At 32.0% G+C, this 71983-nt stretch overlaps 6 protein-coding genes across 7 annotated transcripts; 3 read left to right on the top strand and 3 right to left on the bottom strand.

Annotated features, from left to right (window-relative positions):
• The first annotated feature begins 11275 nt into the window (after positions 1–11275).
• On the top strand, positions 11276–24158 carry LOC112771228 (beta-galactosidase 6-like). Its single transcript, XM_025815904.3, is given in 19 exon segments — positions 11276–11483; positions 14247–14342; positions 14448–14560; positions 15319–15385; positions 15478–15570; positions 15664–15807; positions 17240–17334; positions 17809–17914; positions 18834–18918; positions 19194–19312; positions 19400–19564; positions 20456–20637; positions 20732–20823; positions 21607–21671; positions 21674–21727; positions 22091–22198; positions 22315–22422; positions 23557–23702; positions 23966–24158. Coding segments are annotated over 19 exon segments (2169 nt in total). The 5' UTR covers positions 11276–11315; the 3' UTR covers positions 24129–24158.
• Positions 24159–30531: 6373 nt separating this feature from the next.
• Positions 30532–37686, top strand: LOC112771227 (beta-galactosidase 10). Its single transcript, XM_025815903.3, has 19 exons — positions 30532–30844; positions 31312–31407; positions 31708–31820; positions 31897–31963; positions 32078–32170; positions 32274–32417; positions 32688–32776; positions 33271–33376; positions 33471–33558; positions 33745–33863; positions 34148–34312; positions 34678–34874; positions 35278–35387; positions 35477–35586; positions 35822–35929; positions 36047–36157; positions 36259–36473; positions 36867–37197; positions 37303–37686. Exons 1-19 carry the CDS (start codon positions 30692–30694, stop codon positions 37411–37413), a joined length of 2526 nt encoding a protein of 841 aa, XP_025671688.1. The 5' UTR covers positions 30532–30691; the 3' UTR covers positions 37414–37686.
• Positions 37687–39134: 1448 nt separating this feature from the next.
• LOC112772432 (uncharacterized) lies at positions 39135–41374 on the top strand. Of its 2 annotated transcripts, none has more exons than XM_025817376.3 (3): positions 39135–39292; positions 39636–40346; positions 41087–41374. In XM_025817376.3, the coding sequence occupies exons 2-3, from the start codon at positions 39735–39737 to the stop codon at positions 41105–41107; spliced, it is 633 nt and encodes a 210-aa protein (XP_025673161.1). In that variant the 5' UTR covers positions 39135–39292; positions 39636–39734; the 3' UTR covers positions 41108–41374. The 2 variants fall into 2 exon arrangements, with proteins under 2 accessions (XP_025673161.1, XP_025673160.1); XM_025817375.3 differs by having other exon boundaries at positions 40998–41374.
• Positions 41375–51520: 10146 nt separating this feature from the next.
• Positions 51521–56894, bottom strand: LOC112772087 (probable glucan 1,3-alpha-glucosidase). The gene is made up of 6 exons (XM_025816967.3): positions 55132–56894; positions 54030–54303; positions 53773–53908; positions 52757–52967; positions 52461–52667; positions 51521–52244 (listed from the first exon to the last, which is right to left on the bottom strand). The coding sequence occupies exons 1-6, from the start codon at positions 56716–56718 to the stop codon at positions 51876–51878; spliced, it is 2784 nt and encodes a 927-aa protein (XP_025672752.1). The 5' UTR covers positions 56719–56894; the 3' UTR covers positions 51521–51875.
• Positions 56895–57961: 1067 nt separating this feature from the next.
• On the bottom strand, positions 57962–61371 carry LOC112772225 (uncharacterized). The gene is made up of 10 exons (XM_025817125.2): positions 60883–61371; positions 60168–60265; positions 60014–60056; positions 59665–59747; positions 59522–59586; positions 59217–59275; positions 59029–59088; positions 58750–58782; positions 58375–58440; positions 57962–58278 (listed from the first exon to the last, which is right to left on the bottom strand). Exons 1-10 carry the CDS (start codon positions 61135–61137, stop codon positions 58234–58236), a joined length of 807 nt encoding a protein of 268 aa, XP_025672910.1. The 5' UTR covers positions 61138–61371; the 3' UTR covers positions 57962–58233.
• A 1892-nt stretch (positions 61372–63263) lies between these two features.
• Positions 63264–63656, bottom strand: LOC140181503 (uncharacterized). Its single transcript, XM_072225130.1, has one exon. The coding sequence runs from the start codon at positions 63654–63656 to the stop codon at positions 63264–63266; it is 393 nt and encodes a 130-aa protein (XP_072081231.1).
• Between the last annotated feature and the right edge of the window lie 8327 nt (positions 63657–71983).

Raw genomic sequence — 71983 nt, 5'->3', positions numbered from 1 at the left:
TATGGCTAATGGAATAAGTGTTGAATATCCAGTAGCTTATGTTCACACACAAAATGGGTTAGTAGAATCACTTATTAAACGCCTCCAATTAATTGCTAGACCCTTGCTTATGAGAAAAAATCTCTCAACCTCGGTTTGGAGCATGCTATTTTATATGCCGCAACACTTATTCGTTTAAGGCCAACGAGTTATCATCAGTTCTCTCCTATGCAATTAGCCTTTGGCCAGCAGCCAAATATTTCCCATTTAAGAATATTTGGGTGTGCGATATATGTTCCCATTGCACCACATAATCGCACCAAAATGGGACCCCAAAGAAAATTGGGGATATATGTTGGATATGATTCTCCCTCTATAGTGAGGTATCTTGAGATACAAACTGGAGATGTATTTAAAGCCCGGTTTGCGGATTGTCATTTTGATGAATCAAAATTTCTAACATTAAGGGGAGAGAATAAGCTTCCTGAAAAGAAACTTAATTGGAATGCATCATCGTTGATGCATTTAGATCCTCGATCAGGGCAATGTGAACTAGAAGTTCAAAAGATTATACATTTGCAAAGAATAGCAAATGAATTGCCTGATGCATTTTCCGATACAAAGAGGATAACCAAATCTTATATACCAGCGGAAAATGCCCCAATTCGAATTGATGTCCCAGTAGGACAAGTAGCCACCGAAGCAAATTCACGCCAGAAGCGTGGCAGGGCGGAAAATGTCCCAATTCGAATTAATTTCCCAGTAGGACAAATAGCCACTGAAGCAAATACACGCCAGAAGCGTGGCAGGCCTGTCGGTTCCAAAGATAAAAATCCTCGAAAGAGAAAAGAGGTAAATACTATTCCTGTTGAAAAAGACATAGTAAAGACACCTGCAGTTGTCCAAAATTCTGATATAATTTTAACGCCAGAAGACGTTCAGGTACCTGAAAATTGTGAAAATGATGAGATCTCGATAAATTATGTCTTTACAGGAGAGAAATGGGACCGAAATAAGACAATTGTCAATGAAATATTTGCATATAATGTGGCATTAAATATCATGCATGAAAGTAAAGATCTTGAGCCAAGATCAGTCGAAGAATGTCGACAAAGGAATGATTGGCCAAAATGGAAAGAAGCCATGAAGGCTGAATTAAACTCACTTGCAAAACGTGAAGTCTTTGGACCTGTAGTCCGTACACCAGAAGATGTAAAACCTGTTGGATATCGATGGGTATTTGTGAGAAAACGAAATGAGAAAAATGAAGTTGTGCGCTATAAAGCCCGACTTGTGGCACAAGGTTTTTCACAAAGGCCCGGTATAGATTATGAAGAAACGTATTTCCCTGTAGTGGATGCGATAACATTGCGTTATTTGGTCAGTTTATCTGTATATCATAAACTGCATATGCATTTAATGGATGTGGTAACAGCCTATTTATATGGCTCATTAGATCGGAATATCTATATGAAAGTCCCTGAAGGACTAAAGATATCTAAACCATCCAATAAATATTTGCAATGGTTATACTCAGTTAAATTGCAAAGATCTTTATACGGTCTAAAGCAATCTGGACGAATGTGGTATAATCGTCTTACTGAGTATCTGGCCAAAAATGGATTCAAGAATGATGATATCTGTCCATGTGTTTTCATAAAGAAATCTGCTTCTGGATTCATTATAATTGCTGTGTACGTTGATGATTTAAATATCATTGGGACTCCTGAAGAGATTCCAACAATTATAAAAACTCTAAAAGAAGAGTTTGAGATGAAAGGTCTTGGAAAGACTAAGTTTTGTCTCGACCTGCAGATCGAGCATATAAAAAGTGGGTTCTTTATTCATCAAACAACATACACAGAAAAGATCTTGAAGAGATTTTATATGGATAAGTCACATCCATTAAGTACCCCAATGATCGTAAGATCTTTGGATGTGGAAAAAAGATCAATTCCGTCCTAAGGAAGAAAATGAAGATATCCTTTGTCTTGAAGTACCATATCTTAGTGCTATTGGAGCGCTAATGTATCTTGCTAATAATACGCGATCTGACATATCATTCGCGGTGAATTTACTAGCAAGGTATAGTTCTTCTCCAACCAGAAGACATTGGAGTGGAATCAAGCAAATCTTTCGATATCTTCATGGAACGGTTGATATGGGATTGTTTTATCCATTTGGATCCAAGTCACAATTAGTTGGCTATGCAGATGCTGGATACTTGTCTGATCCACATAAAGGGAGATCTCAAACAGGATACCTGTTCACATATGGTGGAACAACTATATCATGGAGGTCTACGAAACAGACGATAGCAGCAACCTCCTCTAATCATGCTGAAATACCAGCAATTCATGAAGCTAGTCGCGAGTGTTTTTGGCTGAGGAGCCTGGTTCAATATATTCTGTCATCTTTTGGATTGATTGACCATAACATAGCTCCAACTGTCCTGTTTGAAGATAATACAGCATGTATTGCTCAACTTAAAGGCAGATATATCAAAGGTGATAAACAAAGCATATTTCTCCCAAATTCTTCTTCACTCATGATCTTCAAAATCAAGGGACAATTGATATCCAACAGATCCGCTCAAGTGACAATCTAGTAGATTTATTTACAAAATCACTCCCAAAATCCTCCTTTGAAAGATTGGTACATGAGATTGGGATTCGCCGATTTCGAGACATCAACTGATGTCGACAAGAGAGGGAGACTGTACTCTTTTTTCCTTAGTCAGGTTTTTTCCCATTAGGTTTTTCTTGACAAGGTTTTTAATGAGGCAGACCCCATCACTAAAGGATATTGTACTCTTTTTTCTTTACTAAGGTTTTTTCCCACTGAGTTTTTCTTTAGTAAGGTTTTAACGAGGCAATAATCCTAAATGGTCATCCAAGGGGGAGTGTTGTGATAAGTATGGGACGTGGATGCCCATTTCCTATATGAGGATTACATTTTCAAGAGAGAATGAAATTAATGAAGGTTGAAAATATTCCTTCTATATGCTTATAAATAGGAGGTTAACTTCCGTTAATGTTACACACTACAATCAATAAAAATTCTCTCTCTATATTGTTTATATACAAAATTCTTTTTCTTTTTCTTTTTTTCATACGTTAATACATATATATAAATATATAAGTATCATTTCTTTTATATTAAAATTGTAATTGTAGTTAATATTGTTATCTAATTATATTTCTTTACTTTATGTTTGTTACCTCATCTTTATTTATTTATTTAGTTATTTTATAACAAATATTGGATTGTTGCGGCACTAATAGGCATGTTGTCAAAATAGAAATTTTATATAGAGGAAAAAAAAAAAGAAAGAAAGAAGATAAGTTCCTTAAACCATGCCATCCCTTTAAAGAAAGCTTTTCATTCAAAGTGGTTTGGTACATTATTGGGCGGCCATTTCTTTATTGCTTTTTTAACTGCTAATTGCATCTTATTTTGTTTATTAAAAATGTTAAAGTTTATATTAAAATTATTTGTTAAAATTAATTATTATGTATTTATATATAAATATATATTATTTAATTTATTTTTAATTTATATTTTATATTAATAGTTGATTTTGATAATCGATTTTAGGCTATTTGTTTATTTATTTATTTACTTTTTAAATGGGTAGGTGATTGAGTTATGCAACCTTTTGACCCAGGCTCAGTTGCCAAGAAATTTATTGGTAACTTGAAATATCTAAAAGGATAGTAGAGGGTATTAATATGGATAGAATATTCTTATGGTATAATAATCTCTAATAGTGGCTTGGGAGTTAGGATTATTGAATAATTGCACATAGACGTAGTAAATTAAACAAATAATAATAATAATAATAATACACCACGTGCATATTAACCTTTTGATTAATTTACACCGGAAAAATCTTCAAAGTTAGAAGACATTAGTATTACATTTACATCAAACATTGTGACTAGTGTATATTAATTTTGATTCATGTGCATCTAATTATGTGTATTATTGATTTTATTTGTACATATATATCTTCGCAACATTTTTACCTTGCTATGAAGATGAAAATTAATGTAACTATGTTAGGTGGGACAGTTAAAGTTTTTTATATTAAAGGTATGGATTAAAATAACCAACGAATTATAATTTAAATGGCGTAATTTTTTTATATTTATTTAAATATTATAGAACTCTTAAAGATCGTTTGGATGCAAGATAGAAAATAAAATAAAGAAAAGAAAATAGGAGAAAAAAAAATAAAAAAAATTATTTTTTTATATTGTTTAGATGAAAAGAAAATAGATGGAAATAAAATAAGAGAAATTTTTTTTTGTTTAAATGAAAAGAAAAAAAAATTCATAAGCAAATGAAATTATATTAATATCTTTTTTTATATTATATATAAATTATAATATACTAATGTATGTAAATTATTTTTTAATAAAGAATAAATACGTAATTGTATCTTTTTTATTCTTTTTTATCTATTTTCATCTCTTAGGAGAAAACATTTGGTTTTACGTCATTTCATTTTTTTCATTTTCTTTAAATTTTTTTGGTGATCCAAACAAAAAAAAATTTAATTTTTCACCCATTTTCTTTCTCTTTATTTTCTTTTCTCCAAATTTCCTTAAAACAAACACTGCGTTAATTAAAAAAAAAATTGTTGCAACCTCTGTTTTTTTTTATTTTATTTTATTTTTTTTTCGAGTTTGGTATGGTTGACATATATTCACAAGAAATAATAGAAAAAAACATGTACTAAAATATATATTTTTTTGTGATTGACCCAAATGCTTTTAATAATTAGAACACTCAATTAAAATACAAAAATAACTTCTTTTTTATTAACAAAATGACAATTTTAAGTTTCAAATAATATTAAATAATTTTTTTAATAAAAAAATTCTATGCTTATATATATCTTTAATAACAAGTAAAAACAATATACTTGTTAAGCGAAAACCCTTTATCCCCTTCAAAAAAAAAAAAAAAAAAAAAAAAAAAAAAAAAAAAAACCTATCTAAAATGAATATTAATCGAAGCTAGAAAGTTCATGTGACGTGGTGCATGATCTACTAAATGGATAAGGACATATATGTGGAAGCTACTTAGATGTTTCCTTCGCCAAAGATTTATATAAACACAGTATATGTAGGACCACTTCTCTTCAAATATGCTAAGCTTTCCTTATTACATAGATAGATATATACTCTCATTAATACCAAAAAAAAAAAAAAAGATATATATTGTGATTATGTTGAACATTCTTTTAATTCTTCCCATCAACTTTTTGTCTTTTTCTTTCTCCCTTTCCCAACTTGGATACCATCCTTTTATTCCCTTTTGAAACTCCTTTGACTTCTATTATTTTTTTGATATGCACAGCCTCCCTTCATAATCAATAAACTAGCGTTTGTTTTCAAAGCTGACACTGAAAAATTTAATATAATTTCTATTTTTTTGTCATTTAATTTTAGTTTTTTAGTTTCAATTTCTAGATTTTTTTTTATATAGAAATAAAAGTGGTGATATATTTTAATATTATAATTTTTGGTATTTTTTAAAAGCGTGAAAGATACACAAATTAGAAGGTCTGATTTTTATACTTTAAATTTTTTAATTTTTTTAACAGAAATTTTTCGGTCCGATTTTTGTTCTCTTACAAATTCCTTGGTCCTATTTCTGTATCTTCACAAATCGAATGGTCCAATTTTTGTTTATCTAATTAAACGATTTCACATTTGAGAATAACACCCCATCAATTCATATTTTTAAAAAATACTATTACTACTCCAATATCAAAAACAAAATCTGCAATCTCTAATCTTAATACAATCTAATAAATTATACTCTTGTATGTACAACCTAGTATTTTAATTACTCAATTGAATTTAATTTTAATGTAAATGTTAAAAAGTTTTATATATGTGTTTAATTATTATTTTATTATTATCATATTAATAAATTACTATTTTTTTAATTATATAAATAATTATTTAAAAGAATATATGTAATAAAAAAATTTATACTATCAATACATTAAAGAATCAAATTATTAAAAATAATAACGGTATCCCAGTGTTTTTTGTGAAGTGTGAATATATTTTTGTGTGTGTATATGAATTTCTCTGCAAATTGTTTTGGTTTAATCATGAAATGTTCTAAATATAATCAAATTCCGGCGGTGAAGTTTATCGGCTTCTTAACAATTTTCGTAAATCTTATCTGATAAGACTCATGAGTAGTTAATTATATTTTATTAGTTAATAATTCACTAGCTCTATTAGACTATTTTTTTAAAATAAAAAAATTTAACACAACAAGATGAAATAAAAGAAAATAAAAACAAAAATTCATAACAGCTAAAATAACAATCTCTAATCATTTCTGGTATTGTCATTAATAATTACAGAATTCACCATTAATTTATTCATTGTAACTTATAAATGATCTAATAATAATATCTACCACACTTGAACTTTAATTTTTGAAGATTTTATCATTTTTTTTAGCCATGTTATTTAGATGATTGCAAAAAAACTAACCAACCACCGTTTTTGTTCCATCTTTCTTGCTGATATATTCGTCTAACTTTTATAGTATTACTTGAGCGTACTTGAAATCGTCCATATCCTTTCAAAAGCGAACAACCAAGCACATCACACCAACTCACAACCAATGAATAAGTGAAAAATAGTTTCAATAAACTTATGGACTAAATACTCATTTTAGTCCTTGAATTTCACGCGATTACTCAATTTGGTCCCTAAAATTCAAAATTACCTATACTAGTCCTCCAGATTCAAATCCAGGCACCAATATGGTCCCTCAACTCTTTTCGGTGATGACTAGGCAAACAAAGTTCTGATATAGCACCCTCCCTACTATATTGGATGATGAGTAAACGATGTCGTTTATCCTTAGTGCCCAAACAAGTCAGAAATGAAGAATAGTAGAGGTAGAGGAGAAGAAGAATACTTTATTTTGGGTCTTCATCGTTTCTTCTCCCTTCGTATACAAAGCGACGACATTTCTGACTTGTTTGGATGCCAAGGGTAAACACGTCGATTACTCATCATCAAGCGTAGCAGGGAGGATGCCATCTCAGCATTCCGTTTGTCTGGTCATCGCTGGAAAGATTCAAGGGACCAGATTGGTGCCGAGACTTGAATCTAGAGGACCAGTATAGGTAATTTTGAATTTCAAGAACCAAAATGGGTAATCGCGTAAATTTCAAGGACCAAAATGGAGATTTAGTCAAACTTATGATATAAAATTCACATGTTATTATTTTGGCCAATAACATCTAATCTACACAGTCTTTTCCTTGTATTCATCCTACTAACCAGTGTAAACCAAATAAACAACTCAACCCTTTGTAAGACGAATCCTCTCTAAATAGTACCAATAAAGCTATAGCTTGTGATATCCATTGAAAATACCTCTACCTATAACATCTGCACACAAAAAATTATTAGAATAATTTTTTTTTTATTAAATTTTCAGACCACTCTTAATATATTAATTTATTCTTGAAATTAAGTTCCTTACACTCGAAACTAAAAAGAAGTATAATTGGTTATCTCCAAATATGACAATTAAAATAATACTAAAAATAATAAATACTTAAGTAATATTACACACAACATATATTTATATATGCTTCTCTTTTATTTATAGAAGTATACCCCTAAATTTCTAAAATTATATGACACTCCACGCCCTTAAAAATGTTAAACTAATATTTTTTAGGTTTAATTATTCTGTTGGTTTCTATAATTTCATCGAATTTTTAATTTAATTTTTATAATTTTTTTTAATTAAGTCTCTATACCATATCAGGTTTATAATTAAGTCTCTACCGTAACAAAAATGTTAAAATTAACAAATTTTTGTTAAATTATACAAAATATTAAGCCAAATACTAGACGTATTCAATTTATTTAATAAAATATTCTATTAATTTTAATATTTTTATCGTAACAAGAATTTAATTATAAAATCTAATATGAAACAGAGACTCAATAAAAAAATAAAAATCTAATAAAAAATTATAAAAATTAACAGAATAATCAAATTTATTTTTTATTATACATATATATACAGAAAAATATTTAATAAATAAAAAATATTAAAATTTATTATTTTTAATTTTATTATAATAAATAAATACTAAAAAATAAATTTAAATTATTTAGACTGATTATTTTATTTCTTTCTAACATTATCGATATATATATATATCCCCCTCTTATGAATTAGATTCACTTAATTTAAAAGACAAGATAGGTTAGAATAATTTATCCTTTATTATTTTATTTTTTACTGTGTACATTGCAACTATGATATATTTTTTTTCTTGAGCATCAAGTGTCGGCTATATCAACCAATCATTGTAAAGTAGTCCAATTGTAAGCTTAAAAGCCTTTTTTGTTTAATATATAAGAAAAAAAATATAATTAATGAACCATATAGTTGAGCAGCAATAATTAAAATAATAAGGAAAACAAAAAATGATGAAACATCACTGTCAGCAGTGATAGAATTTATTTGGGATGTAGCAACTAGGAGCAGGTCCAAGTGAAATGAACATCATAGTCTCTATCAAAGGTTATAGTTTCTGGGAAGGTTCTTCATCCTTCAATAGTGGCTGCCAAACTTGACCTCACCTTCTTATGTTGTCCCCTTAATTATTGTTTTATAGGGGACCAATCATGCGTATTTTACTATTTTCCACTAGTTTAGTTTAATTATATGTGATGTTTTTCGGCCCATGGGCTTGATTGGGCTTGGGCCTTCTCTAATGCTTGAAGGAACCTTTGACTCTTGAGTGACTTCCAACAAAAAAAAAAACAAGCTAATGGGGGGATATTTCTTACTCATGCTTTAAAACTAATTTGGGCAATGGCTATAAGACTCTACTAAAGAATTAAAAAATGTTTAATTAACATAATACCCAAAAAATGTTTAATTAACATTAGAAAAACAGAGCTTCGCCCCATCTTAATTTTAAAAAAAAATACATTAAAAGAATAATCAATACAACTAATTTAAGTTAGTCGAGTGGTCATTATATTTGATAATAAAAAATTAGCTGATTTGGTAATTAGTTTATTAGTATACTTAAACAAGTGTCATGAGTTCGAATTTCATTTTATACATATAACAACCCATTATTCGATGAAAAATCCTTTAAAAAATTAGTGTTTTAGCCTATCGAATTGAGAAATATCATAAAAATCAATATATATAATCGTGTCTAATTACAATAAGATAAATCACCAAAATAATATTCAAAAACTTTTAAATAATACAAACGATAAATAAACTCTCAAATAATTTAAGCAAATGATTTATTATATATTTGATTTGATTTTTTCGAAAAAATATTTGAATAACTACTTAAAGGTGCATAGAAAAAAATGAGTTAAAATTTTGATTTCTTGTCTGTATTTAATTATTTTTAAAAGTTTCAGTCATTTAAGAAAAAAAATAATATCTTTGTCATTTTTTAAACTTCTTCTGAACTGATAATTGACACTTAATTTGTCGAAGTTAGCTTAAAAATTGAGAGATAATCACATTCACCACTCAATGTGACCCTTGCTTGCTACTCAGCCACGCTAAGTTAACGTGTAAAACAACAACAATAATAGGTTGCCGTTTCTGCACATATATGTTTCTGCATTTTTTATATTAACGATATAAAAAAAATGTGATATTACATTTGTTACCTTTTCTTGTTGGATAAATGTTATAGAGGCAGAATATGATAAAAGCTATTTAAATAAATGCTATAAATATAAATGTGTTATTTTATACAGCGTCACACTCGCACTAAATTGACCAAACATTGTATGTATAACGTGTAGCGTAAAATGTTTATCTGCCTTTATTATATATTTTATTTAAAAAAATACTAGAAGACCAGTAAAATTGATGAGTATATATTTAAATAATAAGTTTTTAAAATTTTTTATGTCGGATGTTTTTGTCTTTAAATTTTTTTTATTACATTGAAATTTCTAAATTTTATAAAAGTAAGACATATAAATTTTTACCTTAATCATTTAAACAAATAGATTGTTAAAATATGACAAAAGAAACTATATATCTTATTTTTATAAAATTTAGGGACTTTAACGTAATAAAATTTGTTTAGAAACAAAAATGTTTGATGCAAAATTTTTTAAGAATCTATTTAAATATATTTTTAGCCAATAATTAACTGACAATATTTAATATAGTATGAACTAAAAATATATTATCGAATTACTAGATTAAAAAAATTGAGCTGACGAATAAAATATTATCTATAAATAATAAGTTATACTTACCCTTAAAATTTTTTCTTTTATTTTATTCATGAGATTCACATTTTTTATGTTATTAATGGGAAGAAATGCTAAATTAAACCACTTGATTCAGTTAAAGTGTGCCAGAAGTGTGTGTTTGTATTATTATTATTATTATTATTATTATTATGGCAAAAAGGAATAATTCCAACTGTTTCTCGTGTATGTCCTTCTTTTTTCTTGAATAAGACCCAGGAATTTGGTATGTCACATTAGAAAGAAAAACCTAGTCCCAATCACACCCTCTCACAATCACAAAAATTTCTGTTCACCTACTTCAATTATTCATTTGTGACTCTCACATGTCTCCTAAGTTTAATTTAATTTTTCTCTAACAATTATACATCAAAAATATTTGGAGCCATAATTTGGAAACAATAAGTAGTTATAACTTATTTTTTTTAGCTTTTATTTTCATTGATTAATTATCATAAGAATAAATGCATAATATTAAATATAAGGTTCAATTATTCTATTGATTTTATAATTTTATCAAATTTGTAATTAGGTTTTTATACATTTTTTTCTTTTCAATTGGATCCCTACAATATTTTTATCATTGTAATTAAATTATTTTCGTATAAAAAATATTAAAATTAATAGAATATTTCTCACAAAAAATATATAATCAAATATCTAATTAAGTTCTTAACGGTATGTATCTTCAATTTATGAAAAAATATTGTATTAATTCTAACATATTTTACACTGACAAGAATTTAATTATAAAATTAAAAATAATATAAATATCTAATTAAAAATAAAAATATAAAAACCTAATTACAAATTTTATAAAATTATAAAAACCAACAAAATAATTAAACCTAAATATAATAAGTATATAACTATAAATATTATATGTATAAATTATAAAAATTAAGTTAAATAAAATAATTTTAAATTATTGTATTCTTAACATTTACTTTATATATATATAGGTTTGGTGTATTTATTGGGCAGAGTAGAGAAGGCATTAATATTGTAAGAGGTATATTGAAGATGGAAAAGTGGAAGGTTTTTGTGATGGTGATGATGGTGTCATTATTCACATTCACTGTTGGAGGAGAAGAAGATGGTGTTACATATGATGGAAGGTCTTTACTCATTCATGGCCAGAGGAAACTCCTCTTCTCTGGCTCTATTCATTATCCTCGAAGCACTCCGAAGGTATATGTATTTTTTTGCTTTTCTCATTTCCTTTTTTTTTTTTTTCTCTGGAAGTTTTTGGTTTATAGTTAAACTCTCAGAATATAATTTGGTTACTCAGTATTATACTCATTTTTTCGACATTGCCATTAAGAATTTCATTCAATATTATTCTTCTGTTCATCATAGTTTTTGTGTCTTTCTTTTGTAATCAATGACATAATCTACATCTATACACATTATTTCAAGTTTTTATTTTTTATTTTTATTTTTGTTTAAATCTCAATAAGGGGATGGGTTTGATGATGTGTTGATTAGTAAGCATTCCATAAAGAAAAAGGGTTTGGTTTTCTGGTAAAAGGTTGGCTTTAAAGTCATGTCTAAGGATATGTATGTTAACATGAAGCCAAATTTTGAATCTCATAAATTTGGTGGGGTTGTTCAAATTACAAAATCAGGGTAGAGAGAGAGAGTGTAATAACTAATAAGTTGAATAATATTGATTGAATAGTGTTCTGTACATTATTATACATTAGAAGATAAAAGGTTTTTTTTTACATAGGTAAAGTACTAAATTAGTCTTCTACATTTGGCCGTAATTCTGTTTTGGTTCTTAAGGTTTAAAATGTTCTATTTGAATCCAAAAAAATTTTATTTAGTTTTAATTTAGTCCCATCATGAGGTTAAAGATAAATAATTAACAAAATATCCTACATGACAGTAGTATAAGAACAAGGTCGATAATTTGGAGAATAAGTACAAACTCTAGAGGCACAAAATCAATCGTGAATGCATCAATACATATATTTAACATTTTTTTTAGTTTTATAGAAAATATTTCATTTTAATTATAAGAAAAATGATAAATAAATGTATTAATGTATTCACGGTTAATTTTGTGCCTTTGGAGCTTGTATTTATTCTCTAGATTATCGATCTTGTCCTTATACTGCTGTCATTTAGGACATTTCATTAATTATTTATCTTTGACCTCCGGTGGGACTAAATTGAAGCTAAATGAAACTTTTTTGAATTCAAATAGAATACTTTAAACCTTAAGGACCAAAATAAAATTACGCCCAAACGTAGGGATCAATTTAATACTTTATCCTTTTATATAAATAAGTTAAAGAGAAATCAATATTACATTATTTTTCTAAATCAAAATTCAATACATATTTTTTTCGTTTAATACGATTTACATAAATAATAAAAGAAGAGTTTTTGGTATTTGATTTTTGTTTAACAAAATTGCTGCAACATTGATTTATCTTTAATTTATTCATGTGAAAAAAAAAAAAAAAAAAAAAAAAACCTAAGATAAGGATGGTGGGAGTGGTAATTGTTTTTGTTATTGTTTTTTGGAATGTCTATTTTCGATACAGTCAATTAGTATAATTTCTATGCAGTCAATACTCAATAGAGTATTTGTTTCAAAAACTTTACTAAACTGACCAATGTTTTTGTTACTTATTAGTTATTAAGTCAAAAGAAATATAATACTTTTTACTAAAAAAAAATAATTTAAAATTCTTAAAAAGATATATACTTTCATATTTTTAATAATTATCTTTAGACTACTTGTTAGCAAAAATAACATTTCACTACAAGAAAAAAAATTAAGTAAGAATCCATAAAATTTTTCTTTTTCTTTTTCATTATATATAGTGTTTTTATTTATAGTTTTAAATACTTATTAGGTCTTGCTGAACAATTCACAAACCATTTGAGAAATTAATGTCATTTTATTATTGCCGGCATAATTGTAGAACTAGCTAGAACCATAGAATGCAAATGTAGCTAGCTAGCACCTAGAAATAACAGCCAAAAATGTTATTTATACATTAAAAGAAAAAATATTTAATTTGATCCTGAAGTTACACTCAAACTTTAATTTAGGTTTTGAAATTTTAATTACTTCAATTTAGTTCTTAAACTTTTCAATTGATTCTGTGACGGAAACTATCATAGAAACTAACGTGATTAAAATTTAAAAAATTTAGCGACTAAATTAAAACTCGAATGTAATTTTTAGGATAAAATTGAGAATTTTTTCTTAAAATTAGACACTAATAATATATTATGCTGGCATAATATATTTATTATGTATAAATATATATATATATATTATATATATATATATAATTTAATTCATTTTTAATGTATATTTATATTTTAATATATATTTTATAATAGTGATTGATATTAATAACTGATTTTAATATACACGTAGTATAATTGACAACAGCGACTATATAAATATAGCAAGAGAATTTTTTATGAAAGAAGAAGCTCATAATTATTTTGAACTCCATTATTCAATAATTCTACCCTTATTTTACTAAATAGTCAATTTAAAATGAAAAAAGTCCAAATTTTGAAGCTTGTGATAATTCATTATCCTTTCTAGCTTCATCCTTCCATCTCCTCCATGATCAATATTAAATTATTAACACATGGCCATTTTTCTTTCTTTTTTTTAAAAAAAAAAATCCTTTTAAAATTTTTATTTTATTTTATTTTATTTTTTAAAAATATCCTTTTTACAACAATAAATAAAGCTGTCCCGTAGCCTCTCTTTTCATCCACAAATTAAAGCTTGCAATTTTACTATTGTATCACGGGATATGAATATATGATATATAATTTTAAATGGTTGGTTAGTTAGTTAAGTTTTATTAGGTTTGCAACTTGGGGTGTATGAGTCAATTCCTATGCAAGGCTTTTATAATTTTATTATTTTACATATAAATAATTTAGATGATTTGAATAAAATTGTTGCAGATGTGGCCAGATTTGATAGGCAAAGCCAAAGAAGGAGGATTGGATGTTATTCAAACCTATGTGTTTTGGAATTTACACGAGCCTCAACCTGGACAGGTAGCTATTCAATATTCTCATGAGAAATATTATTATACTTGATATAATAATTTTATTAATTAAAAGTGATTAATTAGAATGTAAATACTACATACAATGCAACAGTATGATTTCAGTGGTAGATATGACTTGGTCAGATTCATAAAGGAAATCCAAGCTCAAGGCTTGTATGTTTGCCTCAGAATTGGACCTTTCATTGAGAGTGAATGGACATACGGGTATTATATTTAGGTTTAATTACTCTATTGATTATGGATCAGTTTTACCAAATTTACAATTAGATCTCTATAATATTTTTTTAATTAAATCCCAAAAAGTTTATGATATTTTTAATTTTATAATTAAGTTATTTTTTATGTCAAAAATATTAAAATTAACGAAATATTTTTTTCAAAAAATATGTGATAAAAAATCTAATTAAACTCTTGATTGTAGATACCTTAAATTTGTGAAAAAATATTTAGTTAATTCTAATATTTTTATATTGAAAATAATTTTATTACAAAATAAAAAATAGTGTAGAGACCTAATTGAAAAAAAAAAATATAAGAACTTAATTACAAATTTAATAAAATTATAAAGACTAATAGAATAATTAAACCTTATATTTATAACAAAAACCGCTTTAATTTTTTATAGTTTTATTGTATCTGTTAATTAATTAAATATTAATGTTCAAGTTTCATAGGTTATAATTTATAATCTTAAAACATTTTCTCTATCAAAGTTCTGTTTGGTAATTAGTTATTTCACCGAGGAGCAAATAAATATAAAATTAAGCAAAATATTCTATCTCATAATAAAACTTGTTTGAACTTTTATCTACTAAAAAAATGAACAATTATAATTTATAATATATTAATAAAAAATAAGTATAGAGATAGAAACACAATTTATTTTTGACTGATTTCTGTATTCATTTTCCCCCCCTAAAATCACTTATAACTAAATCAAAATAATGTTAATAAATATGTAGGGGATTCCCATTTTGGTTACATGATGTGCCTGGAATTGTTTACCGAACGGACAATGAACCATTCAAGGTATATGCTATTTAAATTAAGGATATAATATAAGACAACATTATTGTATAACACATTATAATATGTATATTCTAAAATTCCTAATGTTGTAGTTCTACATGCAAAATTTTACAACAAAAATAGTGAACATGATGAAAGCTGAGGGCTTATATGCTTCACAAGGAGGCCCAATTATATTGTCACAGGTATGGTTCCAAGTTATTATTATATAAATTTAATTTAATGAGTTTTAATTTGTTTTTAATTAATCATAACTAATAAAATTAAATTAATGGTAGATTGAAAACGAATATCAAAACGTGGAAAGGTCATTCGGTGTGGGAGGACCACAGTATGTTCAATGGGCTGCAAAAATGGCACTGAGCCTTGACACTGGTGTTCCATGGGTTATGTGCAAGCAAACTGATGCTCCTCATCCAGTGGTTAGTTTACTCACTCCGTTTATGTTTAGCAAATACTGTAAAAAATAAAAAATTATAATTAATTTAAGTTGGTCTAATAATTAATTTATTAATTTTTTTAAATAAGTGTTAAAAATTTAAATTTTATTTTGTATATGTAGCAATTTAATGCAAATGATAAATTTTTAAATGAAGCTCACGATTCATGGGTTAAATCAAGAGACACACAAAAAAAAAAGAAGAAAGAAGAGAGTTATCTAATTATATATTTTTAGATATTTATTTATTTTAATCTCTATAATTTTAAAAGTAGGGGTGACAAAACGGGTCGAATATGTCGGGTGGATCCAGTAAAAAGGTGGGTCGGGTTAGGATTTAGAGCCCACTAAATAAAAAAAATTCGCCAAACCCACACCGCCAAATTGGCGGGTTTTGGTGAGGCGGGGCGGACCGGTCGGCTGGACTGGAGATTTTTATTTTTATTTTTTTATTAAATAAAAGAGTAATTACTATTATAAAAGTAATAATTATAGAATTTTTAAATACTTTTTTTTATTTTTTGTTTTTATTCTTCTTTTAGTTATTAACTTAATTTATTTTATTTTACAATTTCATATATATGCTCAAATTATGTGACTTATTTTTTAAAATAAAGATGATTCTATTGACAAATATTATTTTAAATAATTTTATTGAAGTTAAAAATTAAAAAAAAGATAATAAAAAAATTATATTATAATTTGAATATTTTTATTTGTATTTAATTTTTTAATTATTAATTTTTGATTAATTTTAATGAATTTTATTTAAAAAAAAAAAAACGAGTAAAACAGGCTAACCCGCCGACTCGCCAATCCGCCATAAAGCGAGGCGAACTAGTATTTTGAGTCTATCTTAGTTACCCGGCCCGCCTATTTATAGGACGGGCCAAGACGGGACTGGGCGGGTTGGGGCGGGCTAGCCCGCTTTGCTACCTCTATTTAAAAGTATGTTGAATTTAGTGTTTTGAAGTTAAATCCTTAGTACAGTTTTTGCTACAAAAATAAGTTAGGTAATATTTGTTGCTTCAGCTAGGTCTATTGACATTTTGATGCTAAAACCTAAAAAGTATTAGGGTTTAGGAATTAGTGATAAGAGGGGTACTTAGTTTTTAGTAGGAGTCTTAATAATTTTTTGTAATTCACTAATTAGGAATCATGGAGTATAGCATAGCTACTAATTAATTGGGCTTCTTAAACATTTAGTTAGGAGTTTGAGTTCTCAAAATATATATTAGTTATTACTAAGGAGATTAGTCACCGTTATTAACCTTATATACCTTAGACCAAAACAAAATAGGAAACTTAAAACCTTAATTAGCAATTTGTTTTTTCAATAGTTTTCTTGTAAGGTCTTTTATTTATTTTTGTTTTCTAGTGTAAATTTTTCTAAGGTTGTCATGGTATTCATGCAGATCAATACATGTAATGGCATGAGATGTGGAGAAACCTTTCCAGGCCCAAACTCGCCCAACAAGCCCAAATTGTGGACCGAAGACTGGACTTCTTTGTAAGTTCAACAATTCTTAAAAAAAAAAAAATCCATAAATAACGTAATAAAATACATAATATCTACCTATTTATTCATTTCTTATTCTTTGATCCAAGAAAAACGAATTTAGATCCTCTAAATTTTAAATTTGTACTTTAGAGGGTAAAGTATAATTTTCTATCCTTGAATGATTTCTCTCTCATATTTATTATTGGTCCCACCTATAAAATAAATGGTGAGAAATAACACTTTTACTCTTTAAAGTAAAATTAAAACTTTAGAGAATCCAAATTCAAGAAAAACTACTATATACTATATTGTTTAAGAACTTTTTTGTGTGTGTGTAAATATCAAGTCATCATTTCAGACTGATATATATAGTTTATTTATAGATAAATGAATTATTTGACCAAATTACAAATTTATATTATCTAATAAAAAAGTAATTTCAAGATGATTAACTGTTTCCATTTTTTTACCCTGTTGTTGAAGTTATCAAGTGTATGGTGGGTTGCCATATATAAGATCTGCACAAGACATTGCATTTCACGTCACTCTTTTTATTGCAAGAAATGGAAGCTATGTCAACTATTATATGGTATTCTTACTTTTAAACTCTATTTTGTCTTCATATAAGGTCCCCCTCTTTAATTTGTATTATATGTCTGTTGGTCCATCCATCTTCTTAAATATTAAGTCATTTTGCTCTTTCTACAAGACTTTAACCTAAATTTATATGATCACAAATATTTCTCTTGCTATTTGTTCGAAATTAATTGTTAACAACACATTTTCGCCCAACTCACATGTAGAGGTGACAATGAAATTAATAAGGGTAGATTTTTGTCTTATTGGATTCCATTTTGTCTTATAATGATTCGTATAAAATTCGTTATGTTTTTATTTGCATCTAGTAAAAATCTGAATCATAATACTCTTTTATAATTATCAAAATTCAATAAACAAAACTAAATTTTAAAATTTTAATAATCATAATCACATATATAACATGAATTAAATTAAAAATATAATAATACAATATAAAATAGTATTAATAATCATTTTATTAATTTTTTATATATATTATATATTCCCTAACCCCAACCGCGCTCCCGTCTTGTCCAAGGGCAGGGCAGATAGTCGCGGGTCCAAATTGTATTATCATTCTTACTCACATCAGTTATCTTTATGTAAAGGTAAGAATTGAGAATCGTTAGATGATAATTTAATTAAAATTGTCAAATTATCTAACGGTTCTTAAATATTAAATTTACATAAAAATAACCGCAGGTAAGTTTTCATCGATGAGTAATTATTAGATTCTTCACTCTCTACTTAGGAATTGAGACAAATATATTCAATATTAAAAAAAAAAAAAAAATCTTTCTTATACTCTTTAGCCAAATTCTTAAAGATTTTTCCGAGATTTTTTTCCATCTAATGTCACTCTTTATTAAACCATCTTAATTAAACTTTGTATAATTAAATTAATTAATGTTGTTTGCAAACTGAAATAGTACCATGGTGGAACTAACTTTGGGAGAACAGCCTCTGCTTATGTTATAACAGCATATTATGATCAAGCCCCTCTTGATGAATATGGTAAGTGTACACTATTAACTATTTTAGTTTAATTGCTATACATTTAAGAGCTTAAAATTGTTTATACTAGATATTCAATTAGGTGTGTTATGACATAGTAAGAAATAACTTATTTTTGAGATAGTAGAAGTCAAAATTAACCAATTTTTTTTCACATAATAAAACTTAAATACATGTTAATATAAAACTGTTTTACACTAATCTCGTATCAAAATTAAACTCAAACTATTTTGCTACCTCATTTGAACCTTAATTTTTCCAAAATTTGTTATTAGGTTTGTTGAGGCAACCTAAGTGGGGACATCTTAGGGAATTGCATGCTGCAATCAAGTCTTGCTCTTCAACTTTGTTGCAAGGAGTTCAAAGTAATTTCTCTTTAGGTAAATTGCAAGAGGTGGGTGATCATATTTTCTTTCTCTAAAATGTTTCACTAATTGAAACTTAAATATTTGAACAATAATTCTAGAATAATTTTGAGCAGGGTTATGTTTTTGAAGAAGAAAATGAAGGATGTGTTGCATTCCTCATAAACAATGATGGAGTGAATAACACAAATGTCCAATTCCGCAACAAAACCTTTGAATTGCTACCTAAGTCAATTAGTATCTTACCAGATTGTCAAAATGTGACATTCAATACAGCAAATGTAAGTGGTAATAAAGGTTTAATTACTCTGTTGGTCCCTATAGTTTTTGTAAAATTTTCAATTAGGTCCTTATACTTTTTTTTTTAATTGGTCCCTGCACTAATTTTTTTTTTCAATTAAGTCCCTCTTAGTAGTAATTGACTTAATTTTATAAGGACCCAACTAAAAAAAAAAGAATTGGTATAGGGACCTAAATAAAAGGAAAAAAAAGTGTAGAGACTCAATTAAAAAAAATTTTGGTGCAAGGACTCAAATAAAAGAAAAAAAAGTATAGGGATCTAATTGAAAATTTCGGAAAACTATAAGAACCAACAGAATAATTAAACCAGTAATAAATAACACCCTTGTGTTTCATTTGTGTTTTTATTTTCGGTTTTTTTATATTTAAAAAGGTAAAGTATTTTTTATCTTTAATATTTATAATTTTTTTTTTAAAATATTCCCAACATTTAATTATATTCAATTTTGTCTCGAGCATTTTCAATTTGTATCAAAATTATTCCTGAACGTCACCTCAATTTAAAATGTTAACGACAAAATAAAAAATGTTTAGGAATAATTTTGAAATAAATAAAAACGTTAGGGACAATATTAAATTAATCGAAAACGTTAAGAACAAAATTGAATGAAATTAAACATTAGAGATATTTTTAAAAGAAAATACAAATTTTAAGAACAAAAAACATACTTTTACCCTATGTAAAATTTTGTTTTCTATTTTTATTTATCATTTTCTTTCTTTTTTTTCACAAAATTAAAAAAATACAAAAAACAAAAACACAAATCCAACTTACCCTAAATTTTCAATTTAATTTAGTTAAAGATAAATATATGTACCAATTTTGTCTTTGGTGATTATCTATTTAATTAATTGTTTAAACCACAATGAAGGTAAATACAACAAGCAACACAAGAATCTATTTTAACAGACAAAACTTCAGCTCAATAGATGATTGGGAGAAATTTGAAGATGTGATTCCAAATTTTGATGACACCACACTAAGATCAAACACTCTGCTTGAACAAATGAATACAACTAAAGACAAATCAGATTACCTTTGGTACACTACTAGGTTAGTTATTTAATTTGTCTCATTCATAGTGCTTGTAAAATTTGAACAACTAACAAACTTCTTAATAATTAGTTTAATTATTTTATGAATGCAGGTTTGAATATAATTTATCTTGTAGCGAACCAACATTTGTTGTTGAGTCCAGGGCACATGTTGCTCATGCTTTTGTGAACACCACATACATAGGTACCTAAATATTGCATAAGGTTTAATTATTCTATCGATCCCTATTATTTTACTAAATTTTTAATTAAGTTCTTATATTTTTTTTTAATTGAGTACCTATACTATATTAGATTTTGTAACTAAGTCTTTATCGTGACAAAAATGTTAAAATTAATAAAATATTTTGTCAAGTGTTAGGCATATTTATTTTAGAGAAAAAGACAAATCAGTCCCTAATTTTTTTGTCCGCGGACATTTAAGTCCTTGAAGATTTAAAAATACATTTAAGTCCTTGACCTCTTCAAAATCTGAACATATCGATCCCTGAGTCTAATTTGTCCAATTTTAAAATCTCTCTCGCTCACATATGCATCCGTATCAACCAGGTCAGTACAGTAGGAGTCACGTTTGATTTTTCCGATAAGTCTGATAGACCCAAGTGAACATGAGGGATCGATATGTTCAGGTTTTGAAAAAGTCAAGGACTTAAATGTATTTTCAAATCTTCGAGGACTTAAATGTCTGCGGATGAAAAGGTTAAGGACCTATTTGTCCTTTTCTCTTTATTTTATTTAATGGAATATTCTGTTAATTCTAACATTTTGACTTAATTATACAATTTAATATGATATAAAGACTTAATCAAAAAGAAAAAAAGTATAACTAGAGATCTAATTGAAAATTCAGTAAAATTATAGGACCGACAGAATAATTAAACGATTGCATAATCACACAATATCATGTTATGAACCTAGCTAGTTTAATTTGAATTATGTGGTTAATTAATTAATTCAAATGTACTAGGTGGAGCACATGGAAATCATGATGTGAATTCATTCAAATTAGAGCTCCCAGTTACAGTGCAGTTACAGTGAATGAAGGGACAAACAACCTTTCTATCCTCAGTGTTATGGTTGGACTACCGGTATGTTTATAATAAGGATTTTGGTTATGCCATATTTAAACACATAGTAAAAAATAATCTAAAAAATAAAAATAATAAAATATTTCCTAAAAAATTTAAAAATTGACAAAATTGATTAATCTTTGAATAATTCTTCTGTTTCTGTTAATGAAAAAGGTTAATGTAACATTATATAAGATTGTCACATAAACATCATGTTTACCGTTGTGTTAGACTCTTTTGTCAACAAAAACAAAATTATTTCATGATTGATATTTTTGTCAATTTTTAAAGATTATTTTACGTTGAATACAATTTTAGTTTTTTTTTTTTTTTTGGTAAAAAATGAGTGTAACAATTTTGTGAGGTTGTGTTGATTGAAAGGATTCAGGGGCATATCTGGAAAAAAGATTTGCTGGCTTAAGGAATGTGGAACTCCAATGTAGTAAACAAGAGTCACTTAGTTTGACCAATTCCACTTGGGGATATCAGGTATTCTTCTTTCTTACTCTACTAAATAATTAGTAATTATTAGTTAAATAATTTAAGTAACACACTCTAAGATGGTATTCATTTTTGTTTTAAATTATTCATGGCTTGCAAAAAAGGTTGGATTATTGGGAGAGAAATCACAAGTATATAGAGAACAAAATAGCAGTGATACTGAATGGACTCCACTGGAAAATATTACCACTCAGATGCTTGTTTGGTATAAGGTAAATTTATATATCCGATAATATTAGAGAAATAAAAAAATTAAAATTTATTTTATTTAATATTTATTAATTATTAATAATTAATAAATATTAAATAAAGTAAATTCTAGTTATTTTTGGCTATTTATTTTTGTTATTTAATATTTCAATACATGAAGCTTTGCCTCTAATCCAAGAATAATAATACACAATCTTTTAAAGTTCATAAAAATTTAATGATGATCGTACAAAAATGCAACATAGAAACATGACATGTGACAAAATAATAATTATAGTAAGAGATCATTTATTATGACCAAATTATGTGTGAAAATTCCTCATAAGATTTATGCTTTATTTTGTTTAATTTATTTCAAATCATCAAATGGTTTCATTACATATATTCACAATCTTTAATGGAAAAAATACTATTACAATATCTAATTAAATGTCTCTTTTTTTTTGCTTATAATTTACACATGCATTAAATTTCATAACAGAGTAACCAGGAAGTGTAACTTTGATTTGATGACATTATCGAAGAGGGACTCCATAAAATTGATATTTTGAATCAATAAATTATCATTTTTAATTATAAAATTTAAACCCTCATAATTTTAATATATATAAAAAATAAATATAATATCCGTCAAAGATTGAATTGGAGTTCCAAGCCAGCTCCGTAAGAATTATTGTTTGAGTTAGGGTTCATATTTTTTAATTATAATATTTATATTATTCAATTATATATTTATTTATTAAATGTGTGGATTTTCGGATTGAATCCAGAGATATCAAAGTAATATTCACTATCTGATCTTATTAAAGTGTAAATCGGATCTTATCCAATTCAATAATTCTACAGATGAGATAATATTCATAAATTTTGGATCGGATACAAATAAATATCGTAAATATACAGTTATCATCCGATTTATATATATAAAAAATTCTAATTTCAAAGTGCTAGAAAAACTGGTTAGATTCATTTTTTTAGTTACATCTAATCTTTAGTGATGAATATCAAATTAGTTAAATTATTTATTTGTAACTTTTTTATGATGAGAAATGATAATTTATTTAATGCAATATTTTAAATGTATAAATTACTTTTTCTCTTTATGAATAAAGAGTAATTGAGAATTTAATTTGTAGAGTACATTTGAAACACCAGAGGGTGATGACCCTGTTGCATTGGACCTAAGCTCAATGGGTAAAGGTGAAGTTTGGGTTAATGGAGAGAGCATTGGTCGCTATTGGATCTTATTCCATGATTCCAAAGGCAACCCTTCACAATCAATGTAAGTCCATGCAACCAACCAACTTACTCACAATTATTTAATTTACCGTAAAAATTCACGTGTAGTTATCTTTATAGTGAAATTATAAGTTAAAAACTGTTAGATTAATAATTTACTCAAACATGTTAAATTATTAAACGATTTTTAACTAACAATTTCACATAAAGACAAATACGTGCACGTGCATGTGAGTCTTCGATTTCTTTAATTTATATTATAATAAATAAATAGTTAATTGTATATATATGTATATGTTGGAACAGGTATCATGTGCCACGGTCTTTCCTTAAAGACAAGTCTGAAAATGTGTTGGTTTTGGTTGATGAAGGTGGTGGGAATCCTCTTGCCATAACCCTAAACACTGTTGTTGTCGCTAATTTTCATCAAACCAAATCTAACTTACTCTCATTTCCATCCTTTGCTTAATGCTAATAATAATAAATATTCATTTTGTATACTCTTGGATGGTAATTTGTATCTAATCACAATAATAAATATTTAATTATTTTTTAGAATGAATAAATAAAAATAAAAAACAAGATTTTCTATTGGGTTTTTTATTTAAATAAATTATTTGCAACCCTATTTTACTTGAATCCTCTAAATGGTTTTCTTGAACGTGAATCCCCTAAACCATATAATATATAAATCGTCCTAGGCTGGTGTGTGTTAATTAATATATAAAACATTGTACCCTGGGACGATTTATGCATGAATTGCATAGGTGAATAGAGCATAAATCGTCCCAGGCTAATGTGTTTTCGTAGTCACACATAAATCGTCCTAGCCTAGTGGGTTTTATGTGTTTTCACCTAAAACTCACTACCCTGCCACGATTTACATGCATCTATGTAACCCTCAACCCCTTAGCACGATTTACGTGCAAGTCCCTAACCCCCACCAACCTAGCACGATTTATGTGCAAACCTAACCCCCACCAATCTAGCACGATTTACGTGCATAAATACCCCTCAGCAGCCTAGAACGATTCATTTGTTAACCCAAACCTTACTTACCTTCCACGAGTAAAGTCTCATTTGTGAGAGACTCCATTAGCGGCGAGGAGGGGCAATGGAGGGGAGGGATAAAGATTTGCACATAGATCGTCTTAGGGTGTTGTGGGTTAGGGACTTGCACGTAAATCGTGCTAGGGGATTGAGGGTTACATAGATGCATGTAAATCGTGGCAGGGTAGTGAATTTTAGGTGAAAACACATAAAACCCACTAGGCTAGGATGATTTATGTGTGACTACGAAAACACATTAGCCTGGGACGATTTATGTTCTATTCACCTATGCAATTCATGCATAAATCGTCCCATGGTACAATGTTTTATATATTAATTAACACACACCAGCCTAGGACGATTTATATATTATATGGTTTAGGGAATTCACGTTCAAGAAAACCATTTAGGGGATTCACGTGTAAATAGGGTTGTAAATAATTTATTTAAATAAAAAACCTTTTTTATTGTGACCTCTGCATGTAGGTCCGGATTGATTCTTTTTGTAAGTGCATGCTGAAGATTGAAGGATGAGTTTAAACTTTAAAGTTGAAAAACAAAAATAAAATAGAGGATATTACAATTTGTTGAAAATAGTCAACATAGAACAAATTTTGCAATATTTTTGAGAAAGTTGTTAGTGCTCTCTTTCTTGAAAATGACTATCAAATTCTTGGCTGTAAGCGTTTTTTTTAAAATAAATAAAGAAAGAAACGGCAGCAAATTAAAGGGCACCAAAGCGCAAATTCTAAACCGAAGAGTAAGGCACACGAATTCATTGCAAGAAAAATATAAATTTTCATATAAAGTTTACATCTTAGTTACATAATAAATGATGATTCGTTGTCAATGAGTTATAGCTCAAATGACATAGACTCTCCATACTCAATTAAGAGGTTGTGGGTTCGAGTCATATATCTTTTCAAATTTTTAACGAATGAGTAATAATTCAAATGACATAGTCTCCCCATACTCAATTAAGAGGTTGCGAGTTCGAGTCTCCTATCTTTGATAAAAAAATAATAAATAAATGATGATCCGCTAATCCATTTATTTATAACCGCCAGATATAAAGACAAAAATATAAAAATAAAAAATATATTTCACAGAAGAGATTAAATTAATATATTTTATATTTTTAATAAAAAATATAAAAATATATAATTTATTTTTTATTTAATTTATTATTAAATAAATATAAAAAATATTAACTTTTGTATTTTTTATTTTTTATATCATATTTTTAGTATTTTATTTATTTTTTGAGATAAATATTAAATCAATATTCGAAAAATTCTGGCGTTGATAAAATAGTACATGATTTTTGTTATTAACAAAATGATCTCTAAAAGATTTTAAAATTTGATAAAAATACCCAAACGTAAAAAGCATGACGTCACATTGAACGAAAAATACTGATCTAACCATCAAAAGAGCTCCAGTGATGGTGGCAGAGAACTCCAATGGCGTTTCCAGTGAGAAAAGGGAGAGCGTATTCACTAATCTTTTTCCTCACCTCTTCACCTCCAATTCGAAACCCTAATCTATTTTCTCACCTCCTTCGCTTTGCTCTAAGATTACCATGTATTACTTTGGGAATAGCAAGAGAATTGAGAATTACAAGGAGATAAGTAAGAAGATGAGAGAATGTGACGTTTGATGAGGAATCGAAGGGACTGTAGCCTCTGAAATCGGGAGCAATGGCTCTGAAACTCGCATTGGCGCGGGCAATCATCTAGTGACGCCAGGAGTATCATACCTCAGAGAACTCATGTAAGAATATGACGACGTTTTGACCTAAAAATAAAAAGCCAGAGAGAGAAAGAGTTTGAAGAAGGTGACGGGGTCAAGAAATCAAAAGCATAAGAAAACAGAATGCATGTGAGTATAGTGGATTATGACCTATTCTGATTTCAGCGATGTGGAGGTTGAGACCATCAACTTTGATGAACTTGGAGGTTGGATTTATGACCATGCATGGTGGAGCAAATCAAGTTTGGAGGAAGAAGAGATAGCAGAGGAGGTGAGGGAAGAGATTAGAGTTTTGGGTTGGAGTGAGGTGAGGAAAGAAATTAGCGAATCAAGCTCCCCTCCTCACTAGAAACGCCATTGGAGCTCATTGTCACCATCACAGAAGCTCTTCTGATAGTCAGATCAGCATTTTTCATTCAATGTGACATCATACTTGTTATATTTGGATATTTTTGTCAAATTTTAAAATCTTTCAGAGATCATTTTGTTAATAGCAAATATCAGATATTATTTTATCAATACTAAATATTTTTGGATACTGATTTGATATTTAGAAGAACTAAACAAAGTCTTAGGATAAAAAAAATTGTAAATCTATATTGATATATATTAATGAATCACAACTAATTTGGGTTGGTCGAATGGTCAGTTCATTTATCTATTTAAATATATGTTGAGAGTTTAAATCTCATTTTGTGCATATAACAATCTATTGGTTAATGATAAACTCTTAAATATCTATTGAGTTAGAAAATACTATGGACAAAATAAAATATATTAATGAATCACTCTGTTATACTTATTACTTAGGCATTAAGAAATTCTAAATGTTAATTGATGTATTTATCATTTATGTATACCCACGTAATATAGAAGGCTTGTAATTTAATTAAAGAACAAACAAACAAACTATGTATTAAAAGAAGAACGTGGGTGGGATTGGAATGGCAAAACAATAGGTAGGTTGTTGAAAAAACATAGATATACAAGATTAGATCCGTCATAAAATAATGTTATGACCCCACATTGAGTGCCTCCATGCAAAGTGCAGACACTAGTCAATTTAAGTTTGGGATTTGGTCCCAAATAGATTTGGAGTACTAAAATCTAAATCTAATCAATAAATATATATATATATATATATATATATATATATATATATATATATATTTAACTTTTGAGATTTGAGACTGAGGCGCATGCTTACACGCACGCTGTATGTCTTAAGCTTTTAAGAATAACAAACATACAAACAAATAATAAATAAGTAAAATTCAATGTGGGTTCTTGAAGATTTTGTTAGCCATCTACAATATCTTTTCAATATGGCGTATCAAAGACTAATTTATTATTAATTTAAATTTTATTTAAAAATTTATTATCGATCAATCAATTATTATATATATAAAATATAATTTAAATTTTAATATTTATTTAAGTGAATAAATAAACAAATTATTTAACTAACTCAAATTTATTTTTGGATGTTAAGATTTGTGTTGAGTAAAAGGATAACTTTACATTTATATTTTCGATAATAAATTTATTTCATTTTCTTTATTTATGAAGTTTTTAAAAAAATAATATTATATTATTAATAAATATTATTATTTTTATTTAATATTTAATTAATAATAATTTATACTTATATTTATAGATATTTTATATATAAAAAACATATAATTTATATTTATATTTATTATAATTTTATATACATAAATCAATGTAATTTGTATTCGTATTTTTAAAATTTATACACATAAATTAATAAAATTTATTAATTAAAAATAATTTAATATTTATATTAACTAAATAATAATAAAAAATACTAAAAATTACTGACTCTTACAAATTTCTCATCCTACAATAACAAATAATTGAGATTGAAACAATTTATGTATTTTAGTATTAAAAATAAGATGACATATGCACTGAATTATTAGTAACGATATTTTTAATATTAATTTTAATGCCAATTTTGTCTTCAATATTTATTATTTTTAAAAATATTTATCACTTATTAATAAAAACATTATCAAAATATTTTTACCTAATAATGAATTTGTAATAATATAATTACTTTATTTCTTAATCTTTTGTTGTGCATAATCTTGTATTTTTAGGTACAGCATAATGTTGTATTAATAATATAGATATATATAACAAGTTACTTAATAAATAGTTCATTTGGTAAGAGAGATAAATTATGAAATTCAATTATAAATAACCTAAAATTACTAAAGTGACATTAATTTTGTAAATATATTTATTTGGTATATTTATCCACAAAATGAAAAATCTTGGTGCGCAGAGCGTAGTTGTATACAAACTGGCAATATCTGTCTGGTGGGAAACAACACTGCCCACTTTCCAGTTCGGTGGCTCAAATTGGAAATACTAATTTCAACCCAACCAAATCGAACCGAACCGAATTGAACCGAACAAATCAAACCAAATCGAACCAACCAACATAGCTTACCTTGAGCTAATGACTAAAGAACTTAGTTAATTACTTAACTCTTTTCATCCTCAAATTAATTAATAAAAAAATGTTAAATAAATTTTAACCTTTTAATTTAAAGATAAATAAGTTATTAATTAATTAAAAATATAAAAATATCATTTATTTTTTAAAATGTGAGATGTTCAAATTCTTATAAAAACTTATTTATCCTCTTATATTTTAAACGAAAGAATTTAAATATATATCTTGTATTTTAAAAAATAACTATTTTTATATTTTTAATTAATTAAAAATTTATTTGTCTTCAAATTTAAAAGTTGATGACTTATTTTTTTTCACTATTCAATTTATATTATATTCTAATATATTTATTTCGCTTATACAATATGAAATAGGAATTTATTTGAAAAATGTTTTAAGGTTATTTCTTAAGAAAATAATAACACAAATTTTATTCTTTTAATAAATTGTAAAGAGACTTTACTTTTTATACTAGTAAGATTTATGTTATATTTAAGTAATATATTCTTAATTTTTTAAATAATAATGTGACTTATTTTTAAAATAATATAACATTAACAGTATGAATTTAATTTTGATATACAATTAATATAAAGTAGTTTTATGAGTACATTCAATTACCTAATATTACAACAGTAAAAATAATTATATTTTATATTGACCGTGTGAATTAGAGATGTCAATGGGACGGGGTGGGGCGGGGATGCCTCCCTGCTCTCCGTCCCCGCCCCCAGAATTGATCCCATCCCCACCCCGATCCTTGCCATGTGGGATAATCGTTCCCATCCCTATTCTCCGCGTTCCCTGTATTTCCCACGGGGCCCCATTCCCCATCTCCCTATGTTGAACATTTATATGAAAAATTATAGTAAAAAAAAAAACTACAAAACATTATTACAAACATATCTTATCAAAGATTATAAGTCAAGAAATACAACATAAAAATCATAGTCCATAAGGGGGTAAGCACTGAGCAGAAAGAGTGGCCGGTAGCGACTGACAAGAGGGTATACTGCTATGGCTGTGACTGTTGACACAATTATGGGGGATTGGAAGTTTTGAACTTTTCTGGAGAGTTGGGGCTTTGAAACGGTGCTAAGTGGAGTAGTAGGAGAGAATAGAAGACATTCAATAAAGTAGGGTTAGGATTTTCAATAGGTGAAATTACTAAAAAGTCCATATATTAAAAATAAATTCAGGGTATTTAAATAAACTCAAGAATTCGGGAAATTATCGGGGACAGGGCGGGGATCCCCGTTCGGGTCCTCGTGCCTGTCTCGGGGGAGATTTTAGTTCCTATCTCCATCTCCACGGAAAAAATTTTCCGCCTTTGGATCCCATTCCAGACAGTCCTCGCAGGATCCCCGCGCTTCAGAAAATTTTGACACCCCTAGAGTGAATAATCATTAAAAAATCAATATAATTGTACTGCTGTGTCAATGCATCAAAATTAAAATTATCCACTCAAATTTGTATATTTTTTAGTTCACTAAGAAGTTTTATTTTGATTTTTGATTTTGGGTTAATTATTGTCAAACCAATTTGTATATTTTCTACTTCACTAAGAAGTTTTATTTTGATTTTTGATTTTGGGTTAATTATTGTCAAATCACCCTTAACAATTCAATTAACTAACAGTTTAACACCTTGATCAACTTGCTTCAGAACTCTCCTTCTTCTTCTATTAAAGAACACTCAGACTCTGCTCCAAATAATATCTTCTTCAACATCTCAAACAATAAAAAATGAAGCTTTGTTTCTTTCTCTGCCTGCTTTGTTCATTCGCATTTCTTGCTTTGGGTTCCAATGTCAGCTACGATGGTCGCTCCCTCATCATTGATGGCCAAAGGAAGCTTCTTCTCTCTGCTTCCATTCACTACCCCAGAAGTGTTCCCGCTGTCAGTAACTCACACATTCAACATTCTAACTCTAAAGTTTCCAACTTTGCTTTTTGATTCAACATTCTAGCTCTAAATTGGAGAGTGAAAACTTTTTATTTTTCAATAAGTTTAAAAAAAAAAAAAAATCCTTTTTTATAGTCAAAACCACATTCTTCAAGGAATAAGCTTTGTGGGTTTTTTCTTTTATTTATTTATTTATTTATTTATTTTTTGGGTTATTGAAAAGGGATCTTTGTTAGTTACTACTTTTGCTTATTTGCTGGAATTTGGAGGGAACTAATATGAATGCAGCTTTTTAGAGTGTCTTTCAATGTCAGTTTATTCACATTCAGTGTTTATTGATCTGTAGTTGAATTGAATTCTGTTTATTATTATATATGGCTCAGCATTTTTTTTTTCTTTTTTTGAACTTGTGATGAGTAATTTCAGTACTTTGTGTATGTGACATACTGTGATTGTGGCAGATGTGGCCAAGTCTTGTTCAAACAGCTAAGGAAGGAGGCATAGATGTCATAGAAACCTATGTTTTCTGGAACGGTCATGAGCTTTCTCCAGGAAATGTGAGTAAGATGATGAAGTAACTTAGATAGTTAGATGCATTATTACTTGTTAGCATGGTTATCAAACTCGGGAACTCGATGAGGTTAAGCAAACTTGAATCATAGAACTCGACTCGTAAATTTGACTGGTGATCGAAACAGTTAAACTGGTGTACCTGTAGAAGTTTGCAAGTTAGTTAACTTGAGAGTTTGATAACCTTGATTGTTAGCTGCAACATACTCTTAAGAGTCCTATAGCTTATACTGAGATTGAAGAAAATTTGAGACTTTCTTTTCTTCTCTCTTATGATGTAATGTTAGTATTACTTTGGAGGACGATTCGATCTAGTCAAGTTTGTGAAGATTGTCCAGCAGGCTGGAATGCACTTGATTCTTCGGATAGGCCCGTTTGTTGCAGCGGAATGGAATTACGGGTAAGTAACTACTATTTTTCACTATTATTTTGTAGCAATATGAAAAATGGAACTAAACAAAAGCTGTATTTTACAGTGGTGTACCGGTATGGTTGCATTATATTCCAGGCACGGTGTTCCGGACATACAATCAGCCTTTTATGGTATGTGAGAATGATCTTCAATTGTAACTCAAAATTCTGTATTCATTTATTTAATTGTAGAACAAAAAAAAATTGTGATCTCTTTAACATAGTTAGCTTTTTCTTGGGGTTTAGTCTCATATGCAGAACTTTACAACATACATAGTAAATCTTATGAAACAAGAGAAGCTTTTTGCGTCGCAAGGGGGTCCTATCATCTTGTCCCAGGCAAGTATAGCCATAAACACTTTGATTTGTTTTCAATGGTTTGTATTCTACTTTGTACATATATAATCCAATGACTCAATTTAGAATCTTCACAATATTGCAGATAGAAAATGAGTACGGATACTATGAAAATTTTTATAAGGAGGACGGTAAGAAGTATGCAATGTGGGCTGCAAAGATGGCTGTTGCTCAGAATACCGGTGTCCCGTGGATAATGTGCCAGCAATGGGATGCTCCAGATCCTGTGGTATGACTATAAATTTGTAAAATCAACCTGGATTCATGTTGCTTGTTGCAAGAAGATATTCAAAGTTACTAATCATAAATAATAAACGCGACACTATATAATATATGTTATCTTGAATCAATATGTTGCAGCCTATGCAATTCAGCTTTCTTGTACTGCACAATTCTTAGATTTTGTTATTTATATGAATATAAGTTTTCTTTTCTTTTGTATTTCTATAGTGCTAGTCACATTTAAGTGATACACTGACTGTTCACAATTCTTTTGCAGATAGATACCTGTAACTCATTCTATTGTGACCAATTTAAACCTACTTCTCCAAATAGGCCAAAAATTTGGACCGAGAACTGGCCTGGATGGTATGCTGGATCCATTATTAACTTGCTCCTTGTAGTCCATTATTCATATTTTTGCATAAAAATTGTACATTTTACCATGCCATAGTGACATGTATTTATCATGAGTAATTTATTTATTGAGTAAATTCAGATGTATCAAATTTTTTATTTTTGACAATTATGTATCAAATCAAAGTGAAAATTAGTGCAGCTACTAAAATAGATATGTATGCCAAAATTTTCAGTTAATTATTATATAAATAATACTTCATGGATTTTAAGTTATCATCTTCTGCTAAAGATGAGACGATTCATGGTCATTTTCAATTTTTAATTATGTTGCCTGTAGAATTTATTTAGAACAAAACTGTGAGGATATTTTTCTTCTAGCCTTATTTTATCTTGAGTTAGAAGAGTTAAAGTTGTGCATACATTTATAACTTTCTTTTGATCTTGCAAAAGGGGAAAGTATTTCATGTTTAATGATCTGTGTTGTGGTCTTCTACTAATTTAAGGTTCAAAACTTTTGGTGGAAGAAATCCTCACCGGCCAGCTGAAGATGTGGCATATGCAGTTGCTCGTTTCTTCCAGAAAGGTGGAAGTGTGCAAAACTACTACATGGTATTACCATTAAAATATCTTGCATCTAAATGCTATGCCATATACTTTATTTTTCTCTAATATTGGTTTTATTTATCTCAATCATGTTTACTAGTATCATGGAGGAACAAATTTCGGGCGTACAGCCGGTGGTCCATTCATTACTACAAGTTATGACTACGATGCCCCGATAGATGAGTATGGTAAGTCATCAAAAATTTGAAGTTTGTGTAAGGTTGTTTGGATAAGCTTCTCAAAAAAAAAAAAAAAAAAACAAAATTTAGAATTCTCCAAATAAACAGTGTATGCTTAAGTCTCCTTCTTGTGTTAGATGTCCTACCAATCAATGCTAAAGTTGTTAATTTCGTAAGCTTATCATATTTTTGCAGGGTTACCTAGATTCCCGAAATGGGGACATCTTAAGGAGCTTCACAGAGCTATCAAGTTATGTGAGCCTGTATTGCTTAATGGCAAATCAGTTAATATCACCCTTGGTCCTTCTGTGGAGGTACTTCCCTTCTTTTAAGCATTTACACTTAGTTATGTTTTCGAGTAGATGATCAATAATGAAGGCGAAAAGAAAGGAGAACTATAGAGGATCTTTTACCATGGCCATTATTTTCTGTCTTCATTTGCTTATTCAAATTATTTAATCATAATCTGAGGTTGCATTTCTTTGTTTATTTGTTTTTGCTCTCACATTCCTTCTTCCATGTTGTATTTGATTTTGATGGTACTTAATAGTGTACTCGTATGGAATTATAAGCCATTATGTGGTTACCACTGTACTAGGCCGATGTCTATACCGATGAATCAGGAGCATGTGCTGCCTTTATTGCAAACATTGACGACAAAAATGATAGGACGGTGGAGTTTCGCAATATGTCATATCACCTGCCGGCGTGGTCGGTTAGCATCCTTCCTGATTGCAAGAATGTAGTCTTTAACACGGCAAAGGTATGTTATTTCTGTTCCTTCATCCCACCGACTTCATTCCTTGATGAAGTAGCCTTGTTTTGTCTATGTGTTCACAAACTTCTACATAAAGAACTCGGTTCAGAGTTGATGCATTGCTCATAGTTTCGGTGATGTTTTCAGACGTGTCCTTAAAAGTAGAACATTTTGCAAGTTCAGCAATGATAATAGAATTCTGCATACATTGAGACACATTATATCAATCTTATGATTATCTTTCCTTAAAACCTTGGTGTATATGTATGCCAATATGACTGAAATAGAATAATGTAAAAGATTTTAATGTATTGATCTTATTATGTATTTCCTTTTCTATTCTGCACACTTAGCCATGAAATCTTCAACAGGTTTCTACTCAGACACACGTAGTTTCGATGATTGATGAGAATTTGCAGCAATCAGATAAAGGTGCAGTGACTTTCAAATGGGATGTATTGAAGGAGAATGCAGGAATCTGGGGGGAGGCAGACTTCGTTAAAACCGGTTTTGTTGACCTTATAAATACCACCAAAGATACCACTGATTATCTGTGGCACACAACAAGGTACTGATAGGAGTAAGGGTACTGAGTTGTTTTCGGAACACCTAGGAATTTCTACCAAAATATGTTGGAATCATGGAAGTCAATAACTTATTATTAAATGTTTTATAAGATCTGCTTTTGCTTCTTCTTCTGGTAATGTTGGAGAGTTTCGGTTTCAATACATGTTAATAAAATTGATGAATATCACTACCAAGACATTATATTTTATGAATCCAATTTGGTTCTCTTTTAAAGCATAGGTGGGTTTGCATGTTCATCATATTGTCTATAGTTCGCATGCTGCTTCTTTTCACACACTCATCTATATATAATGTAAAATGCTCAGACATGTATGAATGAGTTGAAATGTACTAGTAAAGTAAGTTGCCTTGTCGATTACGGCTAACTTTTGTGTTTATGGCAGTATATATGTTGGTGAAAATGAAGAGTTCCTAAAGAATGGAAGCAAACCAGTTCTTCTAATAAATTCCACTGGTCATGCTCTCCATGCATTTGTGAATCAGGAGTACCAAGGTTACTCTCTGATAAATCTAATAAGTTTGAAGGTATTTGGAATTAAATTTAAATGGAATCTCAGAGTTTAAACCATTTTCTTGTTTCAGGTACCGGAACTGGAAATGGTACACATTCGCCATTCTTTTTCAAGAATCCTATTCCTCTGAGGCCAGGGAAGAATGAGATTGCTTTATTATGCTTGACCGTTGGCTTACCGGTGAGTTGCTTGCTCCTTATGAGATTCCTTAACTACCCTGATGCTTGGAATTCAGTGGCAAAAAATGTTAATAGAAATTTGAAAAGCTCTGTTGAATTTACTCTTCATTAGTTTAAAGTTTTAAATTATAAGTACTAACAGTTAACTACCTTTGAGACAATAGTTATTGTAGAATGATTTGTTGTCATTCCCACTAATTGACTTGAGTTCTTGCCATGATTTTCTGATGTTTTAGACTGCTGGACCATTTTACGACTTCGTCGGAGCAGGACTGATAAGTGTAAAGATTAAGGGATTCAACAATGGGACAGTAGACTTGTCTTCTAGTGCCTGGAGTTACAAGGTATTTTTGCTCTTACATTATCCGATTTTCAATCATTTGTAGAAACATGAGTATGGTATCAAAAATGAAAATTTCTATTACCCTTTTGTCCTACATCTATATTTCTTGCTTTGCCAGATCGGAGTACAAGGAGAACAACTGAAGTTATACCAGGGAGATGGGTCGAGTAGTTTGAAGTGGACAACCACATCCAAACCACCTAAAGGGCAGGCATTAACATGGTACAAGGTAGCCAAGTTTCTTTATTTTTGGCATTAACTATGGAAACTGTCATTTTTTTATTTAATGTTGTGTTTTTCAGTTAGTATTCTAATCACTTGGTCATGCAGGCCGTCGTGGATGCTCCGTCCGGGGATGAACCAATTGGATTGGATATGTTGCATATGGGAAAGGGTCTAGCTTGGTTAAATGGAGAAGAAATTGGAAGATATTGGGCTCGGAATAGCGAGTTCGAGGAAAAAGACTGTGTACAAGAATGTGACTACAGAGGCAAATTCCTCCCTGACAAATGTGACACTGATTGTGGAAAGCCTACACAGAAATGGTAACACTATATGCATTAGTAAGGTTCACAAATCCAAGGGTACGTTACACCAACTTTCGCTGTGGTTAACAATATTACATATGACACCCCTCGATTAGTACAAACATGATAAGAACATGTAAACACGACAAATCGAGGGATGTCATGTGTAATATTATCCCCTATCTCGGTAGAGGTTGATGTAATTTACCCCAAATTTAAATGCACTATGTTTTTTTTCCCCTTTGATTTCATAACTAAAAGTGGATGGAAGAGTTCTGTGGAAACCTTCACAAGTATGAGATATATTCCAAGAAAATACTAACATAAGTTGTGAAGAAAAGAAACTAGAAACTAGAAAGCATTCATGATTCACCATAACTATAAAAACTATGTATGTATCATTCTCTTTAGGTATCATGTTCCAAGGTCTTGGTTCAAGCCATCCGGGAACACTCTTGTTATTTTCGAGGAGAAAGGCGGAGATCCAACAAAGATTAAGTTCCTTAGGCGTAAAGTAACCGGAGCATGTGCCGATGTTGCCGAGGATTACCCTTCTATTGGACTTGATTCTCAGGGTGAAGATAAAATCAACAAGAACACTCCTTTTGCCCGTTTAACATGCCCCGGAAACACAATTATATCCTCAGTGAAATTTGCTAGCTTTGGAACCCCTACTGGAAAATGTGGATCTTACCTTTTGGGAAGTTGCCATGATCCCAATAGTAGCACAGTTGTTGAAAAGGTATGCATTTTTCGCAACTTATTTCGCATCGCATTTGATATATTCTTAAAAGATTTTGTGATTGATTCATTACAATGTTGATCCTTATATGATTCACTGCTGCAGGCATGTCTAAACAAAAACGATTGCGTCGTAAAATTAGCCGAAGAGAATTTCAAGAACAATCTGTGTCCTGGTTCATCAAGGAAACTTGCAGTGGAAGCTATTTGCAGCTGATCAATTCCAAGACAAGAAGAGTTGATTGGAATTTGGAACACTGCATTTTTACACAATTTATTTATTTTTACCAGCTTAGCTGCACAAAGAAGCAGAAGCAATTTTTCTTGTATTAATATTATATATAAACATATGGCAGGGATTAAGGGATATATCCATTATTGTATTTTCTTAGCATCCATGAGGGTCTGAAACTGCACATTTTGATTAACCAGTAATGTGAGAGGAGTTCAGTCCTTTAGGGTGTGCTTATATGTTAGTGTTATTTTGCAATTGAATTGATTTGTAGAACATGATAGTGTGGGAGTGAGAGTGTGAGACCAAGTAGAAGCTTAAATCTTAAAATGTGGTTGCATTATCTATTCATATGATGATGATGTTGATGCAAATCGTTTTCATAGGATTTAGAATTCTCCCATTAAGATCAAACAATGTAAATATACAGAGAACTAAGTTTTAACCTTTAGTTAGTTGATATTAGTAATTTTTAGAATTTAGATTTATAATTTTGAATTTAAAGTTAAAAGTTTATGATTTAGAGTTTAAAATTTAAGATGATCAAAGTAATAAAAAAAATTAATTACCTAACATTACTCAGGTTAGTTTGATTAAATTGCCTATTTGGAGAATTCTTTACATAATTTTGTTGAACATTTTGAATACTATACCATTTTTATGTGAAAAAAAAACACAAGAAATCATTAAATAATATAAAAAATAATAATTAATAACTATTAGAGTCTAATATAAGTGGTAATTGCTTGGGTCACTTAAGTAGTACTAACAATATTAATTCTATTTGTGGATATTGAATTTGACTCAATCCATTCGGATAGGATTGACAATTTAACTTATTACGAATCAGATTGAAAATAAAACGGATTGAGTTACGAGTAGGATTTGGGGCAAATTTAGTCCTAACTCCACTTGACCTATTCGCATTTGTGATCAATTATAATATGTAATTTAAAAATTATTATACATATACATTAAAATTGATGAAGATCAAATTTATATATTTTTTTTATAATTTTAACATAAATTTTATTATGATTTTTTTATTTTTAATTTTAATATAGACTTAATTTTATATTTTTTTATTAATATGTTTATAAAATATAAAATAATTAAATATTATATTTGATTGAAAAAATTAATTTGTTGTGAATAAAATCGGACAAGATCGAGTATGAAATTTTAAAATGTAGATAGAGTTATAGAGTTAAAAAATTTTCAACTCACATATAGAATAAAATTAAATTTAAAAAAATTTAAATTCATAAATAAAATTAAGACAGAGTTTAAATCTTACTCATTTCTAATCTTACGTTTAAGCGTCATGTCCCAAATTTGATTGATTGTTGACTCTAGAACGATAGATACTTAAAAATTTATTCGTATATTTGATCTTTTTTTAAGTGACGTACATGTTTAGAAGAATATACATATAAAGAGAATTGAAATAATTGAATCCATCCATTTTTTTTTTTCATTTATAAGATTAGAATCTAATATCAATTTATTATAACTGAAAAAGTGAAAATCTTAAATAACTTACCAATTCAATTATTTTAATTTCACATTATATATTTTAAAATTATAACATTAAAAAGAAAATGGATTAAGTAGCTAGAAGCATCCAAAATGCACACACTTGATCATTAGGCAAGTGTCATGCATGCAACATTACACGTTACAACGTTGCCTTATGTCTCTTATTATTCTAAGGACCGTACACCACTCTTCTCTCCCTATCAACACTCACCATTACTAACGGCATTGCTTCATTCTTGAATCATCTTCTTTTCTTTCTCTTCTCTTCTGAGTTCTGACGATTTAATTTTCTGTTTCCAGTTTTGATTCTCTATTGGCCTATTCGGTATGTTTTATTTTTATATATATTGTTATTGCACTTAGCTATATATATATTTACCTGCATTTAATTGATTTATATTTATATTTTATAGTCTTAATTAATTACATGTGATGATTGATGATGATGAAGCCAGAAATATCAAAATTGAATTGTTAGTTCTGTCAAATAACATGCATTATTGTAATTATATCTTTAATTTATGTAATGTCACAATCAGAAACACAATTTTTGTAGTCTGATTATAAGTTAAGTCAGATTTTAATGATAACAAAAATTCTAACTGTATATATCACTGGCATCCTTCTACCTGTTCGTGAAAATGCCTCTTTTTAATTTTTTTTCCCAGATTTTTTTGTCAAGGAACATAGGAAGGAACTAACCAACCTCGTAAAACCAAATCAAATCAACATCTGTGACGACATAATCAAGCAAAAAAGAAAAAAAAATGTCAGGTGTGTCTCTAGCTACCGCTCCTACAGTAGTGTCAGAACAAAAAGTGGCTACAACAGAAGGAACAAGCACAAACCAGAAAACTCCTGCAAAACCTTCTGGGGGCATAATGGGGTCACTGAGAATGATAGAACTTCAGCTTGTTGCATTCATATTAGTTTTCTCAGCAAGTGGACTTGTTCCAATTCTTGATCTTATCTTCCCTGCATTTGCAACTCTATACATATTAGCACTCTCACAATTTGCATTCCCATCACATGAATCTTCATCATCACCATCATTTCAGCAAGAGATCTTTAAGGGTAGCAAGTTGTTTAGGATGTATGTGATTGTTGGAACAGCAGTGGGTTTGTTCTTGCCATTGGCTTATGTTCTTGGTGGATTTGCAAGAGGGGATGAGCATGCTGTGAGGTCAGCAACACCACATTTGTTCTTGTTGTCATGTCAGATTCTCACTGAGAATGTTATTAGTGGATTGTCTTTGTTTTCACCTCCGGTGAGGGCGCTGGTGCCCATGATTTACACTGTCAGGAGGATCTTTGTTGATGTTGATTGGATTCATGATGTTTGGCTTAACAAGACTTTGTCTGCAACTGCAAGCCTTCAGGTAATTTCATTTGCTCCATAGTTTCTTTGATAGATAGGACTTTTAGGATCCAACGATTGAAACAATGTTTAACTCTTTTTTTGTCATACAACATTAATATATAAGGTGTCATGTTGGCTAGAATACTTAGTGTCATATTTTTTATACCTCGATATAAGGTGTATATCACTCTAAAGTTCAAGGGAAACTGGTGTATATTTTTATAAAACAAAAGGGTATCATGCGTGATATCTTAATTTTAACAGAAACGAGCTGACGTATAAACAGTCTCACGGTAAACATGATACGCGATAAGGCTCAACGGCGTCATTTGATTCATGTAGCCGATCCTGCCTAGTAGGATAAGGCTTTGTTGTTGTTGTTGTTATAATGGAAATGAACCGTTAGCTTGTTGATCATTGATTTTCGATATCCTAGTTGTGCTGATCCATTTATTGCATCCACAAAAAAAACACACTAGATTCTAGTTGATTATTTCAGAATTTTGACAAAAATGCACATAAATAGATCTGATACTGTACCGACTCGGTCTACATTCTATCTAATGATCAAGATTAACTCTCACTTCATATGTACAAGTAGCATTTTCCATTTTTGATATGTTAGCAAATATATGTGGAAATGAATTTGAAGAACTGTTGAATAATGCAGGACATAGTATGGTATTGGTTTGGGAAGGGTCTTGCAGTGGCAAACTTGGGATATTTCTCCATGAATCTGTTTTTTTTCTTGATACCAAGGTTCCTTCCCAGAGCTTTTGAGAAGTATTTGCAACAGAAGGGAGAGATGTATGCCAAGTCAGCAGAGGAAAAGAGGTCTTCACCAATCAACAAACCCCAATCTTCAGAGAAGAAGACAGAATAAACATAACTCAGTTCTGAAACAGATATAGCATTTTTTGCCCCTCTTTCCCTTTAATTACAATGATAATGGATGTACCAAGACCTAAAGTAACTTGACTATTTATGATATTGGTTTTGGTCCTTATGGACGAATTTATATATATCATAGAGGATCACTAATCTAAATGTTGGATTTACTTTATTCTTTCCCTTTCCATTAACTCTATTGTTGGAGGAACACTCTGAATATATCATAAAGTGTGTGTTTGTTTGATACTTTTACTTAAAAGTTGAAAATGAATTTTGAGACAACTGAAATGATGTAATTGCAAAACCAATTAAATATGATGAGATGATTTAGAATTTTACTCTTGTCTTCTATATGTGATGCTTGTAATGGTATTTTAATCTTATTTTATCCTGAACTCATATATATAGGGAGTTTTTTATATGTGTTGGAGTCTCTAGAGAGTTTACAGTAAGGTTTGCCTTTTTAACAGGATCCTGCTTAAAATAAATGTTCAGACTTGAATATAAAGAATGATATTTATTTCAAAAAATGAAATCCAAAACCAAGATCAAAGTTTCAAAATCCTAATGAATTTTATTCCATCAAATATCTAACCCTAAATTCTACATATTCATTTGAACAGTTGATTTTATCATAATTCAAAAGCAATAAAAAAGCGTGTAAAACTAAGAGTAAATAGTTATTTTTGACCATAAAAGATTGAGGTACTCACAATATTGACCATGAATGATTTAAATAAATTTTGTAATCATTGTAATTATGAAAAATTTACTTCTTTGACATTTTTAATCAAAGTCAATCCGTTAGTTTGGTTTTCCTTTGGTTTTCCACTGGTAAGTAACTTTTAACTTGATTTAGTGCTTGTTTGTGGTCATTATTTGGATAAAAAAGATCTTTTAAAAGATTTTTTTTAATTTTTTATTGTGTTTGACAAATTTCTAATAGTAAAAGTAAAAGCACTAGAAAAATTAAAAAAACATCTTTTTTGAGAAGCTGTAATTTACATTTGTTTTTAAAAGATCTTTTTCTCTTAAAAAAAAGATGTTTTTCATGTAATAAATAAACAAAAAAATACTTTTATATTGTTATACTCAAACATAATTGATAGATAAAAAGATCTTTTTGCATGAGATACCAAACATAAAATTACTTTTACTTTTCCATAAGATCTTTTAAAAAAAGATAACTCGAAAAAAGATCTTTTCTTAGAAGCTCATCTAAACAAGCTCTTAATGCATCTCCTAATGTGGTATTATCTCTTGATTTTACCATAATGACCTTATGTGTTTCTTCTTAAGTGTGTATTTTCTTCGAAAATTTGAAACCCTAGACATCAAAGTCTGATGAAACTATTTCGAAGGAGCTAGTTGGAGGAATATCTAGGCCCCAAATTACAAATCCGACTACATCTAATGCAAGTTGCAGCAATTCTGAAAGTAGTATTGCTAAAAATCTAGGTGGAAGATATTAATGTGGGATGAAAGTAGTATTGCTAGAGTCTAGTACCCTGATAAATTTTGGAAAAAGTTTCATCCATTGTCTAAGGTGGGCGGTAAATAAACTCTGACTCTAAAAGTTTTGTTAGAAATAGAGATTTTTTTTTTTATATTTTTGTGCACATGTTCGTTGCTTCTTGTTCGTATATTAAAGGGATAAAACTGTAAATATTTTATTTGGGTGGATGAAATTGAAAATGAGTAGAAAGCTTTGGCTAGATTTATGATCGGACAAACAATAAACCTGATTTTTTTTACACTATGACCATAACCGAGCTGCCTAAAGAATCTAACATGAACGTGGTTATGAAGATAAAAAAGATTAAAGGAAAAATTAGAGAAATTAGAGTATGAATTTTGTCAATTGGTATAGGACTTCTATTGTGTTTCCTTATAATTATGTTCCTAGCATTTAAACTGTAAAATTGAAGTTTAATTTGGTTCCAGGTTAAGATGAATTGCAATGAAAGTAAAATCTCACGTTCGAAAGATTTGTGTATGTTTGATTTTTTTTTTTGACAAAAGTAACCAGACAAATTTACATGTATTGACAAATCCAACATTGATAAAAATAGAAAATTTGATAAAAATAACCTTCAAAAATTTGAAATTCAACATAGCTACTTATATTTCGAAAAACAAATACTGATCCAACATTGATATGCAATAAGTATTAATTGTGACAATTGCAGAAGAAGAAAATTCTTGAATCGAATCAACATAGGACAAAGCCAAAAATTGTAATCATAATATAGTAGACATATAAGTTCATGCTAATTCATTATAGCTGTTTCATGAACATAAGTAACAAAGTAAACCTAGCTATTACCAATATGATTAGTCTATATAACAATACCAAAATACTATAACTAAGTTCTAAAAAAGAGTGTAGTGCACATGATTTATATAACAAGCCATATATAACAGTATTTAACACTACAACAAACATTCATTAATCCAAATCATCTTAGGTCCTAATTAGGTGTGAAATTACTACTGCCATTAGAGAGTCTATTTGTTGGTATTTCAAGTCTTGAAGTTGGTATAAATTGCATGAATCTTGTAGGTTGTAGCAATTCCAGTGCTAGCACTGTGCATGGTCTCTTGGCTAACAATAGGCCTACTTGAGGGGTAAAGGTGGCAAACGGGTTTAAACTCGTTGGGCCGGCCCGCGTAACTCGCCAAAAAAGGTGGGTCGGACTGAAAAATTGGGACCGCCAAATAACAAAAGCCCGCATAACCCGCACCGCTTAAATTGCGGGCTTTGGCGGGGCGGGGCGGGGCAGGCTCCTCCCGCCGGGCTTAATATTTTTTTGATAAGGAGTATTTTTACAATTTTTTTGCCAAAACCTAACTTCCCCCAACCCAACTTACAAGAGAATGAAGATGAAAATTGAGTGTTTTGTATTATGTTTATTTTGTTTTAGAGACAATATTTATAATTATGTTTTAGATTATGTTTATTTTGTTTTGGGAACAATATTTATAATTATGTTTTGGATGAAAACTTGGTTTATAATTATGTTTATTAGATATTTATAATTACAAAGACTTTAATATTTGTGAATATAAAAATTATAATTTTTTTATACCTTTAAAAATTATAATAGTTAAAAGTAAAAAACAGAAGCGATCTTTTTTATACCTTTATATATATTATTTAATAATAATAAAAAAATAGGATATTTGGTGCTTAGTCCGCCGGCCCGCAGTTAGGCGGACGGGGTGGGATTTTGGGACCGCCTCAATAGGCGGGACGGGGCGGGTTGGGCTTCCCCACTTGCCACCCCTATTGAGGGGTTACTCATTGAAGGAGGCCTGGCGTTATTGAATAGAGTTGAAGGATGCCTTTTTGTATTCTTTTTTTTGGTCGGCCTCTTGCTAGAGGAGGGCCTATTCTGCAGTGAAAATCTGATTGGTGGTGGTTTTATAGGTGCCAGTTGAATTAGAGGTTGGTGATTTTGAAGAGGAAACAGTGGAGCCGAATTTGGTATCACCTGGTTAGAGAGAAAATAATTGCAAAAACTTATTAAAACTACGAGGTATTGTTTAAAGATAAAATAAATAACATGAAGTAAAACATATCTAAATCAAATGGAATAGTTAAAGTCACCATAGATGGCATTTAACAGGTGCTGCCGATCCTGTTTCTTTGGCTGCAGCTATGCCATCTTTTTTTTTTTTTTTGCTGCAGCCACGTCATCACACAAATTGACATTTTTTGTTATAAATGTTAAACGGAGTAAATCTTTCATGGTTACTGTTCCGTCCGGATTACACAGGCCAATCTATAGGCGATCCGAGCTTTAAACAATTTCAGATACGTGGTGCCGCTATTCGTCGGGGCGAGGTATAGGTCGGCTGGTTGCCAAACTCCGCGGGTGGAACACCTGCAAAATAATCTCCGATGCTCAAGTCAGAAGAAGTATTTCAAATGAATCGAAGATAAAGTCAAAGAGAAAGGAAGAACTGGTACTGTATAGTGCTTATCTCTTCTGTCAATCCGATGTTGTTTAAATAGATAAGGAAGCCGTTGTGCCAAATATTCAAATAACCAATATCTCGGACTTTTCCGCAGTTCTTGTTGTGGTTGGTGTTTAGAATCTTCCTTTCGTATTCCACTTGATTGTTGCTAGCTTCGAAAGAGAATCTTACGAACTGTTATACTATTGTGTCATCATATTCAAGTATGATTCCTGCTCCGCTTCCTTCATTGTTAGATGCTCCGTCAACATACATTCTCCTTGTGCTCGGTTCAATGATGTTATGTGGGCTAGTGAGCTCAGCGATAGAGTAGGCTAAGATTTGTGACTTTAGAGCTGGCGTGGGTTGATACTGGATATCAAATTCGGATAATTCGATAGACCATTTGATCAAGCTTCCTGGCACTTCTGGTTTTGCTAATATCTGCCGCAGGGGTTGATCTGTCCGTACTATAATGGTGTGGCTTTGGAAGTAATGTCTGAGCCTTCTAGCCGTGGTTACCAGGCCAGAGCTAATTGTTCTACTTTTGGGTATCTTTGCTCGGTTGGCTGCAAGACCTTCCTGACGAAGTATACTGGTTTTTGTGTTCTTCCTGTTTCAATTACAAGAGCCAAACTTATAGCATGATTAGATACAGATAAATACAAATATAATGGTTTACTAGCCTCCGGGCTCTGTAGTATCTGGAGAGACGCCAGCATAGTTTTCAACTTCGTGAAAGCTTCTTCATAGGCATTTGTCCAAGTGAACTGTTTGTGTTTCGATATTGCTTGGAAAAAATAATAAGATCTGTCTGCTATTGCTGGCAGGAACCGTGACAGAGCTACTGTTGAGTTAAGAAATTAATTAATAAAAATGATGATGACAAACATTTGATTAGTGGGCTAATCACCCAATTAGTTTTGATTATTTTTTATAAGTGATGCAGGCTAAAAACAAGTGTTGCAGCAGCCCAACATCAAACAAAAGATATATGCTAATGGGCTGAATGGTAAGTGAAAATAAAGACAAGCCCAAGTCATTCATCTCAAGCAAAAAGTCTTCCAAGAAGCAAGACAAGGCACCAACGGGCTGAACTTGAGAAGAACCCGATCCAAGCCCGAATTGTTTTTCAATTCCCTCCATCTTGCCTTACCAGAAGCAACGTTCCTCTCCTCTCTAATCAAGTCAAATCAAAGCTTCAGAAAAGTAAGAAAGAGAAAGAGAGAGAGAGCTTCTTCACCAAGCTAGTCACCAAAGAAGCAAGAGAGAGAAGGATTAAGCTTGAAACACAGAAATCTAATTAGAAAATCCAAACCAAATCAAGCTTAAGTTATAGGTAAATCATTTCCTCATACATGCAACTCGGTTCCATCTCTTCTTCCCAACTCTCTGCTCTATCCGAAATGGGATACAAGGGAAAGAGGATTTCTGTTCTTTTCTGCTGTGTATCTACGATCTTAAACAAGACTTGGGGACCAAGTTGGTTTTCAAGGGCTCAGATCAAGTTGACCATTGGAAGATCTCTATGGTTGCTATATTATGGCTTTCGGTCAAGATAAAGGAGTCAGAAGCAAAGTTTCTACTCTAAGGTTTAATGTGAAAAAGTGAATCTGTGGGTTGGTGAAGCTCAAGGCTCAAGGTGTTGACCTTGGAAGAAGAACCCAGCAACATGCAAAGAGATAAAAAGAGGCTTGCTGTTCATTCAGAGACCAAGGAGAGAAAACCAGAGTGTGAGAACATTGTTCTGTAAAGAAGTTCCTCTACTTGGATAATGCTTTCTTTCAAAGAAGCATTCGGCCAATACTGAAGAACTCAAGCTGAGGTTTGCGAATCTGGTTTTGCACATAGCAAAGAGGCTGCTGATGAAGTCAATCTCCTTCATGTTTTACAGATTGTAATGTACTTTTCTATGTTTATCTTTCTGTAATTTCTTGTGAGAAAATGCATTGTGAAAAAGCTCAAGTAAAAGCCATGAGTGGAAAAAGGCTAAGTGATACACTTGAGAGAAAAGCCTAGAGTTATTTTCAGATTTCTTTAGGTGTGTTTATGTCTTGTATCTTGTACCTGTGAGGTATTCCTTTCTTAGTTGGGTTAGCACTAAGAGTGAATAGTTAGGTATTAGCATAGCCAATGTCAAGTTAGGTTAGAACTTGAGTGTGAAAGGATTGGGTCAATCCTGTGAAATTGGTGTATGTAATACTGTTAACTATAGTGAAATTCTTCCATAGTTGTGGAGGAGACTGGATGTAGGTTGCATAGCACAAGGCAACCGAACCAGGATACATGTTGGTGTTAGCTTTTCTCTTCTCTGCTGAGTTTTGTTTTCTGATATTCATGAGACAAAAATAAATTGTCTCATAAATTTCCGCTGCTGAGTTCAAACAGAACCTGAATTGAAAGTTTGTTTAAAAAGGGTAATAACAGCAACTAAAAGGAAGACATAGATTCAACCCCCCTTCTCTAAGCCTACTACAACCTTCAGCTGCTATTCTCCCTGTCAGCTTTTGTACTTCCTTCACAGTCCTTGGCGAGGTCATGTTAAGGATTGCGTCACACTTCTCAGGATTTGCTTCGACCCCTGGAGGTCAACATGAAGCCCAGAAATTTGCTACCTTGTATACCGAAAGTACATTTTTCAGGGTTTAGCCTCATGTTATATGCTCGGATCTGACCAAAGACCTCGGCCAAGTCTTCGCAATGTGAGTTCCCTTGTGGGGTTTTGGCCACCAAGTCGTCGACATAGACTTCAATGTTTCACCCGATTTGCTTTTTGAACATTTTATCCATTAGTCGCTGATATGTTGCACCTGCATTCTTAAAGCCAAAAGGCATTACCGTCAAACAAAAATTGCCAAATTCTATTATAAATGCGGTCTTATGCCGGTCTTTAGGATGCATTAGAATCTGGTTATACCCAGAATATGCATCCATGAAGCTCAGACAATTAAAACCGGATGCACTATCTACCAACTTGTCAATACAAGGTAGTGAATATGCATCCTTGGGGCATGCCCTGTTAAGGTTTGTGAAGTTGACGCACATGCCATTTACCTGTATTCTTTCTTACCATTACAAAATTCGATAGCCATGTTGTGAACCTTACTTCTTTGATAAATCCTACTGATAGCAACTTTTTGGTTTCATCTAATGATGCTTGTCGTCTTTCCTCTCCCAGGTTGCGTTTCTTTTGAGCCAAGGGCTTGACTGACGGGTCTACAGCTAGCTTATGGCATATAATGCTATGGTTGATGCCTGGCATATCTGCTGGAGTCCACGCAAAGAGATCGGCGTTGTCTCGGAGGAGCTCTGTTAACCGAGCTTTTTCCTTACCTGAAAGTGCATTACCGATGTATGTAAACTTGTTAGGGATTCCATAAAACGTTACCTTCTCGAGTTCGTCTAGTGCTTGAGGTCTTTCTCAGAATTCCTCCCTTGGGTCAAGCTCAGTGAGGATAGGGAGGTCGTCCGGGTTGTAGACGGCCTGTACTTGTGTTGGAACTGCTTTGTTCAATACCTGTTGTTTTAAGCTAGCATGGTAACATTGTCGTGCTTCTTTATGATCGGCATGTACTGTAACGATGAGTTCGTCCTGTACTAGAAACTTAACACACAGATGTAAAGTGGATACAATTACACCAAAAATATTTAAAGCTGGTCTACCTAAAATGTTGTATGGACTTATGCAATCTACTATGAGGTATCAAATATCGACCGTTTTTGTGAGGGGGGTTTCTCCCAAAACAGTTCTTAACCAAATAAATCCCATTACCTGTACCCTTTCTCCTGAGAATCCAAGTAGATCCCCGGAGTAGGGTTGAATGGCTTTATCAGATAAGTTCATTTTTCTAAAAGTTGAGTAAGAAAGAACATTAGCACTACTACCTGGGTATAGCAAGACCTTTCTTACCAACAAGTCTCCCATTTGTACTGAGATGACAATGGGGTCGTCGAGGTTTGGACTTGCTGACGTGTAATCTAAGGATGTGAAAGTGATTTCTCCCGTGGGTGCATCCTTCTTGGGTAAGAAGGCCATCCCCCCAATTTCCAACATTGCTCGGTAGCTTCGCTTCCGGGCCGAACTTGTAGTACCTCCATTGGCGAAGTCACCTGAAATGCAATTTAAGACTCCTCGTGGCTGTCTTGGGTTTGCCCACTATCTTTTGTCATTCTCCTCTTTCCCTTGACTAATTGTCTCTGGTGTCTTGTTTCCTTCTCTATTCTTTCTTCCGTCAACATATTTGTCTAAGAGTCCTTACCTTGTCAACCGTTCCAGTAGGTCTTTTGCCGCCACACATTCATCTGTTGTGTGGCCGAATTTCTGATAGAAGGCGCAATGCTTTGTTCCGTCAATGAACCTCTGATTCTGATAATTACCGGCCCTGATCGGAGGTTTGATTATCTGGGCATGAAGGATTTCTTTTATAATGTCTTCTCTTTTCGCGTTGAACCGAGTATAGTTATCGAACTTGGGGTTAAGTTTGAAAGGTTTCTTTAGCTCTTTGTTGCTTGGTGATCTAAAGTTCTTTTCTTCCTCCCTTCTAGGTTGGTGCTTGTCTATCTTCCGAGCTTCCCGAAACTCTTCGATCTCCATTTGGCCAGCGGCCTTTTCTCGGAATTCGTCCAACGTTTTCGGTTTTGTTACTGTGATCATCTCTTGGAACTTGCCAGGTCTGAGGCCACTTTTGAGGGCGTGTAGGTGGACCTCTGGGCTTAGATCTGGAGTCTCCATGATTGCCTTAGCAAACCGCGTCATGTAGTCCTTTATGCTCTCGTGTTGCCCTTGCTTGATGGTGCTTAGGTAGTCTGTCCCATGCACATATATTCTTGATGCAGCGAAGCAATCGATGAAGGATCTCGCCAGTTCTTCAAAAGAAGATATTGAACCTGCAGACAACTTAGAGAACCAGAGTAATGCAGAACCATCTAAATAAGTAGGAAAGGCTCGGCAAAGTATGAGCTCAGAGGCACCATTAAAGAACATCATGGATTGAAATTTCTAATATGGACACGAGGATCACTGAACCCCTTGTATGGTTCAAGGACAGCAGGCAGCATAAAATTTTTTGGCATTTGGAATTTCATGATGTCTTCTGAGAAGGGGTTGTCTATAGTCAGTTTCTCTTTTGGCGGGGTGAGCTTTTGGGATTCCGTGTCATTCTGGCTTGAGCTTTTGGGATCTCCCTCGCCATATTTCCCAGCTCGGTTGTTGGACGACAATTCAACTATCCTTCGAACTTTCGCCTGAAACTCGGCAATCTGAGCTAAGAGCTCTGCTTGTGTGTGTTGCTGGACTCCGTTGTCAGCCATCTTTCGAGATTTGAGAAATCCTGAAAAAAGGGAGCACAAAGCTAAAAAAGAGGGTTAAGCTTAGTGGGGTTTTTATTTTCTGGCCCCACGGTGGGTGCCAAATGTTCCGTCCGGGTTACACAGGCCGATCTATAGGCGATCCGAGCTTTAAATAATTTCAGATACGCGGTGCCGCTATTCGTCGGGGCGAGGTATAGGTCGGCTGGTTACCAATCTCCGCGGGTGGAACACCTGCAAAAGAATCTTTGACGCTCAAGTAAGAAGAAGTATTTCAAATGAATCGAAGATAAAGTCAAAGAGAAAAGAAGAAGTGGTACTGTATAGTGCTTATCTCTTCCGTCAATCCGATGTTGTTTAAATAGATAGGGAAGCCGTTGTGCCAAATAACCAATATCTCGGACTTTCCTACAGTTCTCATCGTGGTTGGTGTTTAGAATCTTCCTTCTGTTGTTGAGTGATTTGTTACCTGGTTCCTAGCTCTCTTGGTAACCGTTGTGTTTGTTTGGGCCGGGGTTTATGGTCCACATCAGTTATAATTGTCAATATTATTTGCGCCTCAATCTTTCATGATAAAAAATAACTATTTATTCGTAAAACTAAATACGAAAACTTTCTATAACTTGGTTGTACAATGATTGGACAAGAAATCAAGAATGGTTCTTCATCTAGCATTATTGATTTTGTAATAGCCACGTGCAGACGTGCTAAGGGAATTATCTATTTATATTTATACACCAAATTGCATATGGTCTGCTGCAACATTTCTTAAGTTCGTAAAAATTTTAAAGAGATGGTTATATATACTTTAGTTTTTCTTTTCTGTGATTTTACAATTAAATAAAATTTTATTTGATATCACAAATGAATAATATTTGACCACAAATAAAACTTGATCAACCTAGAAATGATCACATTTTATCTATATAACATTTGTTATGTTGATATTTTTCCTCAATTAGCACATTTCGGCAGCGCTAATACGTTATATGTATACCCAACTTTCAAGTCACGTCAACTATTTAACAAATAAAATTTGAAGTGAAAATCCATTTAGTATAGATGATTAAGTTTGCATAAACCTAAACTAACCAAGTTATAAAATTGATCACATCAGCTTTCTCAAGAGAGCACCATTCCGGAGGATGAAAAATTTTCCTTATCAAACTGATTCTCGTAGAAAACAACGGTGTCTCAAAAAGTTACCAAATCCTACGTCATTAAACAAGGAAACTGAATTTGGTGCAGACATTCTTCAAGAATGTTGTTGACTTGTTTCCCTTTCTTGCCTCAACTTCTACAAACATAGCTATAGAAACAGGGCAAATTTGGTTTTGCCCTCCAAGATTGATGATTGGGCATTAGATTCCTCCCTCAAAGAAACTTTGATTCACAAAATTTTTATAGTCCAATCATCAGTGACACGGACATTAGGCTTGCGAATGGTCATTACTGCTGGTGAGTTTTTCCTTTGAACCCAAAATGGGGCGAGTTCAATATCAACCTTCTGATTTGAAGGTTCAACCAGAGCATTCTTTGAACCAGAAGCATGTCCTAACAGAATAATCCTCTCAATAACAGTGTTTACCGGATACCGAGCATTGCCACTGGAAGCAGGTGCGAGGTCTAAAGATGTAAGCTTGCCATCTTTGAAAATGAAACGCCTGTGGATATAGGCACCTTGCAGAAAATTAAAGCTGCTGCCATCATCAATGTATAGTTCACCTTCGGCTGCTTGAGAACTATTTAGAGCTATTACCTGTCAGACAACATCAGAAATTTTATCATGATAAGAGTAGCAAACCATTTTACATTAAACTCATTCAAATATTCCACAGCAATATCTTCTCACAATGGCAATATGGCATACAATGTTCAAAGTGTTCCTGTTGAATAGAAAAGCAATAGTCCAAGACCAAGTATAAGCATTCAAGCATATTAACAAGAATTGCAGAAAATCAGCTTGAATACATACCAGAGTATAAGGATCATTTGTCATCTGAGTGGAACTTCTCCTAAATCGGTCTTTCCTTGTTATAATGGTTCCAGCTCTCATGAAGACAGGAATGCTCTCTTCTGTAACAGCCAACTTGTGTGTCGCCCCTCCCTTGTATACATTTCCGGTTCTAAAGTCATACCAGGATTCTTTTCCAGGCAAATACACTGAAGTTTGTTTAGCTCGCTGCCATCCATAAGCATTGTAAAATCTTCAGTCAGGAACCACAAAAATGAAGGAAACAAATGATTTTACTGAAAAACTAACTAAAGCACCTCAGTGTATATCCCCTGCACTAATAGACTGTTTCCAATCATGAAAGCTTCATCATTGCTGAAGGTAGCTTCCTCAGATGGGAATTCCATCCACAATGGACGCATAACAGGAACACCAGTAGTGTTAGCCTCCCTGAATAATGTATAGTAATATGGAAGCAGTGCATATCGAACATGTATTGCATCCCTAATCAACTCTGTATTTCGTTCTCTGCATAACACGAGGATCACTAAATCATAATGTTGACAAACAAAATTAATCAAATCAGAAATGTTGGGAAATTGTTTGTTTAACTCTAGTAAGGAGGATCTCTTAAGCTGTCATCTTATAATACTATACTTCCCTGTCTTGATGACATTCTTTAAAAAAATAAAATAAAATAAAAATAAATATGAGAAAATTAAAAAAAGATTTCACACAATATCAGGCACAATTTGATAATCGAGACAATTGAATTATGACAAATTTAGGCAGAATTGCTACATATCAACTCCCTTCATGTTTGCATCACCCAGTTAGGGAGATCAGGAGATGAAGCCAAATGGGAGTTGTTGTGAATTTTAGTGGACATCTATTTATAATATACTGATTTGAAGTTTGATATACAATGTAGCTCCAATTCATTTACATCTAAAGTGGGATAGTACTTCTGTGGAGAACTTTATTTCTAGTGTACAGATAGCCTAATTTAATATATACCCTTTTAGAAACAATTTAGTAATATTTCATATGGTGTGCTCCAATTCATTTATAAATCTAAAGTGACAGAATATTTTTGTAGTCATTTCACTTATCCCCCTTCTTCCCCCCTCCCCCAAAAAAAAAAAATGAAAAAAGAAAAAAAAAATCAGTCACTTCACTTCAATAGGTTATTGCATGATTTAATATGAATTTCACTCATTTTCAGCAGTGGATGGCTCGTAATCAAAGAAAAGTAAGGCTGCTTACTAATTACCAAAAGAAAACGATTTCTTTTACCTAAGAAAAAGAAAGTCTTAAAGTAAAGCAATCTTACCCAAACAACCATGGTTCTCGTCTTTTGGTATCATGATGAGCATGGGCCCTAAAGAAAGGATAGAAAGCTCCTAGCTGATACCACCGAACTAATAATTCGGGCTCAGGATTCCCAAAAAAGCCACCAACATCAGCACCTATATAACATACATGAGATATGATCATTTGAATGACATATTGTGCTAATACCTAATACTGAGAATAAATATCCGAAATAAATAGAAATAATTAATACTTCATGAGAAGGATGGTACCAACCAGAGAATGACACCCCAGCAAGACCAAGGGTCAAAACCATTGGAACAGAAACTCTTAGGTGATCCCACTCGGCAGTGTTGTCCCCAGTCCAAATTGCTCCATACCTTTGAGTTCCAGCGAATAATGCTCTCGACAGAACGAATGGCCTGTCTTTCCCATCACCACGTTTTACCAGCCCTTCAGATGTTGCCATGTGGAAGTAGTATCCGTAGGCATTGTGCACCTCACGGTGCTCCACACCTCCGATGTGTAAAGCATCTCTAGGCATTGTCACCTGGATACAAAGCAACCAACCACATCTTTGATTTGCATATCTCCAAGAGGACATTATAAGATTAAAATCTCAATAGACATGTCACAAAAGAACAGTGGAGCAGGAAATATGGATTACATGGAACCCATAGATCCATGCTCTACTTTTCAAATGACAACAAATCTTAAAACATTATAAATAGACATGAGAAATGAACATTCATAGATACTTGTATAAGATAGCAGAACAAGTTAGACCACATTGTTGGATATCTCAGAATCAAACTTTCTACAATAATTTTAGCCCCAATATTATCCTATATATTGATTGACTCCTCAATCACCAAGGGAGATTTAGTATTTATTCTCCAGCCTCTTCCAGTTGAGGCAATTTGCTACAGAAGCTACACTAACAGTTTATTGCCATAACAACAAATGATACGAAGCATTGTGGTGGAATAAAAATTGGGAAGAAGCTATTGGCCTCTAATACTATTGAGTTGTGATATATGCATATCATCTTTGTTGGCCTTATAGAGATAACATATGCCAGTCTATGCGTGCATGAACTATTTAAAATCTTATTGATTTTCCTAGCATATAAGCGGAATACCAGTCTTCTATTTAGAGGCTCATATGATCATTATTGCATTGCTTAGATAATTATGATGAAATGGGTTTATTGATCAGTGGTTAGTTCCCTACAAATATATGAATTCTATTCCTTTTCCTAAATCCAAATGCATGAAATCATCAATGTACCATGAAATACATTGCATAAGTACATCCAGAACATAATCAAAACCATGAAACCAAAATAGCAAGTACGCCCCTGAAATATCTCACATACCTCAGGACCATTGAAGACCGAAGGCTCGTTCATGTCGTTCCATATATAGAGTGAAGGAGTTGAACCAACATAATTCTGATAAGAGAACTTATCACCCCACCAAGACCTAATCTCTGGGCTCAACATATCGAGGTACGAAGACGAGCCAGGCCAGCACCATCCATCATAGTCATTGCCATTAGAATCCTTAACATAATACCCCTTCTCAGTTGCCTCCTTGTGCAAAGGAAATGAATTGTCGCGCTTAATATGAGGATCCACGATGGTAACCATGTGCCTGCCCTTCGCGGCAATCTTCCTCTGCATCTCCTCAGGGTTAGGGAACAGCACATTGTCCCAAGTAAAATACTTCTTCCCATCAGTGTGCTCGATGTCAAGCCACAACACATCATAAGGTATATCAAACTCATCAAACTTAGAATCCACATGCTCCACATCCTCCTCGTCCCTATAGTTCCACCTACACTGATGATAAGCTGTCGAAAACAATTGTGGCATTGCCGGCATCCCCGTTACACTAGTGTACTGCTTCAGCACATCCTTAGGAGTAGGGCCAACAAAGAAAAACGCATCCACAACACCAGCCTCACTCATCCAAAGCGTATCAACCCGGTTCTTGGGCAGCTTCGAAATCCCATTCTCCGCATCCCAGCCCGATCCAAGAACATCGATTTGCATTTCAGCAGCATTCAACCAGAAAAAACCGGAACTCCCCCTCTGCTTCCCATGCGAAAGCATGAACGGAACTGATCCGTATAGGCCGAAAGGTGAATCATGAATGTACTCGAAAACATCCAAATTGAATAGCCTATATGGTTCAGATTCTTCCACACCAGGCCCCTTCGTCGGCTTCAACGCGAGGCTTGTGGCATGTTCAGGGATTCCATACACAAAATCCGCGCCATGAAACGTGACATCGAAGCTAATCGACTGAGGACCGTAAGGTCGCTTATCGTGGTGACTTCGGAAACTCTCTTCCCAATCGTCGCCTTCGCCTTTCACCTTCAATTGCTCGAAATCAAACAATCCGTGAGAGTTCATAGACACGACACGAGTGTTCCCATTCGATTTATCTCGGACAAAGACCTCGAAGGGATCGTGGCGGAGCACGGCGTCAAATCCATCAGAGACATAGACGACGGAGGAAGGAGAATCGTCACCGTCTAGGGTTTCCTGCGTGACGCGCTGGAGCCATAGCTTTGTGCTTTGAAACTCCGAAACGACGACGTCGGGGACGTGGAAGCGGGACTTGGGAGGGTTGAGGGAACGGTCCTCATCGATGGTTACACGAACGACGCCGTTTTGGTATACGGAGAGAGAGAGGAGTAAAGGGTTTGTGTTTTGTTGGGTTTCTTCTTGTTTGGATTTAGCGACGAGTTTGGCAATGAGGTTTCCGTCGGAGATGGTGACGTCAGTGGCGATGAGAGGGGTGGAAGTGGATGAGGTTCGGGATCGGGCGCGTTTGCAGAAAGGGGTTTGGTGGCAGGTTCGGAACTCTTCTTTCTTCCAGGAATGGACGTGGTTGAAGAAGAGGAATTGGAAGAGGAGGAAGAAGAGAAGAGGGAGGGTTTGGGTCTTGTTCTTCATGTTCTTTGTTCAGATCATGGAAATGGAGCTATGGTCTTACACTCTTACATGAAGCTATGACTCAGTGTAACAGCATTCAGCAATCAACGTCTTCCTCACTCACTCTCACTCAGCCATGGCCTTGAGGGCATGTTTGTAATTTTCGTTTTCGGAAAGTAGTTTGGGTAGTTGTTGGCATGTTTTACTTGCATATCCATCGAATTACTACTTTCTCAGATGTTAGGTAAAAAATTAATATAAATTAAATTTTAGAGATTATTTTAAAATTTTTAAAATGTTAGAAATAATAAAATATTATAAAAATTTACGTATTTTATATGAAATTAATAATTAAAAATATTAAATAATTTGATATATTTAACTAAATTATCATTTAATAATTTTTAACTATCAACTTCATATAAAAACAAATGTTAGTAAATTTTTACTAGATTATAGACATATTTTAATTGTTTATAGTTAACAATTTAATTAATGTCCTACCTAAATGCTTTAGTGCTTTACCCAACATGATCTTAGGATTTGTTTGGGTAAACTTAAAAAAAAAAAAATCTTTTTTCGAATTATTTTTTTTTAAAAAAATTTATGTAAAAATAAAAATAATTTTATATTTGAATATCTCATAAAAAAAATATTTTTATTTATTAATTATATTTAAATATAACAATATAAAATATTTTTTATTTATTTATTACATAAAAAACATCTTTTTTTCTAAAAAAAATCTTTTAAAAAAAATATAAATTACAGCTTTTTAAAAAAATATTTTTTTAATTTTTTTAATACTTTTATTTTTACTATTAGAAATTTATCAAACACATTTAAAAAAAAAATTCTTTTTATCAAAATAATAATATCCAAACAAACACTTAGATTAGACAAGTAAGACAATCTTAAGTTTTTCTTTTACTTTTTCACGCATAAAAATATCACTTGACTTTATCATATGTATTGGGTGATTGTCATAAAAAAGAACAATAATATCACTTTTATCTTTTATAATACTACTTTATGCTACCAATAAATCAAAATTAAATTCTTTCCTGTTGAATCATTTGTTTACAAAGCCAATGACATTTAATAAAAAACGAGCCAGTATCTCACAAGAACACAAATTTAATTCCCAGTACAAGACTTATGATAGCAGGTGCTCTCTTAAATTTAATGCAACTCTGCCGCCCTAAAATCCTAAACCATACTCTCATCTAAATAACATCACTACACTGTCTAATGCAGACGAAGATGCACCTCTGACAACGATTTATTCTGCCGTTAAAGTTTGAATAATGGTCCAATATTACATTGCCTCCATGTCATGCAATCTTTATAATAATCACATTAAGCGCTAAAGCTTATATCAAATGAAATCTAAATCTTAAGGAGAATTGTTACATGTTAACATTAGCATACTGCACTAGACATAAAGCACATGCATACTCACAATACAAAATTGATCCTATACAAAAAATAGAAACAGCAGAATTTGGTGGCATTTCTGAGGAAACTACTTTCTGGTTATCTTTTACCCAACAATGAGTCAAGAAGTGCAGCTTCTTCCTCCTGCTTGTAAATCAGTAAATGACATCACAAATTACAGAAATGAATAGAGATGAAGTTGATAACATTAAGAAAGTTTGGAAGAACGAAACTACGTACCACCAAGGTATTGAATTCGGTCTCTTCATCTATGGCGCTAGAGACAGCTGGATCCTCAAGAAGTTCCTGTCCACAAAAGTTGACATTAGCTCCGTCATAGTCACCCTGTTTGGGAAATAATGCGGACATTATACTAAATTTGCAGTGTGAGATTGCATGCTCCTAGAACACTAGGGTGGGTCATACTCTATCCATTTATGGATTAACATATTATAATTGCTCATGCGTCACTCTATGAATGAAAGGAGCACAACCCATTTAAGTGCTCCACAAGATTGTTTCCGAATTCTTATTGGAAATATAAACCAAACTATAAGCAACATATAGAAGCTGAGAAAGTGAAGTTTCCGAATTCTGTGTGGAGCGCCTACTTACATCATCAGCAATTTGCAACATCCCATTTTGATCCTGCAGAAAGAAGACGGCTAAGTTGATTATATTTTGCTTCAGAATACCCAGTTTCTCATGGCAATGGTCTTTAATATTTCAGAAGTTTCCAACCAACCATAGAAATGCATTACATTAGCATTTGTTATTTGAAAAGTTACCAATCAACCATAGAAGGAATAACAGAAAAATTTGCAGTTCAATTCACGTCTGCCACTGTTTAATAGAAGTAATAACTGCTTCCAGAACTTGATTGCAGAAACTTACCTTGACAGCAACAAAAAGAAGTGGATCAGATGGTGTATAAATCATGTAGTGTTCCCCTTCCTGTAACAATATTGCTAAAAATTAGCATACACTAATATAACTGGTAAACTTTGTTATGCCAAAAATAAAAACCTTCAAAGAGACAACAAAACTATCACATGTTTGTGCAGTTGAAGCTGATATATTACCTGACTGAAATGTGTAATTTCTACACCTTCAGTTGGTGAGTCATCCGCCTCTTTACCATCTGCAAAATAAATTAATGAAAAGCATCATCCATTAAATATTGGGTGTCCAATCAAATAGTTATACAGCATATTACAAATTCATCACCCCAAAATACCACGCGCAAGAGACAAACAAGCAAAGTAGGGAGAATTTTATCACTTTAGCAGTAGTTCAAAATTCAAATTGTTATGCAGCATATCATATCTTCTGGTGTCTGAGATATTAGATATTGTGAGTAAAGGGCAAATAAAGCACTACTCCTTACCTGCATGAAAGTCAAATATGTTCTCTTCTGAGTAGCAAAATCCACCACGAGCTGTGTAACAGTATCTGAGATGGACAAGCCTAAATATTTAATGATCAAATAAATTCCATAACTTTCTGAATTATGAGGGAAGGAATACATACCCACTGTAAACCAAATACATGCGTATCTTGGCAAGTGCATAGGCAGCAGCAGGCATGATAGATTCAAGTTCCGCATCACCGACCTAAAACATGGAAACAAGATATTTGGAATGGAGCCTCACCGAGGGAAGGAAAAGAAATGCCTTTTCCATGTAACTAGTAAACAAAACTTTCTTCTAGTTAAGATGATCAGTTATTCAAAACTAGTTCATGGTAGTTATAGTAATATAAATAAAACAAGATCACACTATACATCTAGAACCAATAAATATATCTAGAAAATTCAGTGCTGAATCAAGATTCAAGAATAGTCAGCAACCAATAAATATACAAACGAGTCGAAACTTACATCGGACCACCCAACACCAGTACTCCTCAATATTTGGATAGGCCTGCAGTGAAGAATTCCAGAGTCCACAGTCCATAATCACGAAACAATATATATTAAGATAAAGGCAAAGACACAATAGTATAACAGCATAAGATAGAAATGGTTTACAGACAAGTCGACCGGGCAGAGCAGCATGCACTGGTGGCCTTGAGAGCTGGTGAACTCTCTCCTAACCACACACTCCAAGGGAAGATTGTTTGCCGGATCAACCTTAACAACAACAAAAACAATTTATCATTTAAACTCGAAACACTCATTTTATTTTCCTGTGTGTCATGAACCATTTCTGTGGTTAGGTAAAGGCACATGAATAGTTAGATATTTATTATGCTCCTTCATGAATTATGCAAATTGCAGTATGTTGGAATTCTATATTTATTTAGAAGAACAGGGTAACAAGGAACAAATTCAAAAGCTAAAAGTTTAATCTGTTAGTTAGTAACCATCCAACTCAATCAAATTAACACAGCAACAAGCACCCTGGACATTCCCAATTACACCAACAATTTAGTCATAAAAAATTCAAATATTGAAAATCTGAGAGTGTAGCAGCCAAAAACTAAACAAGCCCGAGTTACTTGAAAGATGTGCTACATTTCACAAATTTGTCAAAACCGTTATCTCAATTTCGTTTTTAACTAACGGCAGTGCTTTATGTCAATTATTTTCGGAATCATAGGGTAGTTTAGGCCTTTCAAGTGCAATAACTTTCATGGCCTCATTCTTTGGGACTAAATTATTGCTTTGCTCAAAATTCTAACATCAAGCATGAATAATAATAATAATAATAATAATAATAATAATAATAATAATAATAATAAAGTTACGAGAGTGGCAAGGCGGTGCTTGGAAGCGGAGACAAGCTTGCCGCGTTGGTCGACGACGAATCCAGCTGGTGGTTTGGGAAGAGGAGAAGAAGGAGGAGGAGCGGTGTTATTATTACTCTTACTCCTCTTGTTGTTTCTGTTGGCGGTGGTGGCGGCGTGGCAGAGGAGAGGGCGGAGAGTGGAGAATGAAGGAAGGTTAGAGTGGAATCGGAGTGCGGTGGGAAAGCACCTCAACTTCAATGTTGGCACCGCCATTTCTGATTACACTCCCAGCTTCATCCTCACAAAATTAATTGGAAATAATTGATTTCATAAAATTACTTTTTACTTAATTATAAATAGAGTTTTTTTTAATATTTATCTCATTTGTATTCGTCTGATTTAATAATTTATAATTATAATATTTATACATTACTATTATATGACTAAATTTTTTGGTTAATCAAATCTAATTAAATTATCAAAATTTTCTATAACAAAAATATTCACACTCCAAACGCATGAAACAACTCACTCTTATGCTTTTTATCTTCTGAATCAAAATGTTTAATTTATCATTCACTCTCACATCTTTCTCATTACTTCCGCTCTCTTGGTTTCTCTCTTGCTAAACATAGAAACTTTTCTACTGAGGGATTGATTTTCTAAATTGGTGACAATACATTATATTTTTTTATTCATCTTCTTATTACATGTAGTGAGTTAATATTTAATTTCTTTTTCCTTTATATTTGAATTTTTTTATCTTCATAGTACAACCCTCCTATTTAGTATAATTTTTATATAATTTTTTATTTTAAATTTGTTAAAAGAGATCCTAATCTTTAGTATATATTAATTATTATAGCATAAGAGTTTTTATTGTTAATTTGAATATCTTATCAAAATTATGTTTTTTTTTTAATGGAAGTGTGGGTTCAAATTTCGTTTCAACTTTTTTTAAAACTATAATTTTATATTTTCTCTATTTTTTTTAGTTTTCACAATTTTTTAAGAAAATTAAAATTTATTCTTTTTTTAAAAATATATTAATAAAAATCATAATATTTTATATAAGTTTATCCTATCACTTGTATTATTCTCAATTTTTTTTAGATATTAACCTAGGCTGCAACTTTTAAAATATATATACTAGCGACTCAACAGAGATGATTTAGCCGTTTTTCTATTGATTTTAAAAAATTAATTTTTATATTTTTATTTTAAAAATTATAAATTTAATAAAATAATTTAAAATTTTAAAATAAATACTATTTAAAAATAAACATAAAAATTTTTAAGTTATTTAAATTTTAGAACATTAAAAATTTATAAATTTAAATTAAATAAAATATTAAAAAATTTATTATATCATTATTATGTGTAATAAAATAATGATAAATATTTATAAAGTAATTATTTATAAACATTATATAAATTTATTTATTTATTTTTTTAAGAGTTAGAATTAAGACTCGAATCCAAAATCTTTAGATGAAGATGGAGACTATGTCATTTGAGCTATGAAGCAAAGATAAAATATTATATTTAAAACATTCTTTATCTTCATGAATAATTCTAAATTTTATATTCAATTTATTAAATTATCTTTAATTTGATTACTTTTTTCAAATTATTAATTTATACTTTTATTATATTCCTTCATTGTATCACACACTATTATTTCTTTTACTATTATTTTCTATACACATATCTGTCATTGTCTCAACGCAACTGTTATATTGCCTTGTTCTCCTTTCCTTTTTTTTTTTTTTCCTCCTTCCACCTTTTCTTCACCCGATTGTAATTAATTATCACCAAGTACAATTATCACAATTTTCAATTTAAATCTATCATTTTGATCTATAACCATCCATTATGTTAACTTGTATGAGTTGTTAAAGTGTTATTAAAAGAATTCATTTTTGTCTCTTTTAAATATCTAGATGTATAAAAATAATAATTTTTTATTGACGTGCGTGTTAAATAATTTTATTGTTCTATTAATAAAAAATTTAAGAAATATTTTGTTCAAATTATCAAAATTTAATGTTAGTAATCCTAAAAACTAATGCCAAAATATATTAATTTTAATTAATATAATAAAAATAGTATATTACTATAAATTTTTAACTAATAATCACATAAATTTAAGTTACAATTTAATATAATACCTTAAAACAGATGGTTGTCATTACTTTTCATATTTAACTGCTATTATATAAATTTTACGTTTGTTTTATTGTGCACATTAATTAAACTATACTTTATTATATCATTTTGTATGTTTTGAAATTATGCGATCCTATTAAAGATGACATTAGTTTTTATAACTAATGCGAATTTTTCTACTTATTTATTTGTCATTTAAATACTATTCATAAAAAATACTTACTTATTTACTATGCATGAGGCGGTTGCCAACCATTGTCTGGTGCTTCCAGTGCAGCCTTAATGCCGTTGTGTCTGTCAGAGATCACTAGAATTCCTTCTTGTGGGGTCACATGTTGACGCAAGTGGGATAAGAAAATAGCCCACGACTCAGCATTCTCTCCCTCAACAAGTGCAAAAGCAACTGGCAATATATTCGAATTTTCATCTTGTGCAATAGCCAGAAGCAAAGTCCCGCCATACTTCCCATACAGATGCGTACTGTCAATGCTGATTAATGGCTTGCAATGTTCAAAAGCCTCAAAGAATGTCCAGAAAAGTCGATGAAAGTACTTTGTAGACTCATCAACCTCATCACCAACATGCACTGGAGAAGTCTTCAACAAAGCTATCGTTTTGTCCATCGTTGCTTGCATACCAAGGATCCACCGGGGCAACTCGGCGTACGACTATTTCCAATCCCCGTAAATCTGTGCGACTGCTTTCTGCTTTGCCTTCCACACCTTCCTATAACTAGGCCTGAATCCGTAGGTTGACTCAGTAGCTTCTTGCAACACCTTTATCGTAACCGCTGCATCGGCTCTGATCAACGGATAGATCCTAGCACAGATTACGTAGTAATCGAGCTGTCGGTGGTCGCTCGAAATCGAAGTGGCCAGGCAAGTGTGGGCTCCGTTGTACCTTCTAACCTCCCAGTTACCCTTGCGCTGCCGAAGTGCCACGCGGATTATCCACGTGCAGCCGTTTCCAAACTCCTTACATCTCCCAACATACTTCAGATAGGGGTGGCAACACTATCCAAACCCGCGGGTTTCCACCCCGTCCCTACTCATTCGGGGCGAGTAATTACCCGCCCCTACACCGGGGCGGGTTCTTGGACGGGGCGGGGCTGGGTTTAGGTTAAACCCGTCCCGGTATATATAATATGTGTAACATATATAAAATAATTAATAAAATGATTAATAATATTATATCATATTTAAATTTTGACTTTAATTTATGTTATGTATGTAAATGGTGGTTATATAATTTTAAAATTTAATTTTATTTGTTGGATTTAATAATTATAGGGGCGGGTAGGAGCGGGGCGGGTACTCGCAGGGGCGGGTTAAGGTTTAACATTTTACTACCCGCGGGTAGAGGCGAGGCGAGTTTGATGCGGGTTTTTGTAGGGCGGGGTCGGGTAGACCAAAAACCTACCCCTACCCTCCCCGTTGCCACCCCTAACTTCAGATGATCTGATTCCATAACCCGATACTAAACTCCACGACCAATGCTATAATCCTTAACACTCATCACAGCTTCCTCCTTAATCTGGAAAGATTGGCCAATATGAAATTCCCCAGAAGTATTACCCTCGAAGGTGTATGCCTCATCCGGTTGTTGACTCACTGCTTCCAGGTTCAGCGTCGAGAAATACGGTGGTTGTTGGTGGGACCCAGAACTGGATGGCCCCTGAGGTGCAGGTGGGGCCACTGGAGTCTCCTCCTCAGTATCCCCCGATATGTGATCGGGCTCATCGTCCGAATCATCTTCCCGCATCGCGTCCTCAACGTGATCCGGCTCACCACCACCAACAAGACTAGTAATCATACCAGGTGACCTAGCAGCCGGTGCTAGAACAAGTGAATGTGCAGCTAAGAGACTACCAGGAGCAACGATAGGCATCGAAGTCGTAGCACCCCTACCATCGTCGACTGAGGATTTGGCACTGAAGCTCCGGAACTGTCGACACGGTCTTCCAACTTGGCAAACAACTCGTGTATTCTCACCTCCGAAAAACTCCGCCAACAATGAAACAAGACCTCCATGTCTTCATCCGACCCTATCACAAATGTTTCATACTGCACACCACTTGACACAAATGCCATCAAAATCTTGTAGAACACCTTCTTCACCAACTTGGCCCCACACAACTCTGCCTTCTGCAATATGTTCCTCTTCAGATCCGACAAAGTATCAGTTGAACGGATAAAAACGCTCAGCGGTTCTTTATCAGTGAACTTAACACCATGCCTATTATTTTTTTTATTTTACCATAGCAGTAGACTAGAACCAACAAGCTCTCCTCATTATCCATTTGTGAAAGTGTGAAAATAACTCTCCTCAAATGCCCCACTCCCTATCTTGAGTGGTATATATAGGCGAATTTAACAAAGAATAAACCGCTAGACCCCTGTAGCGGTTTATGCACGTTTACATCATCACACATAAACCGCGACACCCCTACCGCGAATTATGTGATGATTTGCTTCGAACGTAATCTACGACACCCCTATAGCAGATTACGTGCATTCGTAAACCGCGGGACCTCTGTCACAGTTTACATAGTTTATGGAAAAAAATTATTTCGGTATTTATTTTGCAAAATGTGTATTCTGGTAAATTTAGAGGCCGGTTTATTTATTTCAGTAAATTGCCCATAAATAAATCAAATTTGATTGAAAATAAACTAAACAAAAAATACAAATTAAAATAGAGGGCAATTTACCAAAATAAATAATTTGACTTCTAATTTTACCAGAATACACATTTTGCAAAACGGATACCAAAATGCATTTTTTTCATAAACTATGTAAACCGCAACAAGGGACCCACGGTTTACAAAATGAACGTAAACCGCTACAGAGGTCTTGCGAATTACGTTCGAAGCCAAACTGCACATAATTCACGATAGGGGTGTCGCGGTTTGTGTGTGAATATCAAATGTGCATAAACCACTATACCCCTACAGCGGTTTATGTTAATATGCAAAATGGCTAGAAATCGCAGTAGGGGTCTCGCGGTTTCTATGTATATGTATTTTTTGCTTCCAGTTGAACATTTTTCCAACCTAGACCTTCAATCTTAGCATAGTTTTCAACACATAAATGCAATTAATTATTTTAAGATTATAATTTATTTCATATTTGATATTATATAAAAATAAATTGTTCTTAAACTTGAAGGAAGATTTAGGAGCATCATTAAAATTCTCTTGATCAAATGGTAGAAAATTTAGCCAATGAAATGAGTCAATAGTTAGAGAAGGCATATCCTGACAAAAAAAAAATGAAAACAAAAATAAATAAATAAACACAACATCCCAGGGTCCAAAAAATTTGATCTTTTGATAAAATTAAAACAAAATAATTAAAAGGATTGTTGAAAAAATTAAGAATATATATATATATATAGAGAGAGAAAGCAGAGTAACCTGAGAATTGGAGAGCATAATGGGAGAATCAAACAATGCAGTGGGACTAATGCCAGGGACATAGTGATGCATGGTGATGCAAAGCATGAAGATGGAGAGATGTAGATGCAAAAAGGGTCGCGTTTATGTTCATTTGTAAACCGTGGGTCCCCGGTTTATATAGTTTATGAAAAAAATGTATTTTAGTATCCGTTTTGTAAAATGTGTGTTTTGTCGATTTTTAGCAAATTGATGGTGGTTCGATATCTAGTGGTCTGGGAGCGAAACCTACTCCTCTGTGCGAGTACCAGTTTTTTAGAAGTGCATCAAAAGCGTCTTCGATTAGACCAAATTTAAAAATTAAAATAAAGTAAATCTGTAAATTAATAATTAAGACTTAGAAATTGAAAGTTTTGAAAACTAAATAAATAATAAATGGAAAGATTTGCAATGAAATTAAAAGAAGACAATACAATGCCCTTGATTGGATCGAAAGGACTTCAACATAAAAGATTCAAATGCAGAAGGATAAATTGAACAAACAAAAGTAAAGAACATTTAGTAAATAAAATTAATTGAAATGATAAGTTTACAGAAAGAATAAATTAAAAGAAAGGAGAAAATGGAAAGAACCCTACAGAAAATGTAACTCGATTGCAAACTCAGGGATTCGCTGGGATGTGAGAGTGCTAGAGTGTTTTTTCTGAGTAAAAGTTCCAACCCCTCTTTACTAAGATTTTCTAATATTTATAGGCTAATTTTTACATAACTGACGATTAATTGGTAATTAATTAAAATTAAATACAATATTTCAAATTTAAAGTGCAGTCTCCCTTGGTAACCGTTCCCGCCGTATGATTGTAGATATTCTCCATGATCTCCTCGTACAATAAAAGCTATTAACTTCCCACTTTCACAACTATTCGACCGGCTCTTTCAAAGGCCTTACTTGATTTTTCGAATCGAACCTTCTCCTCGATTTGACTCACTCGATCAACAAAACAATCGAAAACCAAATCGGCACCAATCACTTCCAACTTTATACTTACGCGCGTGTCTTCTCGAGAAACCATACTTGACTCGTTTCGATTCCACTTACTTTTATCGAAAATATTTTTTGATCAACAAATTGCCCCCTTAGATTAATGTGGTTTTCTTCGATATTATCATCAAACCATAAAGCACTTAATCCAAAAAGACGTCAATTTTTTCAAATCAGTAATAATTGTCATTTAAACCCCATTACCATTAATTCACTCGACACGTCTCTCGAGACTTACGCTTCCTCTTTCTACCACTTCATCTTCTCCACGAAGTTACCTCCATTCACATCCCCTTCTACAGTAACGGTTACAGTGATACTTTAAATTGATCACTCTTTCCTTAATTCAAATTTCTTGAATCTTCATCATTCTCTAAGTTTCCTCTACACTGGCAAACTCTTCACAAAAATCTTTAACCTTTATTCCCCTTCTACTCCTTCTGAAAATGGCTAGTTCTTCTTCTCAAATTGCCACCCAAGACAAGGGGAAAGGCCCCATAACAGCACCGCCACCTCCACCGGCCCTTCGCATTCTCAATCAAGTCATTGACGATACTCATTTACCAACTAATGACACCAGAATCCTAATTCCATTCACAATTGGTGCCGAGACACATTGCTTCCTTGGGCCAATTGAGTCTCTGGAGATGGCAAATAAAAAACTCTCTTTCTTCCCAAGTGCTGAAGGGGAAGATTTACTAATAAACCAATCTTTTAACATCTCCCATTTCATCAATCAAAAATTCTTCAGGAACAATCCAAAGATTAATCCTTGGGGATACGATTTCACAGCTTGGTATCAACGTCTTGAACCTACCAAAAGTGCTGATTGGAAAGCTTTAGGAATCCACAAACTACTAAGGCTTTTCCACTTCTCACTTACCACATACCCTTGGATGATTGGGGCTGTGACTTGTTTCTAGAATAGAAAAACCAATAACTTCCACCTCCTATGTGGAATGATCAGAATGTCCCTTCTGGATGTGGTTGCTATTACAGGGCTCCCAATCAACTCTCCAGATTGTACTCCTGACATGCAGTCAAAGCGTCAATATAATGTGGTTTTAACCAATTCTTACAGTGACTTTATCGCCCATAACATGGGTGCAGAAGGTACGAAAATCACTAAAAATGAACATGTTGCCTTCCTATTTTACTGGTTAAATGCTGTCCTATTCTGTTCTCGAAGTGTCCAAATGTCAAAATTTTACCTCCCTTTAGCTACTCTTCTCCACGAAGGAAAAGCCCTCAATTTAGTCAAGCTTCTTCTAGGACACATTTTTGAAGAACTTGGTCAATTTGTCTGTGACCTTCGAGACAACAAGATCATCAGTACAGGGGGCCCTCTATGGCTTCTTCAACTATGGCTTAATGCCATCTTTGAAAATTTCATGACAAAATCTGAAAGTAGTAGTATTGATAAACAATACATTGATGGTTTTCGATTAGCCGAATTCAAGCCCAATTTTCCGGACACTGAATCAGATGAAGATAGATTCTGGGCTGTTTTCTCTCTTTTCCTTACTTGTAAAGACTTCGACAATAACCAACTCAATTTTACTCCTTTCTTGCGTCGCAATCGTGGTCCTACTTGGCTGGAACGTTTACTTTTTCCTGATACCAACGAAGCAAATGAACTTGCAAATCAAAGTTGGGCGAACATGTTGGCTGTCCAGGTAATACCAATAGGATTACCTCTACATAAAAAAGAAAGCTTCAAAATTACCCTGTATGCTCTACACTTAACAGCCAGATAATTGGGATTTTCTCAAGCCATCCCAACACCACAACCTCGAAATGATGACCCTTTCTGCCACATCACTTTGACCACTCAAGAGGATTTTAATTCTTGCCTCTTAAAGAATCAACAATGCAGGGACCGTTTCAATTTCGTGGTGTATGATCGCAGTTTTTATATCACAAAATCCTGTTTTGAATGGTGGGCTACTTACTACTCTAGATACACCCGTACCTTGGAAGAAATTTAACAAACTGCCATTTGAACAGCTGTCACAGAAAGTTCCCCAAAAAGAACTCACAAGAGAAAAGCTGAAGCTACTCGACCACCACCAGCCAAGAGTAAAAGAACTCCTACTAGAACTTCTCGCAGAGTAATTCTTCTATTCATAACTCCACTTTCAAATTCGAAATGTCCTTCTAATATTATTATTATACATTTTTAAGACTGTTTGATCCTAGACTTTTAACATCTAGTTTTGCAATCATCAAGCGAAAGCGATGATGAAAGTGAACCAACCAACAAGGATTCTCTCGCTGCTTCCTCTCAATCAGAAGATGCAGCCGATTCTGATCATGGCTCTCAGCTAATTCTAAGGTCCAGAATTCCTCAGGTAGTACATCCATCACTATACACCTCTTACTTAGTTTAAAAATAAATCTTAAACACATAATTGTGTACCTTTTATATTAGCCCATTAATGTTGCCCAGGCGGCCTCTTTCACTGGAGCTCTCGATCAACTAATTCCTCAACAACAGACTGACCCAGAGCACTCCACATCACATGATTCAATCCAATTCACTGGGTCCCTACAAACAATTCCTACTACTCATCCGCCTCTTCCTCACACAACACAAGTGCTCGATCTGACGGCGAATCCTTTGCAGCACTCTCCAGAAGAAACCCACAGACTTGAATCAACTTCACCAAATAATCAAGTCGTGTCTTCTACAGAAAATATAGTAGTCACAGACTCCAATTCTGCTTCTAAAGCTGCTGACACCACCAATTCAACTTCCTCTAAGTCCAAAGTTTCGAAAACTTCTCCCGAGTTACAACCCAGATCTTCACCCCAAACTAACGTTCAAACTCCTCCGGGACGAAGACCTGGAACAACGAGTATTCCACCACTCCTACAAGTGCTTCCTTGGACAACTTGATTTCTGTCTTAAATAAAGTTATCCAGGAAAATAAAATTCCAGTGCCTGTACTAGCGATCTCAAGACCTGCCATATCAAGACCTTCAATTGAATTGGATCCTGATATTCGGGAACAATTTCGATCACTCATCAAGCTTTTGGATTATCTACTATCACATGGGTTAATGATCCAATTCTCAACAAACTCTTGGCTGATCTCTTGAATTCCTCTTTTGAACTCCCAACTAACACACCGCATTCGGTCTCCATTCAAGAATTCAAACAGCTTCTCAATGAAAGTGTTTCATCTCAATTCCAACTTCAAAAAATCGAAAATGAAAAAGCAACAGCCAAATCTAATATAGAAAATTGTCACGCAACTGCTCAACCCATCCAAGCTTCTCGTGAGAAATTTGATGTAAGAATTTCCCATGCCATTTTTGTTCAAGCTTTTCATGATCAAGAAGAGGCAAGACTTGAGGCAGAATTAATTCAGATTCAAGAACAACTTGCCACTATACGCCAAAGTCGAGCCACCCTAGGCAAACCTTTGGCTGTAACCCAGCAAGATCAACATCTCCTTATTCAAGAACTTGTCTCAATTGATACCAAGGCGATGAGAATATGAAAAATAACTTGAGAAAATTCAAGCTGACAAGTTTAAACAACTTGAGGTGCTTTCTATTCTGGAAAACAAAAGGGCAAAGCTGCGCTTTGATTTGGCTAAACTAGTGGCACTTTGAATTTCTTTTCATTTGTAATTTTGTTTTTGTAATGACTTTCAACTTTTCTGAACTTATGCATGTTAATTTCTATATTTGCCAGCAATAGAAATATTTCAGATATTTCCCATAAATCGAATTAATCACTTTTCCTGATTCAATATCTTTAACTTGATAAGCCTTTCCACAATATACCCCTATTATTTGAAAGGGACCTTCCCAATTATGGGACCACTTACCCAGGAATCTTAATTTCTTTTCCATCGGTAAAATGACTTTCAAAACTAACTCTCCTATCTTGAAAGATTTTTCCTTAATTTGACGATTATAACTTCAAGCAACACTTTCTTTTTGTCGAATTACATTATCAAGTGCTAAGATTCGCTCCGAGTCTAACTCATTTAACTCATCAAACATTGCATTCCAATAATCATCGACTGGCAAATCATTCTGTTTTGACACTCTTAAAGTATTCAAATTAATTTCCAATGGTAACACTGCATCATGGCCATACACCAATTTATAAGGTGAAGTTCCTGTCGAACCTCTTGGTGAATTCCGATAAGCCCATAATACTTGACTTAAAGTCTCATGCCATGTTCGAGACTTATTTTCGATATGCTTTTTAATCAAGCCTATCAATATCTTATTTGCTGCCTCTACTTGTCCATTAGCCTGTGCATAATAAGGAGTTGAAGTAACCATACTAATGTTCCTTGAAGCCGGAAAATTTTTAATTCGCTGGCCAGTAAACATAGTTCCTTGGTCAGTACTTAACGTCTGAGGAATTCTAAATCGATGGATAATATTTTCCTCAATAAAGTCAATTATCTCATTTTGACCAACCTCTATCAAAGGAACTGCTTCAACCCATTTCGTGAAATAATCAATAGCCACTAAAATAAATTTGTGCT

The sequence above is a fragment of the Arachis hypogaea genome, chromosome 18, assembly GCF_003086295.3.
Source record: "Arachis hypogaea cultivar Tifrunner chromosome 18, arahy.Tifrunner.gnm2.J5K5, whole genome shotgun sequence".
Taxonomy (NCBI): domain Eukaryota; kingdom Viridiplantae; phylum Streptophyta; class Magnoliopsida; order Fabales; family Fabaceae; genus Arachis; species Arachis hypogaea.
Note: the sequence above shows the minus strand (reverse complement) of the source record. Positions and strands in the feature narration are given on the sequence as shown.

What these genes read in the sequence shown, in the direction of transcription:
- LOC112771227 (XM_025815903.3), top strand. Translation starts at nt 30,692, where the DNA reads ATGAAGCTTTGTTTCTTTCTCTGCCTGCTTTGTTCATTCGCATTTCTT. An exon ending in GCAGCGGAATGGAATTACGG is followed by an intron (nt 31,821 to 31,896) that starts GTAAGTAACTAC and finishes TGTATTTTACAG; the next exon opens with TGGTGTACCGGTATGGTTGC. An exon ending in GGAAAGCCTACACAGAAATG is followed by an intron (nt 36,474 to 36,866) that starts GTAACACTATAT and finishes CATTCTCTTTAG; the next exon opens with GTATCATGTTCCAAGGTCTT.
- LOC140181503 (XM_072225130.1), bottom strand. Translation starts at nt 63,656, where the DNA reads ATGGACAAAACGATAGCTTTGTTGAAGACTTCTCCAGTGCATGTTGGT.
- LOC112772432 (XM_025817375.3), top strand. Translation starts at nt 39,735, where the DNA reads ATGTCAGGTGTGTCTCTAGCTACCGCTCCTACAGTAGTGTCAGAACAA. An exon ending in CTGCAACTGCAAGCCTTCAG is followed by an intron (nt 40,347 to 40,997) that starts GTAATTTCATTT and finishes TGAATAATGCAG; the next exon opens with GACATAGTATGGTATTGGTT.
- LOC112772087 (XM_025816967.3), bottom strand. Translation starts at nt 56,718, where the DNA reads ATGAAGAACAAGACCCAAACCCTCCCTCTTCTCTTCTTCCTCCTCTTC. An exon ending in TGCTGGGGTGTCATTCTCTG is followed by an intron (nt 53,909 to 54,029) that starts GTTGGTACCATC and finishes TATGTTATATAG; the next exon opens with GTGCTGATGTTGGTGGCTTT. An exon ending in CGAGAACCATGGTTGTTTGG is followed by an intron (nt 52,968 to 53,772) that starts GTAAGATTGCTT and finishes CGTGTTATGCAG; the next exon opens with AGAACGAAATACAGAGTTGA.
- LOC112772225 (XM_025817125.2), bottom strand. Translation starts at nt 61,137, where the DNA reads ATGGCGGTGCCAACATTGAAGTTGAGGTGCTTTCCCACCGCACTCCGA. An exon ending in TTCTTTTTGTTGCTGTCAAG is followed by an intron (nt 58,783 to 59,028) that starts GTAAGTTTCTGC and finishes TTCTTTCTGCAG; the next exon opens with GATCAAAATGGGATGTTGCA. An exon ending in TGTTGCAAATTGCTGATGAT is followed by an intron (nt 58,441 to 58,749) that starts GTAAGTAGGCGC and finishes TTTTGTGGACAG; the next exon opens with GAACTTCTTGAGGATCCAGC.